Genomic DNA, 72,089 nt, shown 5'->3' with positions numbered 1-72,089 from the left:
ACGCAAGTAACCATAAGCTGATAACCAGCTGCTGATCAGCACTGCAGGTTGGCTGGTACATGCCTGGGAACACCCTGCTGCACTAAGGCCATATCTCTTCCAGCAGAAGAGTCATTACAAAGTGACTTTACATAACAATGGGGAATTCACTATTTAAATTTATGTTGTGCTAGGACCCAGTACCTGTGTTTTGACCTAGTAATATGTCAGCCAGATTTGAATGGCATGATGTCCTCGTAACGGCTGTATGTATTCTGTACATCAAATGTCACACAAAATTTACAGTGCTACTCTGGCATTTGTTCATTTCATCCTGGGTGAGCTGAGGTTATATATATCCTTCTGCCAAATAATCATGCAGTGAGGACTGAAGCGAAAGTAGTAGGTTATGTTGTGATTTATATCTTTGTCAGCCCAGTTGTCGTGATTTAAGCCCAACCAACAGCCCAGAACCACGCAGCCGCTCGCTCACTCCCCCACCTCTTCCTCCCTGTGATCCTAAAGAGATGGGGAGGAGAATAGAAAGAATGTAACTCCCATGGGTTGAGATAAGAACAGTCCAGTAACTAAGGTATAACACAAACGACTACTGCTACCACCAATAATAATGATAAGGGAAACAACAAGGGAAGAGAATACAACCGCTCACCACCCACTGACCGATACCCAGCCCAACCCAAGCAGTGATCTCACCTTTCTGGGTAACTGCCCCCAGTTTATATAGTGGGCATGACGTGCTGTGGTATGGAATACCTCTTTGGCTAGTTTGGGTCAGGTGTCCTGTCTCTGTTTCCTCCTGGCTTCCCCTCCTCCCTGGCAGAGCATGAGACTCACAAAGCCCTTGGTCAGGGTAAACATTCTGACCAGCAACTGAAAACATTGGTGTCAGTGCTGTTCCCAGGCTGAAAGTCAAAAACACAGTGCTGCACCAGCTACTAAGAAGGAGAAAAATGACTGCTACTGCTGAACCCAGGACACCAGTCTTGTTGTATTAGCTGGAGACAGTGGTCACAAAGGCACATTTTTAAGGTGATGCAATAAGCATTTAGGGCTTAGAGCGTGTTGCCTTTACTTTCCTTGTAGGTAATTCTTCTCAGGGGAGAACTTAAATCTGAGTGCATCTCATTTCTTCTGTGCATTGTGCCTCTTTTCTTTCTATGACCTTTTTGTTTGTGTTGTTTAAAAAAATGAGGACACCATGGCCCTGCTTTGTGTTGCACAGAGAGTATAAAGGAGCATTATTTTTTCTTTTTCTTGTAAATGCCTTTTATTACTTGAAATAACCACCTTCTCATTTATAGTCCATGGCAAATGCATAAAGCACTTCACGAAACACATAAAGCAAAATCTCTGCACTTCAAAGAGCACTACCCCATCTCCAGTGAGTTACAGAAAAGAAACAAAGGCTTTGTTAGGAGCCTAAGGCACTGGTCCTACAGCACTATGGATAGTTTGAACTTTGTCATTAATTTAAATGAGCCTAAAATTACCTCCTAAAGACTTCTTAGGGTAAAACTCAGAGGAGAAGAATTAAAGTAAGTTTTGCTTCTTGTGGTTATTTTAGGAACTGTGTAACGGGATTGCTTGAGAGCTAAAAGAAATTATGGATGTTAGAATTTTGGCAGACTAGCCTGGACATCACAAATCATATTTCAGGTCCCAGCTTTATCAAAAGTAGTCTGTATAACTTCAGATGAATTAGAATCTGCAGCCAGACCTTTAAAAATAACTTGATACCCTGCTACTTCTAGCTGTAAGTTCTCAGTACTTTTGTGAACCAATCCTAAGCGGATTTTTATTCCATTTCATTTTGCCATCTTAATCTTGCTAAATGTTGTGGTTTTAAGTGCAGTCAGTGACCCACACAGCCCACTTGCTCACTCCCCCCCTCTTTTCTCCCCCTCACCCCACTCCCAGAGGGACAGGAGGAGAATCAAAAGAATGTAACTCCCACGGGTTGAGATAAGAACAGTCCAGTAACTAAGGTGTAACACAAATCACTACTGCTACCACCAATAATAATAATGATAAGGAAAATAACAAGGCAAGAGAATACAATACCACCCGTTGATACCCAGCCTGACCGAGCAGTGAACCAGCCCTTCCGGGTAACTCCCAGTTACATCCTGGGCATTACATGCTGTGGTATGGAATACCTCTTTGGCTAGTTTGGGTCAGGTGTCCTGTCGCTGCTTCCTCCCGGCTTCCCCTTCTCCCTGGCAGAGCATGAGACTCAGAAAGTCCTTGGTCAGGGTAAACATTCTGACCAGCAATCAAAAACATCGGTGTTATCAGTGCTGTTCGCAGGCCAAAAGTCAAAAACACAGTGCTGCACCAGCTACTAAGAAGGAATAAAAATGACTGCTGAACCCAGGACAGTATCCACCCCTTATTCCGTACCATTCACGTCATGCTGAGATCCCACATTCTTCAATATACCATCGCTCTTACATATATACATACATATATATATATATATACACATACATACGAACACACACACGCACACAGATCATTACTTAGTGCATGAACCAGTTCCTATAAAGCTGCTGAATCCATTCACAGTATCACAGTATGCTAGAGATTGGAAGGGACCTCAAAAGATCATCTAGTCCAATCCCCCTGCCGGAGCAGAAACACCTAGATAAGGTCACACAGGAATGTGTCCAGGCAGGTTTTGAATGTTTCCAGAGAAGGAGACTCCACAACCCCCCTGGGCAGCCTGTTCCAGTGTTCCATCACCCTCACTGAGAAGAAGTTTCTTCTCAAGTTTAAGTGGAACCTCTTGTGTTCCAGTTTGTACCCATTACCCCTTGTCCTATCATTGTTTGCCACTGAGAAGAGCCTGGCTCCATCCTCGTGACACTCCCCCTTTATATATTTATATACACTAATAAGGTCACCCCTCAGTCTCCTCTGCTCCAAACTATAGAGACCCAGCTCCCTCAGCCTTTCCTCATAAGGGAGATGCTCCACTCCCTGAATCATCTTAGTTGCCCTGCGCTGGACTCTCTCCAGCAGGTCCCTGTCCCTCTTGAACTGAGGGGCCCAGAACTGGACACCATATTCCAGATGTGGTCTCACCAGGGCAGAGTAGAGGGGAAGGAGGACCTCTCTCGACCTACTGACCACCCGCCTTCTAATACACCCCAGGATGCCACTGGCCCTCTTGGCCACAAGGGCACAGTGTTGGCTCATGGTCATCCTGCCGTCCACTAGGACCCCCAGGTCCCTCTCCCCTACACTGCTCTCTAACAGGTTGTTCCCCAACCTATACTGGAACCTGGGGTTGTTCCTGCCCAGATGCAGGACTGTACACTTTCCCTTGTTATATTTCATCAAGTTTCTCCCTGCCCAACTCTCCAGCCTGTCCAGGTCCCGCTGGATGGCAGCACAGCCTTCTGGCGGGTCAGCCACTCCTCCCAGCTTAGTGTCATCAGCAAACTTGCTGACAGTACACTCAATTCCCTCATCTAAATCATTGATGAATATATTAAATAATACTGGTCCCAATACTGACCCTTGAGGCACTCCACTAGATACAAGCCTCCAACTAGACTCCGCCCCATAGACTACAACTCTCTGGCTTCTCTCCTTCAGCCAGTTCGCAGTCCACCTCACCACCTGATCATCCAGACCACACTTCCTCAGTTTAGCTATGAGGATGCTGTGGGAGACTGTGTCAAATGCTTTGCTGAAGTCAAGGTAGACCACATCCACCGCTCTGCCATCATCCATCCACCGTGTTATTTCCTCATAAAAGGCTATGAGGTTGGTCAAGCATGACTTCCCCTTGGTAAAGCCATGTTGACTGCCCCTCAAAACTCTCTAATCCTTGACATGCCTTAAGATGGCATCAAGGATAAGGTGCTCCATCACTTTCCCAGGGATGGAGGTGAGGCTGACCGGTCTATAGTTACCCGGGTCCTCCTTCTTGCCCTTTTTGAAGACTGGAGTGACGTTTGCTTTCCTCCAGTCCTCAGGCACCTCTCCCGTTTCCCAAGACTTGGTAAAGATGATGGAGAGTGGTCTAGCAATGACTTCCGCCAGTTCCCTCAGCACCCGCGGGTGCATCCCATCTGGACCCATGGATTTATGGATGTCCAGATTGCTCAGCTGGTCTCTAACCCATTCCTCATCGACTAAGGCAAACTGCTCCAGTGACCTGACTTCATCTGAGGTCTCAGGAGTACAGGGCTCTTCAGGACTGCCTCCGGCAGAGTAGACTGAGACAAAGAAGGCATTCAGTAACTCTGCCATCTCTGTATCTTCTGTCACCAGGGCACCCATCCCGTTCACCAGTGGGCCAACCTTGCCTCTGGTGTTAGTTTTATCAGCCATGTATTTGAAAAAGCTCTTTCTGCTGTCCTTGACCCCATTCGGTCCATGATGTCGGATTCCATGTCTTGTAGCAGTCTTTTGGGGCAGGAGAGGCCGTGTGCAGTGTCGTATCGTTGCCTGCTGCTGCTGATCATTCCTTTACTGCAGAATTTGGTTCTATCAAAGTTCGTTCTCTGTTGGGATGATGGTCGGAGGGATGTCAGGGCCAGTCGCTGGTGACCTGAAGACTTCTAGTTGATGGGCTATAAAAGTATTACATAGCAGGCAGCAGCATACAATTGAGTTCATTGTCTGTTTTCCCCTAAAATCAAATCCCCTTGAGCTATACATCAGACCTCCCCATCTTCCCTCATTACCCACCAAGTATATCCAGATCCCTGAGCAAAAGCAATCCTGTGAGTGGGTTTGCCTTTACCTGAAGCAGGAATAACCCAGACTGTCTTCCCCAGCAAATTCTTTATGTGCACCACAGGAACTTTGTCCCCCTCTACAATATGTAAAAGTTCTGACTGGGCTGGGCCAGCCCTGTTGGCAGATCCTCTGGTGTTGACCAACCAGGTGGCCTTTGATAAGTGTGTATCCCAATGCTCTCAGTGTAGTTTTTAACAGCCCATTGTACCGTTCGATTTTCCCAGAGGCTGGTGCATGGTAGGGGATGTGATAGACCCACTCAATGCCATGCTCTTTGGCCCAAATGTCTATAAGGCTGTTCCGAAAATGAATCCCATTGTCTGACTCAATTCTCCCTGGGGTGCCCTGCCGCCACAAAATCTGTTTCTCAAGGCCCAGGACAGTGTTCCGGGCAGTGGCATGGGGCACAGCGTATGTTTCCAGCCATCCGGGTGGTTGCTTCCACCATGGTAAGCACATGGCGTTTACCTTGGCAGGTTGGTGGGAGTGTGATATAATCAATATGCCAGGCCTCCCCATATTTATACTTCAGCCATCGTTCTCCATACCAAAGAGGCTTTAACCGTTTGGCTTGTTTAATTGCGGCACATGTTTCACACTCATGAATAACCTGGGCAATAGTATCCGTTGTTAAGTCTACCCCTCCATCACGGGCCCATCTATATGTTGGCCCTGGTGGCCTGAGGTGTCATGGGCCCACTGGGCCAAAAATTCACCCTTATGTTGCCAATCTAAGTCCATCTGAGCCACTTCAATCTTAGCAGCTTTATCCACTTGTTGGTTGTTCTGGTGTTCCTCAGTGGCCCAACTCTTGAATACATGAGCATCTACATGGCGTACCTTCACCACCAGGTTCTGCGCCCGGGCAGCGATATCTTGCCACAGTGCAGCAGCCCAGATGGGTTTACCTCTGCGTTGCCAGTTGCTCTGCTTCCATTGCTGCAACCACCCCCACAGGGCATTTGCCACCATCCATGAGTCAGTATAGAGATAAAGTACTGGCCACTTTTCTCGTGCAGCAATGTCCAGGGCCAGCTGGATGGCTTTCACCTCGGCAAACTGACTCGATTCACCCTCTCCTTCAGCAGTTTCTGCAACTTGTCGTTGAGGACTCCATATGGCTGCCTTCCATCTCCGATGCTTTCCCACAATACGGCAGGACCCATCAGTAAACAAGGCATACTGCTTTTCACTTTCTGACAGTTTATTATATGGTGGGGCCTCTTCAGCACGCATCACTTCCTCCTCTGGTGACATTCCAAAATCTTTGCCCTCTGGCCAGTCCATGATGACTTCTAGAATGCCTGGACGACTGGGATTTCCTATTTGAGCTCGTTGTGTAATTAGTGCAGCCCACTTACTCCATGTAGCATCGGTTGCATGATGTGTAGAGGAGACCCTGCCTTTGAACATCCAGCCCAGAACGGGCAACCGGGGTATCAGGAGGAGCTGTGCTTCAGTGCTAATCACTTCCGAAGCAGCTCGAACCCCTTCATAGACTGCCAGTATCTCTTTCTCAGTTGGGGTATAGCTGGCCTCAGATCCTCTGTATCCCCGACTCCAAAAGCCGAGGAGTCGACCTCAAGTCTCCCCTGGAGCTTTCTGCCAGAGGCTCCAGGTAGGACCATTCTCCCTAGCTGCGGTGTACAGTACATTTTTTACATCTGGCCCAGTCCGAACTGGTCCAAGGGCTACTGCATGAACTATCTCACGTTTAATTTGCTCAAAGGCTTGTTGTTGCTCAGGGCCCCATTTAAAATCATTCTTCTTCCGGGTCACATGATAAAGAGGGCTTACAATCAAACTGTAATTTGGGATGTGCATTCTCCAGAACCCCACAGCACCCAAGAAAGCTTGTGTTTCTTTCTTATTAGTTGGTGGAGACATTGCTATTATCTTGTTGATCACATCTGTAGGGATCTGGCAACGTCCATCTTGCCATTTTATTCCCAAAAATTGAATCTCCTGTGCAGGTCCCTTGACCTTACTCCATTTTATGGCAAAACCAGCTTTCAGCAGGATTTGGATTATGTTCCTCCCTTTCTCAAAGACTTCTTCCGCTGTATTGCCCCACACAATAATGTCATCAATGTATTGCAGGTGTTCTGGAGCTTGCCCCTGTTCCAGTGCATTCTGGATCAGTCCATGGCAGATGGTAGGGCTGTGTTTCCACCCCTGGGGCAGTCGGTTCCAAGTGTACTGGACGCCCCTCCAAGTAAAAGCAAACTGTGGCCTGCACTCTGCTGCCAAAGGAACTGAGAAAAATGCATTGGCAATATCAGTCATGGCATACCACTTGGCTGCCTTTGACTCCAGTTCATACTGAAGGTCTAGCATGTCCGGTACAGCAGCACTCAATGGTGGTGTGACTTCATTCAGGACAAGATAGTCTACTGTTAGTCTCCACTCTCCGTTAGACTTTCGCACTGGCCATGTGGGGCTATTAAAGGGTGAGCGGGTCCTGCTGATCACTCCCTGACTCTCCAGACTACTGATCAGTTTATGGATGGGAATCAGGGAGTCTCGGTTGGTGCGATACTGCTGCCGGTGCACTGTTGTGGTCGCGATTGGCACTTGTTATTCTTCAACCTTCAGCAGCCCCACAACAGAAGGATCCTCTGAGAGACCAGGCAAGGTGGACAGCTGCTCAATTTCCTCAGTCTCCAAAGCAGCAATACCAAAAGCCCATCGGTACCCTTTTGGGTCTTTGAAGTACCCTCTCCTGAGGTAATCTATGCCGAGGATGCATGGAGCCTCTGGACCAGTCACAATGGGGTGCTTTTGTCATTTCCTCCCAGTCAGGCTGATTTCAGCCTCCAGTACAGTCAACTCTTGGGATCCTCCTGTCACTCCAGAAATATAGATGGTTTCCACCCCTTGACAGCTTGATGGCATCAGGGTACACTGTGCACTGGTATCTACGAGAGCCTTATACTTCTGTGGGACTGATGTACCAAGCCATCTGACCCACACAGTCCAGTAAATCCAGTTGTTCCCTACCTCCACCTGATGGAGGCAGGGCCCCTCTAACAGTCATCACAACGTTGGACACATAAGTCTTTTAGAAAAGGATTATTCTTATTTATCACAGGAGCTGGAGTAAAACCAGCTCTTCCATTCCATCTGGGAACCTGCACACCAGAGACTGAAACCACAGCTTTCATGGGATGATCAGCCTTGACCTTTGTTCTCCTCTTCAATTCATGCACCCGTTCCTCCAAAGCTGAAGTAGGTTTTCTATCCCACTTTGTCATGTCTTCTCCATGATCCCACAGGTAAAACCATAGAGTGGCCCGTGGCATATACCTCCTGTATCTTCTCTCTTGAACAGTAGGACTCCTTTTGTTAATAGCTGAGACGTGTGTTGTACACATGAGGAGCTGGATAGATCAGATAGATTGTCTCTCAATTGTTTGAGGTCCTGGGACAGTTTTTCCACAGCTGAGATGATGGAAGGGGTGAGATTGTCTTTGAACTCTTGGAGTTCATGAATCGTTTCGTCCACTGTTAGTGGTATTACGTCATTCCAGGTTACTGTTACCAGTGAATGAGCATATGATGACGGTGCATTCCGTGTAAGTTTTCGTCATATGGGTCGTGTACATTCAACTTCATCTGGATCTATGGGTATATCTCCGTTATTCGGTTTGATGTGATAGATCATCTCTACGATGGCTGATTCCCTCAGAGACTGGATGCCTTTGTCTAAAGTAGTCCACTTGGCCGAACGACTCATAACATCGTCCTTGTATGGAAACCTTTCTTTCACAGCTGCTAAGAGCCGCCTCCAAAGGCTGAGGGACTTTTTCTCTCTTGCAGTTCCTTTGTCAATTCCCTCTTCTCTAGCAAGTGATCCCAGCTGCTTGGCTTCTGTACTTTCTAGTTTGTGACCGTCAGCCCCATTGTCCCAGCATCAGAGCAACCGGGTGATGATGTGCTCCCCTGGTTGGCAGGTAAAATCTTTTTGCATATTCCGTAGCTTGGTTGAGGTCCGAGGTCGAGAAGTCACCTCTTCTTCTTCTTCGTCATGTGATGATGACTCCTGATCAGATGCTGTCCCGAGTGGTGAGTACATTGTTTTTTCATCCTGCTTCACGTTTCTTGCCTCTTTTTCGCTTTTCCTCTTGCGTACAGGGACAATCGATATTGGTACAAGTTGGTCCTCTGGTTTAGCTGCATTGATTATCACTGTGGTTTGGGTAGCTGCTGTACTTGTTGCTGGGGATGGTGTAGCTGCTGTGCTTGGAGCTGGAGTAGCTGCGCTGTCTGTTGCTTTGCCCTCAGATCCAGGGATATTTTTTCCCTTTTGAAGGTGCTGGATAGTGTTGAACAAGTCCCTGTAAGCATAGGCCAAGCCCCAGCAGGTTGCCATGATTTGTCCTTTTCTGGTATGGCCAGAATGACAACACACCTCATTTAAGGGTTTTATCAATATTTCTGGATTTTGCACTTGTTCAGTGGTGAAATTCCAAAACACTGGAGGGGCCCACTGGCCTAGATACTTGCCCATGCTATCCCACACACCCTGCCACTCATGGCTGTCCAGCCTCGTGGAAAATCTCTTGGTCCTCCTGTATCATTGTCTAACCCCAGACAAGGCCCAGACCTGACTCTGCTCAACTCTCGGGACCAGACAAAATGGCTGTGGGCAAAACACACTCTGTATGTGTGCCAACGTGGTGATTCCCATCTATTGTGGTTTAAGCCCAGGCCATAAATCAGAACCACACAGTCTACCCCCCCTCCCTTTTCTTCCCTCCACTCCCAGAGGGATGGGAAGGAGAATTGAAAGAATGTAACTCGTATGGGTTGAGATAAGAACAGTTTAATAACTAAGGTATAACACAAATCACTACTGCTACCACCAATAATAATAATGATAAAGGAAATAACAAGGCAAGAGAATACAATACCACCCGCCTATACCCAGCCCAACCAAGCAGTGAACTAGCCCTTCCGGATAACTCCCAGTTACATCCTGGGCATGACATGCTGTGGTACGAAATACCTCTTTGGCTAGTTCGGGTCAGGTGTCCTGTCGCTGCTTCCTCCCGGCTTCCCCTCCTCCCTGGCAGAGCATGAGACTCACAAAGTCCTTGGTCAGACTAAACATTTGAGCAGTAACTAAAAACATCGGTGTTATCAGTGCTGTTCGCAGGCCGAAAGTCAAAAACACAGTGCTGCACCAGCTACTAAGAAGGAGAAAATGAGTGCTACTGCTGAACCCAGGACACTAAAACACCTTGTGAAATCAGGATGTGTGTAGCTAAGTAGAGTTCCTGAGAATTCAAATAGAGATTTATTAAGTTTTTGGGTAGTACCACAAATGTAGGATGTATGGATAGATATATATGGAATACAAAAAAAAAAAAAAAAAAAAAAAAAGCAAGCTTTTGCAGCAGTGTGTTTGCGTTGAAGGTGGTTTGATTAATTTAAGATACAGCAAGGGAGGTGATTGAAGAAGCTTCAGAGGGTTTCAGGCTCTGGTCAAGGGGGTGGACTGGAAAAAAGGAAAAAAAAATAAAAATAAACCTCCAACCAAAATAACTAAACCCTGCAGCATAAGTCAATAGACGGAATAGAAAGAGCTGAATCTCCAAGCATAACTATACAAATAGCAATTTCACAATCAACCATTCAGCCTTGCTTCCATGCCTAGTAAGGCCATGGAGCATATTCTCTTGGAGATTACACCAAAGAATATGGGAAACACGGAAGTGATTAAACACAGCTGAGATGGCTTCACCAAGAGCATATTGTGCATGACTAATGTAGTGGCCTATGATGCAATGACTACATTAGTGGACACAGGATAGATGTCCACCTACAGATGTCATCTGCACAGATTTTTGAAAGGCTTTGCTGTAGTTCCTCACAACATTGTTGGTGATGAATTGGAGAAATATGGTTTGACACGTGGACTGTTAAATGGATAAGGAATTGGCTGGATGGCCATGTCCAAAGAGTTACAGGCAATATCTCAAAGTCCAGGTGGAAACCAGAGATGAGTGATGTCACTCAAGGGTCTGTACTGGGACCAAGACAATTAACATGTTCCTCAATCACATAGTGTGATTGAGTGCACCCGCAGCAAGTTTACAGATTAAATGAAGCTGAGTGATGCAGTTGATTCACTAGAGGGAAAGGAAAAGGATGCCATCCAGAGCAACCCTAACAGGCTTGAGAAGTGAGCCTGTGTGAGCCTCTTTAAGTTCTACAAGGCCAAGAGTAACATCCCTGCACCTGGGTCGAGGTAATCACCAATATCAATTCGGACTGGGGGATGAATGGATTGAGAGCAGCTCTGAGAAGAAGGGCTGGTGGATGAGAAATTGGACATGAGACAGCAATGAGCGCTTGCAACCCAGAAAGCCAGTCATATCCTGGGCATCAACAGGAGTGTGACCAGCAGGTTGAGGGAGGTGCTCTGCTTCTCTAATCCATTCTTGTGAGACGACCCCGCAGTACTGCATCCAGCTCTGGGCCCCTCAACACAAGAGGGTTGTGGACCTGTTAGTGGAGGGCCAGAGGAGATACATGAAAATAATGATCAGAGGACTGGAGCATTTCTCCTACCAGGAAAGGCTGAGTGGTTTTGTTCATCCTGGAGAAGAGAATGCTCCAGGTAGACATAACTGTGGCTTTTCTATACTTAAAAAGGGCTTGTAAGAAAGATGGAGAGAGCATGTTTACTAAGGCCTGTACTGACAGGATAAGGGACAGTGGGTTTAAAGTGAAAGAGAGTAAATTTAGATTCGACATAAGGAAGACATTTTTTGTGATGCGAGTGGAACAGGTTGCCCAGTGGTGTGTGTACACCTTCAGTGGAAGTATTCAAAATCAAGTTGGACATGGCTTTGAGCAATCTAGTCAAGTGAAAGATTGCCTGGCCCATGGCAGGCGGTTGGACTAGATGATCTTTAGAGGTCCTTTCCATACCAAGCTGTTCTATGATTCTGTGGTGCTTTCATGTAGAGAGAAAGCTGGTAGTGCAGCTAATTAATTTCCTCTGTAAGTAGTCTTTACTTACAGTCTGAGCTCATTAAATCTGGCTAGACAGTGAGACCTGATTTAGGTGCAGCCAACCTGGCAGTATGAACACTCTCTAATGGCTGCTCCTTTCACTCACTCATGAGCTTCTCCATAACTGCTCTTCTTACTCATGTTTTGCATTTCTATGGTACCACAATCACCAGGATTTTTGTCAGTATTCTCTTGCACTTCTCACTATGCTCTTCAGACTCTTTCAGAGCCACTGTAGGTTTTTGCTACAGGACAGCTAACATATTTTTTTGTTGTCATACTTCTTGAAATCATGCATACAGTGCTGAAAGTAAAACATTTTATTTATAGTCTCTGAACTCACATCACACTATTCAATAGGTTTACTGATTTTACACTTGGCAGAAAACACGTTCACTTTCTTCCATTCCAGAGTTTGTATCCTGATGCTGGGGGATGTTGGCTGATTGTTAATGCTCTACTCAGGCATAGTTTGAGAGTTGGTTGACTTACTTCTGTGTATGCAATTTCATGCTTTTTCCATGCACTACTTGCTATAAATCTTTTTAACAGAAATTCTCCTCTAACAGAATAGCGTAAAACAGCTGTGCATCAAGACTGCCTATTGGTTTCTTCGTTTTTCTCCCGTTGCTCTGTAGGATGTTAACAGAGTTCCCATACTTGCTTGAGCTTCTCTCTCCTTGAGGCAGACAGAAAAACTAGGAAGAAAAGTGGGGGAGGGAGAGGCTGTTTGCTTTCTGTTTTGGCCTCGGTAACTACTTAAGGCTTGTTTCAGCTCCCGGATTTTATTCTTAAATCTTCGGAAACAAAACAATACCTGAAAGATGCAAATGGCACTTATTATGGGAAGAAACTGTGAATAAAAAAATTGGTCACTGTGGATCTCACTGTTCCTTATACACAAAGAGCTATCTTACATTTTCATGCATTTTTAGATACCCAAAGACAAGTAATTTCTCTCTGTAGGTCAAGTGCAGTATGTTTTAAATACATTTGTTTGTGCACTGCAATAAATATTGCAGTTCTGATATAAAACCTGTTAAGTACATAGCAATCGTTTTATGCAGACCCATATTTTGTAGAGAATGATATTAGGCAATGGTCTGTTGTCTAATATGATGCCAAAGCAACTTGATTTGAAAACTGTAAAAAGAAATGGAGTCTCTCAATTCTTTTTGAAAACAAAGAAAATTTGAGCTGCTTTTTAAAAACTTCTTTTTGCTTCACATTAAAATGTTATCAGCAGGGTTTCTTTATTTTGGCATATTGTGGGCTTTCAACCGTGATTGGAATTCTGCACAGAATCATAGTTGTGATTTGCGTGTCCTGTTAGAGACACTATTCAACTGTAAATTAATTATGGAAAATAATGGAACTCTATAATTAAGAATTGGCAAAAGTCAGCAAGTCTTTGTTCTATTGTATTTTAAACTTTTTCTATATTAAATGCATGCGCTTAAAGTGGGGTTTAGATTTTTCTGTGCCTAAAAATGAGTTATTCATATTTTGCCAAATAAGCTGCTGAAATGTCTAGTTACATTGTAACTCTGAAAAATATAACCTTGACTGGAAAGTTATTAATTCCTTACCTAAGTGTTCTTCTTCGTATCACAGTTGATACAAATCAGTAATAGAATGGCAACATCACTACTTCCTATGCTTTATTAGCAAGGGAAAGATACCCTCAACTATGAAGTTTTGTCAATCACTGAGTCTCAGTTCATTTTTGGTTCTTCTTGGCAATGTAGGGAAGACAATCTCTGTTTGTAGCCTTGTTACCAAGTAAAAATATACCACAAAGAGCATGCCTGTGATTTATCTAAATCATTGTAAGTTGATAAACCCACATTTTTCTGTCACTGGGAAACAAGTGAAATGCTTTGAACAAGTCTAATGAGGAATGGCTAAGGGAATTGAGAGTGTTTAGTCCAGAGAAGAGAAGAATCAGAGGAGACCTTGTCGCTCTCTGCAACAGCCTGAAAGGAGGTTGTAATGAGGTGGGAGGTTCGTCTCTTCTCCCAGGTAACAAGCGATAGGACAAGAGGCCTCAAGCTGCGCCAGGGGAGGTTTATACTGGATATTAGGAACAATTTCTTCACTGAAGGTGATTAGGCATTGGAACAGGCTGCCCAGAAAAGTGGTGGTCACCATCCCTGAAAGTGTTCTAAAACTACGTAGGTGAGGCCGTTAGTAACATGGTTTAGTGATGGACTTGGCAGTCCTCGGGTAATGGTTGGACTTAATGTTAAAAGTTTTTTCCAACCCAGTTGATTCTATAATTCTGTGATATTGTAAAATTAATTATTATTTTGTTTTAAACACAGGTGCCTGAGGTATACCAACACTAGTATTAGGTTCACAGAAACAGTGGCAGAAAAACCAGCAGCAGCATGATCTCATTTATTTTTACTTACACAAATGTTAAGCAGGTGACATAGCTTCTTGTCTGTGATGGTTTTGAGCTTGCTGGTTTTGCCGTTGTGCAGTGATAAAAAGTACAGCATACACAGCATGTCAGTGTACAGTCCTGCATCATCACCCTTGACATGAAGAGAAATGTACATAAATGGTATTAATAAAATGCTGTTCTTAGTTCTGCATTGGTCTTTAGTCTCAGAAACATAACTGCATTATTAAAAGTCTCTTCTACTTGGGTTTTTGTTTTGTTTATCAGGTGGCTAAACAAGCAAAAAACAATTATTTTATAGAAAAGTGCTAAACCTACTTATTTATTCACATAAGAGCATACCAGTTGACAGTTCTTTATTTAAAATTTTGCTGTGAGTCAAGTTGATAATGGACATGAAGCGTGGTAAATCTTCTGTATTATCTTTTCTTGGGTTCAAATTTGGTCCCTAAAGATTCAGATGTGAAGGATGTGGAAAATACTGGTCCTATTCCTCCCAAAATGTTCCAAGTATCCAAGAAACCCTGTGGACTCTTTGCAAGCAAAAGCGGCAGAAAGTATGTTAGCTTTGCAAAATTTCTTTAGTATGAAATAGCTGCAGTAGATAATATCGTCCAGGGTTATAGCTGCATGTTTTATCACAACAATGCAGCTAATACATTTCTTAAGGAATTTACTGCTTTTCTCTATCCTGACAGCCGCCACCAAACTATTCCTTAGACAATGCTTTTTTTCCCTTTTTCAGTAGGTTCTTATATCGCCATAATACTCTCTTAAAATTAAAAGCTTGTTTATACACCCATTCCTGCCTCTAGTTGTTATTTTCAAGAGACATGAACCCTCTTAAATATCACCCTAGTTTAGCTACTTCTAAAGGAAAGAAATGAAATGGCTAAATTCAGAGAGAACATTCACTTAGAATAACATCTGCTATATCTTACATTAAAATGACTTACTGTAAGACCAGTGGTGCAAGCTTTTGTTTTAGACTGCTGATTTCTTTCCAGAAACAGAGAAGAATGAAGTACAGAAGGTTTCAGTGGAAGCAAATATTCACATGATTAGAAAAGTTAGCAAAACATTAGCAAAGTTAAATGGCATGAAGAAAATGTTGTGTACGGATCAAGGAAATCATATCACTTAAGGAGGACAGTTCTTAATTTTAGGTTACACAGCGGTCTGTAACTACTCCCTTAGGCCATTGCAAAGTAATAAATTCAGACAGTGGCTGTTGGCAGTGGTGGTCTTCTGTGTAATTTCTTAATGACACCAAGTGATTAATACATATCTTACATTCCTAATTAAAGTTTATTCAGCGGATCAGAATAGTTACTTTCTACTATTCTACTCACAGTTTGCTGTTGCCTTTAAAATGAGCCATGGTGCATTTGCAGGCATATATTGAGCTTTTTAAAGATGTGAATAAATGTGGAAAATTGTATGAGAATGAGGTGAATGTTCTCAACTGAATGTGTACCTTTGCCAGTAAACACAGACAAAAAATAGTTATGGTATAGAGATCTCTCCTTTCAAAAATTCTAAGCTCAATAGCTGCTGCTGTTGCAGTAATGCCATGCCTGGTGGTGAAGGAAGAAGGGTCCTGTTTCTTTTAGTGCATCTAAAACTTTTTCTCTAAGTTTTTACATTAAATCCTTTCTTATTGAGGAAAGAGTTTGAAGCTGTAGAGTACAGATAGGCAGAAACCACATATTTCAGAAGTTACTTATCCTGGTTGTCAAGCCTTAAGTTCACAGATGCTGACTTTAATTCCCTCAGGACTTTATTGACTTTTAGCTCTCAATCAATGTGGACTTTTACATAGGGTTTTGGTTTTTTGTTTTTGTTTTTTTTTTTTTTTTTCCTTTCTTAAGAAAAACTGTTGGTTTTGTTATATCTCTTAAATGAGAATATAATAAAAACAAAAAGCAAACAAGTGTCAAACTTCACAAAAAGCTTCTGGAAAACTGCATCCTTTGTGTATAATAATGGAGGAAATATTTAATTTTTTCAATGCACATTTAGAGACAGCTCATCTTTATTTACTTCACAGAGGTTTTTCTCCACTTTTTACTAAACAAATTTTTTTTAGGAGAAAAAATTACTTTTTGAGTACAAAATACTTAGAAAAAGGTACATCAGTGCAGTATTCCAACTGATACCTTCTTGATTGCTAATATAGCTGAGAAAATTTTTACAGATTCTATTTTTCCAATTAAATCCATGAAGATTTTCTTTATAAACTGTGAAATTGCGAACAAGGGGCCAACGTGCTCACATTCTTCTTATTTAGAGCTCTTTGAAATCACATCATGATGAGCACATGAGCAAAACTAAGATGTTTAAAAGATTGTATTCATGAGCAGTTCAAAAAGTGGGACATCCATTTGTACTACTACCCTTTTTCCTGGATTTGAAAATTTCAATAGTGACAATCAATTTTTTTTCCTGATAAACATAATGAAATCTAAATATTATTTTCAAAATCCAACCTTTGCAGTTACGTACCGTAAAAAGACATTTCTTTGGAGAACCTTTGGAAATGTTAATCCTTGCTCAAATGCCATGGTTGTGACTTTTAAGATAGAGAACAATTTTTGTCACATCAAAATAATTCTTGCTTGAAAACTTTTAAATATATCAATCCATTTCTATCCTAAGGTTTCCATTCTGAAATTTAGATTAAATACTTAATCACACACTTTAATAAGAATCAGAATACTTTTATTCACTGAATTAAAAATGGTATTTCTTTTGATTTATCTAAGTGTTAGTTTGTATTTCGCCCTGTGAGTGCAGTGCCTTATAAGAAATGTGAGTCCAGCTCTGATTTGACTGCATTCCAGAAGTTAGTATTGAAAAAAGAGTGGAGGAAGAGGTCTCAGATTAGCATACAATAAAACCTTCAGCATCCTAAATTTAGTATGAGGCCAGTAGAATTAGCCAGTGTTCATGCTGGCTTGTCCTAACGGTACAGGACCTGAGCTCAAGGTGTCTATGGTATGTGCCACAGAGATGAGCAAAACTAACCTAAGCCTGTTGGGAGTCTCTTGCAGGAATGTGAAAAGTGTTCACACCATAATTACGAGGGAATTTGCAGGAAATCTATTATTGTAAATACAATAGAGATATGAATGGGATCTCTGCACTTCTGAAATGGAAAGTGACTCTCCTAATGCAGCACCTGGAGCAGTAGTAAGTGATAGAAATTCCAGAGGAATCAGCTCAAGACCAGTGTACCTGCAGTAATAAGTCAGCTAGAAAGTGACTATGCCTGAAGCCTTTCCAACCCTGTATCACAATTCCCATGATTTCTTTATCTGGCAAGACAGTGGAGAACATGTGATTCTCTAGATTGACTTTGCTGGGAGTTTCTGACTCCAGGAAAAAAGCAGTTACCTTGTTTCCCAAACTGAGTTCACCACTCAGATGATTTATTGGTTGCTGCCGACAGTAAGTACATCCATAGTGAAAAATTACATTGACAGGCTTCAATCTACATGATTCCACACATTTCAGTCACTTGGCTGCAATAAAATATGACACAAAAAAAAAAAATAAAAGCTGGAATTGGTGGGAATTCTCTGTGGTCTGTAGTGGGTCCAAAATTTCATCAGAGTTAATCAAAACCCTGTGAAAAAACTTCAGTTTTTTAAGATGGTTGAGGTCTGCATATGCAGAAATCATGGGGAAGGAGTTCATGATGTGCTTTGTGTGTATATATATGGTGTGAGTTTTTAACCTGTATGAAGGTAAGAAAAGGATTTTGAAAGCCAGTCAGGGAAATGAGTTCAGTTTGTTCGGGCAGTTACAGTTTGTTCTCTGAAATAATGTGCTATAAATAGCCTCAATATGTTTTCTGTGTGTCTGAAATGAAGAACAATAATTGAAAGCACAGATCACTAGTCCAGATATCATCAATGGTGTTGGGTCAAATTTTTTTATGTTCTTGGTGTATTTATCAGCTGAATTAAAGCTTAATAAATTTCATCCAAAATATCAGCTCAGCATCTCAGTAGTGTCTCAAATACCATTCAGGTAGAAAACATTTCTACCTCATAGTATGTTCGTTCAGACTACACACACTGTACTCTCAAACACAGACTACTTGAAATGTATATTTTGTCTTTCTGTTTCATATGCCCAGATGGTAATCTCTTTGCTTTGGGGTGAATTCATGAAATGGAGCATCTGGAGTTTAGAGTGTTTCGATTTGCTTCACTACCTCTGACTATATAACAGAATATTTGCTGTTAGAGCTCTTATCCTGAAAGTAATGTTGCCAAAGGGTAAGGAAAGTATAAATGTGTTGGTACTCTTTTCCAGAATAAAATTCTGCTAAGATTACTACAAACCTTAAGGGCAAGAGCTCAGTTTCCCAATTTGAAGTTGAATGTCATGTATTTTATAAACACAGTCTTTTAAAATGAATCAGGTCTGGACTTGAATCATCCATCAAGTTACAAGTGCAAGGTCAAACAGCATTTTGCTTTAGTATAAGAACATTCATATAAAGTTGATTTAGTTATAGTGACAGTTCTATATTCTCCTTTATATTGCTAAAAGGTATCAATTACATTACAGCTAGATTACAGCTATAAAATGAAGTACCTCTTATGTATGCATGCTGCGGAACTGCCTTATAACTTTTCTAATTCGGGCATTTGTTTATGTATATGACTATGAATAAAGAGAAATTCTGGGTGTGGAAGAGAAAGAGGAAATTTCAGTGGCGGCTCAAATTTGTTTCAGAGTGAGCCAATTTCATTAATTCGATTTTTTTTTCTTTTTTTCTCTCTGTTAGAGCATGATTTCTAAGCTGTGTCCCTAATTCTGTTTTGTATTGAATGGCAATTTTGAATAATTATCTCATGTAACTTTGGCAAGTCTTTGGTTCATTAAAGACTGTGTGTCTTCCCAATATCCATGATAAAAAGATCTGATTTCTCATAAGAACAGGTTGACATAATAATTTCAGCTATTGTAACTGCTTACTCCTAAAAGCCTCTGAAGTTTTAAACAAAATTAAATCAAGACTGTTTCCCAGAACACTCATCCACCATCGAGTGTTTGAAGTGTTTCAAACTGTAAGTGAACCTACCTGAGCCGTGCACTGTTGTCACAAATTATCTGAAGTGAGTTAGTGACGTGGTTTATTGCAGGAAATATTCACAACATTTGTCTGTCATTAGGTAATTTTTAATAACTGTAATTCTGCTGATGTGTAACACACCAAACAGTATTTCACCCACAATGCAAGGAGGCGGGATGGGATGTGGTAGGTGATAGATTTGCATAGAAGGCATATTTTAATACTACTTACCTTTATGTTTGTAATGGCACAGACTAAATAAAAACCTACAGGTGATACATAAAGATGCTGAAAGCATAAACAGCATTTCCTTGTCGTTTTCCAGATATATGTAGTTTGATTTTGGTAGAGGGCTGTAGACCTGTGTAGCACTTGAGTGATATGTAGAGAAATAAACTAGCAATTGTGTAGTATTTATGGAGGAATCCTGTTGGTGGCAAAGAGAACAAACACTGAACGGAGACAGATGATCATGATTTCATGAGGTGACACTTTGACTTTTATCTTGAATTGCAGCATATTTGCTTTATTTTTTTGTAATTTCAATATTGCATTTTGTTTGCAAAATTTGCACAAAGAGTGACCGATTTTTGTGACGCAATGAAAAATGTGTAAATTTTTCAGAGTTGTAGGAAATACATGTTTTGAACGACTGGTTGTACAAAGACCATAAGCTTCTTCACGTCATGCTTGTCTATAGTAGTTCTTAAACATTAAGCTTAGTCAGCATTTGTTCTAATTTGAAGGTTATACAGTAATGAAAAATGAAGAGAATGACAGAATTTAATTCTCTTATTGCAGATTGCCTCAGTATCCATTCTTTTGACTTTCAACAAAAGCATCTCAAGGCCAGGTTGGATGGGGCGTTAGGCAACCTGGTCTAGTTGGGGGTGTCCATGCCTATGTCAGGAGTTTGGAACTAGATGACCTTTATAAGGTCCCTTCCAAGCCAAACCATTCTATGATCAATGAATTTTTACAGGCTTTATGGAAAGGAAATGAGAAACTTGATATTGATTAGTTTTCAAAAATCTCATATTTAATGATTAAAATAGAATTGTAGTAAGTAAAGATCATATAACTCTTCAGGACGTTTAAAAAGGGAAATTTGAACATTTGGGGTTTTTTTGCTTCCTCATTGGTTTAAACCTGAAAATACTGTCTGATTTCACTTTTCATCACTTGTGATGACTGAAATAAAATGAAAAGATGTGTATTTTAGGTCATTTCTAACAGATGTTTATCCGAGTACTAGAGGTTCCACAACTGCCATAGGCATTGCATTTTAGGTTAATCTCTTTTTCTACAACTCAGTATTTTCAGTTTCATCAACTTTAACTTTTTTTTTTTTTAATATTTCCAGTATTGTGGAGAATCTGAAATGCTTAAATGCAGTTACATGTCTAGAGAGCATAGTATGCCCTGTAACTCTCAATAGGAAGCAGTGGACATTTCATTGCAGTGCCTACTGTCCACTCTGTCACTCTGGAACTCCTCTTAGCTGGGGAGAGTGGAATGAAGTCAGGAGAAGGGTTAAGTACCTGCAGTGGTCTGGCACAACTTAGCAACACTGCTAAAAGCAGTGAAGTTTTGGAAAGTTTTGCTACATATCTCCAAAGCTGATGTGCACAGATTTTTTTTTTTTTTAATTATTTCCTTCAATATCAAGTCTCTGATATGCTTTCAGGGGAGGTGTGATGTCTGCATCAAGGTTTACTTTTTGTTAGCTAATTCAGTTTATATTTTTAAAAAACCGGCTCTTGAGCTTAATGCATACTGCAAGCAATCTAACACATCTGTTAAAAAAAAACATTGCCTGCCTTAGGCTTATATGGAAATTTTTATTTGTTCAATTCATTAATGCTTGACAAGAAACATACATTTTAAGATAATGTTTTGAACTATGACAAGATTTACAAAACGAACTACTGCTCTCCCTAATGCATCTTGGGTAACATGTCTTTGGAAATTGGTGATTTAATATGAGGAAAAATATGACCACTAGCCTTACAAAATTCTATTGTCTAAAAAATTTCAGTATTTTTATGCTTGAAACACTATCATAGATTGTATATAAAACTAATTATAGTTTCAAGATATAGATCTAGAGGATCTTCATTATTATTAATAGAATTCTGAAACCTTTTTAAAATACCAAGTATTTATTGTTTGACAGTAAAGCAGGGAGCTTTTTATTGTACCGCATCTCAACATTTTATCTTTGTGGCTTTTAATGTTTTCAGTATTTTAGAATATGTAGGTCATATAACTTATTTTCATGATGCTCATGTTTACTGTATGCTTTAAGGGCAAAACTATCTTAATTCATTTCACATGTCTAGCATGTGGCTCAAATCCAGCTGAAATCTCTGCATTATCTTCAGGCTGTCCCTGTGTTGTATGTTTTGGTGACTTCTAGTTTTGAAGACTTCTTGTTTTGATAATGTCATACTCTTAGCATTATTTTTGTGACAGTTGTCCTCTTCCTTAAAGCAATATCTTGACTGAGATTGAACTAATGCTGTTGCAATAGACAAATTTAGATGAACTATTCCAGAGTTACCAATGGAGGGTTTCTGCAGGTGATTTTTCCTCCAAAAATTTGACAATGATCAGCATCTCGGGAGCAAGTTCTGTGTTTCCTGTGCAAAATCCACAAATTAAATGCATCTTTTTGTTTATTTTATACTTTCATTCTGATGGATATTGTAGAGTTCCCACTGGTTCCTGTAGTGGCCACTGTCTGTGCCACTAAGGATTTTGTAGAAAATTATGGTAGCCCCTCTCCTGTCATTTGTCTCTCAGTATTCTACTTTTCTTATTCTACTTTCTTCTCTGTATTCCATTAATAGTAATTTTAATCATTCAGGTTTGCTTTGTCAACTACTAATCTGATGGCTTCCCAGACCTGATTTCTAAGACTCCCATATCTTACTTCTGAGGGGTGGCAATGATGTCAGAACACACTACTTTAATGTAAATGCCTTTTTTTTGTTTTTTTCAATGTGCATCACTGTACATACAGGGATACTGAATTTTCTCTACTATTTCCACACCTGTTAGTAAGCTTCTGTGGTTCTCTGACTCACCTTGGTACCACCTACAGGGCAGCAAGGGGCCTAGGGCAGCTTGGTGTAAGACAAAACACTAGTGATATCCTGCTGCTGGGGAAATGGAATAGTTATTCTGTGTCTCACCTTTTAGGCAATCACTTATTCCGTGTCCCAGAAATACTTAGTTTCTGTAATAGCATTTGGGATGGACCTTGTTGAATTCCCATTGGGATACAACTTGACGACACTCCTCTAGTCCTCTACTACCACTGGGGTTTTGCCCTCAGAAATAGTGAAGTAATGAGATGGAAATGTTATCATGATTTGGAAGTTTGAGTCTTGAGCTTAGCCAGCGGAGAAGATTTTGATGTTGATACTACGTTGTACTGCATTCTGTGGAGGACAGAAATATGATTATTTAAATATCTTTTAAAGTTAGTTAAAATATAAAGCACAGTTCAGAGTTAGTTTGTCTTGGTGTGAAAGAATTGTGATTTCTATTAAAAATAGAATAGGATGGTAAGAATGAAAAACAAAATTAAACACAGCTTCCCCTCACCCCCCCCATCTTCCCCATCTCAGTTTCTCTCCTCCATGCCCAACTTTCTACTTTCAGAGTTACATTCAGAAGTAAGTTGTTTTAGAATAACTGTGTTCTGACGCTTCTAACGCATTCATGTAGATAAGCCATTTTCAGTCTAGTTAGGGAACAGGAATAAAAAAAGTAAGATAGCTGTTAAATAAACCATCTAGAAGGGAATTCTGCCTGCTAATAGAAGATCTTTTTTGTCATTCTCATGCATTCTTATGCATTCTTATATAATATTATTTTTCCTTATTGGCTTTTTCTTCCTGCTATCTCATATCACTAGTTATTTCCTTTTTTTTTTTTTTTTTTTTTTTTTTCAAAAATAGTTTGACCTCTTCATTAACAGCCAATAGCATTTGATTTTCAGAGTATTTCATTCAGTCTCTTTCTCTGGTAGATACAAAGATAAGAGCTGTAAAATCAGATTTAGGCATGAATGTGTGAGTTTCCATCAAGAAGAAAATACTTAATTTTCTCAAAGTCTGGAGAGGTGTTCAAATTTCAGCAAAATGATGTAGAATTGAAGTTTTTATTCCGTGAGAATTGTAAAAAAAAAAAAATCTGAGGCAAACTTTCTGCCTGTATTTCTGAATTAAACAGTGGGGTTGGATTGGGGTTTTAGGGTATTTTTGTTTTTTTTTTTTTTTTTTTGTCATGCTAACAGCTCATACAGAAGAACAGACAGCCATGCAAGCTGCATAAAGGGACCCCAGAAGCTCAAGAGGTGGATTTATAGAGAATTTGGTTAATCACTTCACTCCTTCAAAATAATATTTTTGAGGGGTGAATATTTTCCGCTAGCTCGCATTGTGAACTTTGCATTACAAAAAATTAATAGTATATAAAGTTTTTATTTTCACGAAGTAAACTGTCTGAAAATTGTATGCTAGGGAGATAATGGAGAACTGATGCAAATCTCATGCCAAAATTAGTTCTTTGGTTTATGAGCAATCCAACAACTTCTCTAGGGAAGCAGCATTGCTTAGTGGAGATAGTCCTGGCTGGGAAATCTGGCAGCCCGTTGTTGCCTTCCAGGACTCCTTCTGCAAGTTGCATACATTCCTTATGCTACAGATTCCCCATACAGATTTACTGTTGATCCCTGTAACTTGTCCATGAACAAGTATGCAATATAACATTGTATCACTGAAATAAATTGCATATTTATGTACTACATAACAAGGTAGTTGAATGAGAATTTGTTAAAACATTATATTCCACCACAAAATCTGTATTTACTTACAATACCTGATCTTTCAGTAACTGCAGCTTTATGTTTATATAACATCCTGAGTACATTTTTAAGCAACATTTTTCTCTCTTTTTGTATGCAGATTTTCAGTTTTCAGAATAATCTCCATCAGATCATAATGTGCTGTATGTAGAGGTGTAGAGTCTTCTCTTTCAAGCATCGTGAAAGTCTTGGAAAAGTCATTTCTGTATGAAAGGAAGCCAAAGACTTTTTTCTTTTCCTTTTTCTTTCTGAAAAGCTATGTGGGACATGTAGATCAAAAAAGTTCATGGCAATTTTTTTCAGATTAATTTTGAAATAATAATGTTATTACTAGTGTTTTTTAGCAGTTTAGTTCTCAGTTATTGTATAACCTTTAGGTTTTTTTACTCTATCAGGTGTTATTCTGGTCTTGATCAACATAAAAATCAAAAATTCTCTTAACTCCTTCTTAACAATAGCCTTCACTGTGGAAGACAATTTTTGTATGTCACATTGAGATAAATGGACAGTTCATATTTAATTCAACATGGCAAGAGGATACAGTTCTAAAAACCTGCTTTCTTACTCTAGAGCTGGGGACATGGGCAGAGAAATAGCGCCAATTCTATCACCTGCAGAGATAAGTAGTTAATCATGTTGTTGAAAAGATTTATTTTTTCTTTGCCTCGATTCTGGGTTTAATGTTTGTTAATTTTACCTTCAGATCCTTTGGTAAATGGCTTTCTAAGCTACTCTAGGCAACACAATCGCCTGCTCCCATTGAATGCCAGTAAGCACACTCTAATATTTGGCATTATTCCCTTAGCAAAGACATTTATGTCTCTGACAATCCTTTTTGTTCCTTTTAGGATAGGAGCTAAATACGATGCTAAATCTTCTCAAGGAATTTCACTAAAAGCATCAACATTTTAAAAAGCGCAGTACAACTGACAAGTCTAAGTCTATTTACCTCTCCTTGTTTTCTAGTAAATAACCAGTGGAGCTGGACAACTTGGCAGCAAACTCTTTGGCTTTCCTGCTTCTATCTGTGGAGCCTGGTTTGCAAGGTAAAGGTTCCATTTTAATTAGCTGTAATCTTATACTATTATTGTTTACAATGAATAAATATAATATGTGTAGATTTTAAAGAAAATACTCTCCTTAGTGTTTCATCTACACTTTTAGCAATGAATTATATTAGAATGCTCTGACAGTTTAAAATAAATGCAATGAGATGTCTTGCATTCATTAATAAACACACTTTTCTCTCAGGAAGAAAGGAAAAGGATGCTCAGATCTAGGTAATTTGTGAGTTTCTGCTCCTATATTTCCATCAATCTGAGTGAAAGAACAGTTAAGCTGGACCTGAAGATTTAAGCCTGAATCTGAATGCATTGGTTATGGCAAGATGTATTCTCTGTGTTCTGTGTTTATTGATGATTTTGTGTTAATTGATGAGTTTATTAGAAGGGATATATAAGGTGATTCTTGAGATGTACCTGGCTATGTATGACAGTCTTTATTACTGCACAGTTTTTAAAATGAGAAGTTCTTATTCCTGCTCTTAAACATAGTTCTTAAGAGCGATATTGGAAAGGTAGTGATGTTAAATATTTGGAAAATTTAGTTTTTTAGAGTTTAAAAATACCCAGGGAAACCAGCTTGTTGTGATAATTGATTTTGTTACCACTGAAGACTGCTGGTTCTGCCGAGAAAAATATGTCCCTGAATACCTTCTTCAGCTTCAATTAAGGGTGTAGGCTTAATATTACTCTTCCCTTTGAGACTTTGTTACATCCCTGGATTTTATGTTTGAAGTTCTCTGCATGAAAGAGCATTTCTGTCTGAATCTTTCTGCGGTTGAAACTAGGTCTTTTACATACAGAGAAAATTAAAAAAATAAAATTTCAAAAGCTTTTTTATTACGTATTGTAAAGCTATGCAAATGCTGCTCCAAATTCATGATTTTAAATGGAGTGCTGAGCAGAAGAATTACCCCCTCTTGACAGAAGTGCCACTATGAGCTGAATGTTCAAGGTGGAAAACTAGCCCTTTTGAAAAATAAAAACAGCAGCTTCTCCAGCACCTAAACCAGGAGAGTGAATATTCTCCTCTTCAGCATTTATTTAACAAGCTAAACCCCAAGGCTGTGCATTTTAATGTGTTGTATTTCTTTAGAAGAGAGAGAAGAAAAGATGAATCAGCTTTTGCTGTGAGTGAAACCCTGCTATGAGATGTGGGTGACTGTAAAAAGAAGAGTAGGAGCATTTCCTTATAGAAACCTTCTGAGGATGGAAGTCATTTGTAAATACTGAAAAAGGCTGGCCATTTTACCAGCTCTCTTTCACCTGCTAGGAACAACATAAAAATTCCAGTTGTGAGAAACAGGCTGAACCCAATGATTTTCCATGCACATGGTTAGGCATTGAACAATCGGACTTGCCAGAAAAGCGTGGGTAGTGTTACATTTCAAAAGGGTTATGGTGCAGCTCCCCAGACATCATGTTGTGTTACATAGGCCTCGTCTGTCTGGAGTCTGCAAATCCAGCAGAAGTGGGGAAGGCACTAGCAATCAGTATCTGATGGCTAAAGCCCTAATTTAACATGAGTTTAAACACAAGTTTCATGATTATGTTGCATTGTGTCTAATGAAAATTTAAGCATGAACTTAAACACTTCCAGAATTGGAATGTTTTTAGCTCAATGGCAGCTAAAGAAGTGACAGTGAAAACAATGAGTAAAATTTAGAAAGCATTTATAATTGACACAGCAGCAGACACAAGCTTGTCTTTTTCCATCATGTATGATAACTTGGTATCTTATGCAATATTACAGTCACCAAAAAACTAATACAATATTTAAATATACATTTGTCAAAGAGCATTTATTCTTTTTTCTGAAAAACTATAGTATTACAGCTTCTTATCCACAATAACCCATTCTGAATTACTGAGGTTCTTTTGGTGGTTGGTGTAGTTAAATCTGAAGGCGCCATTGGTTGTAGTGAGTTATGTGTACTTTTTGGCATTGACATTTCAATAGCAAGACATCAATATTCAATTTGGAGTTAGCCATAAGTCACTGCCAGTGAGAACAGACTAATACGTCTTTATGGTGATCATCCTGTTTTGTGTAATGAGATGTTTTTAATCAGCCAAAAGGTTCAGAGTTTCAATTTGATTATTCTATTTTTAAACAGGTTTGGAGAGTTATTGTGAAGTAAATTCTCTTTTATGCTGTCTTTTGTCTTTCTCTTTCTGAAAAGGTTTATTGCCACCTTTTTAACTTGTTTCCTAGCATTCATATTGTGATTTTGGAATGCATGATGCATCACATTTGTAGATTTGTATGAGCTGATGCTGTGGAAGTTTTGTCTGTACTTTGGTTGATACTAAGGTACCAACAAAAACCATACCAAGACCCTGAGGAGTTTTCAGGTATCTCAAGAATGTTTATTTCTTTACTAATCTAGATACTACTAATGCTAAGATAAGGCACCAAGGCACTATGAGTGTAATGGCTATTTCTGTTTCAGAAATTAAAAAAAAAAGGGAAGGGATATTTCAGACTGTCACCACATACGTGCATACATGCTGTGCTTTTATTTAGGGTACCTGCAGTCAGCAGCCGGTAATTTGTTCAAATGAGTACAAGTGATATGAAGATTTTCCACAATGTGATGTTGGCTGTTGCTGGTGGTGTGTTTGTGTAGCCAGATTAGCTCAGTTTCTTTCCCCATATAGACAACAGTACTTTAAGAACTGTTTTTTACTAATGCACCTACCCTCTGCTTCAGTCTACCGGGTTGTCTGACTTAAATTTCCTGATAAAGTTCAGAAATCAGTTTTGGAGAAGGGACAATAGGCATCCACACTCCAATATAATGAAGATATATTTGAAATTGATGTACCCCAAACAAGACCTTTATTTGGAGAGATGGATGGTTCAATTAGTTAAGACACTTCAGTTTCTTCCCTGGTCTCCCCCAACCATCTAGTCATGTTTCTATTTAAAGAGGACTAGAATTACCATTTGGAAATTACAAACTTAACATCAGTAGTCTTTCATTTTAAAAAATAAGAATGACAATCAGAGCTGAATAAATTCTTAGAGAAATGCTGGAAAAAAAATAAAATGGAAAAATTCACAAATGAAAAAGGGATTTCTTTATGTGTGGAAATGGCACTAAGTTTTGTTACACAGCTGATCTGCAGCCACTTTGTGTGTTTTGCAGAAGATAAAGACACCTTAAGAAGAAGAAAATCTGTTGTCTCCTTTTAGTAGCAATGGCAATATGCTTTTATTTTCTGTCACAAGCAATGCACCATTTTAGTTTGTGTGTCTTCTTTGAAATAATAGATTCAGTCCTTCCTTGACTTTCCTTCATGCCTTGTTCACAGCCCTACTGTGCATCCTTAAATCTTTCTGGTTTGCATTTTCAGCATCACAGCCCTATCTTTGGTATGAAATTTTGCAATGAAAGCTCACCATACTAAAATACAGTGCTGCATTTCCTTAATCAGAAGGTATATGAGTAGCAAAAAAAGGAATAACTTTGTATACTATTACTGTAAATTCACTTGAGATACAGTAGTAATAGAAGGTAAAAGGAGACTCTGTCAAGATAATGTATGTAACTATGCAAAATTGAACCAAGTGGGTTGGTTTATTTTGATACTGGAAGAAGAATTTTCATGCCAAAAAGTGTTTTTCAGTTCATGATTGGCAAAAAAAGGAACATTAAAAAAATCTGTTATTTAACAGCAGCTTGCTGATCTACATATTTTTAATAAATATATAGGTGATATATTTTTAACACCTTGATTTCTTTTACATAGTCTCTGTTTTCAATACAGCTGCAATTTCTGGTGTATTTTGTCAGTACCACTAGAAATTATATGGAAGCATTTGACACGAATGTAAAGACTCATTCTTAAACAAATTTCAGGGCTTTATTCCATACTTGTTTACTGCCTCACTGTGAATTAAATCATCCTCAGATTAGAAGATCATTCAGGCTCACTATACATTTAAGTTTAATCATGCAGGCCACTGAGTTCTGCCTTATTTTACTCTTGTGCACAGAACTTTCTGCCAGCTGCAGGTGTCAATGCAGGTGAGATCCGAGATCTGAAAGTCCAAGAGCTACATGATGTTGAAAAGCCACAGTCAAGTAGTAAATGATGAGGAGCTCTGCCAGCTCCCTAGGAGAGCCCTGTCTCGATCCATTAAAAAGTTTTTGAGTGTGCAAGGAAGAGTGGGTCAACCAGCTGTATGAATGAGAAAAACTGTAGGTTGATGGAACTTCGAAGTAATATAATTTGACATGTCTTGAGAAAGCACTCAAGTGGAGAGGCCATGTGGCACAATCTGTGCACTGTCCTGGAATACGGAAAAGGAGCCATGGGTACCCCAAAGGTAGAAAGAGGTATTTTTCTGCAAACAGTCCTTCCAAAGTGCTTTCTGTCACTGTAAATATTATTAACAATGTCAGAAGAGGAAATTCTGCAGTCATCATATTCATAAAGACAATAGCATGAAGGATGAGGAGTGAATATGGAATAAAGATATCTGTAGGCAGAGAAGCAGCATGCTTCTTTCTTTATGTATAAATAGCAGGCTAAGAAAAAGAGTGTTCTTCCAAAATTCCCAGAGGGTTATCAAGATTTCATCAAGCTTACTCTTAAATCTTTAATTTGCTCAGTTAGAGCCCCTCTGCTGAGTTTGGTGTTCTGACTGAAGCATACTGATGCCACTCTGAAGACTGTTACTTGAACTCTCTCATTGCAGTCAGCATGCAGAAAAAAAAATTTGTGCTAAATTTGTTGTTTTCACACACATTAACTGTTTCTGCCTTTGTAAATGTGAGCATAGATCTGGAATCTGTCTGGAATAATTCTCCCAAATCTGGCTGCCTAATGGGGAATATTATTCGGAAAAGAAATACAAAAAATCAGAATAGTTTTAATTGGAAGATTTAAAGTAGCTGCTAGTCACCTTCATCGACTACAACAAAAGGAAAGCTCTCTTGTACCATTTATTCAAATGTATTCACTGTAAAAATATTCATATAAATTAAGCAGAAAGCAGCCACCATTTCGGTTTTGTGATGTCTTCTCAGACAAGAAGATCAATGCTTCAATCTGACATAAAGGCTGATTAAGAAGATGGAGGGAATGGAGAAAAGAGAATGAACCGAGAACTGTATGATTTTTAATTTTTGGTTTTGGTTTTGTTTTAGTGTGGAGTAGAACCCTAAACTTTTGGAGAGCTTAACTTTGGCCTCTTCAAAGACCTAGTTAGATGAATCCCTTAGGGTAGGGCTCTAGAAGAGAAGGGTATCCAAGAGAGCTGGTCAATATTTAAGTACCACTTCCTTTCAAGTTCAAGACCTATGATGAAGAAATCAGGCAAAAGGGGCAGGAGACCTGCATGGATGAGGAGGGAGCTTCTAATAAATCTCAAATGCAAGAAGAAAATTTATGGGTTGTGGAAAAAAGGGACAGCCAAGTGGGAGCACTACAGGAGCATCATCAGGGTATGCAAGGATGTGACAAGGAAGGTGATCTCGAGGTCCTTTCCAACCATAGTGATTCTATGATTCTGTGATTTTGTGATTAGAGGAACAGTGATGCTTTTCAAAATCAAAGACCAAGCACTATGGGACAAAGGAGGCTATTTCTGCAATATTAATGCATATATAAAAACATGCCTTCCTAATGCCCCTATACCCCTGATTTTCATCAACCTCAAATTCATGCCATTTTGCATGGAAATTAAAGCTAAAAATAATAAATAAAATAATGATGTCACTGACTAATTCACAAGAAATTATGATAGCCTTTAGACTAGTTTTGTAAATTCTACACACTCCATAGTGAAGCTCAATGGCAAAATATTTCAAAACATTTTTGTTGGAAAAGTTGATGTAAATTTCTGTGTTTATTCATTTGGATATTTTCAAAGTAAAAGTGTTCTTTTTTTTTTTTTTTTTTTTCTCCTTTAACATAAAAAAATACCAGACATTGAAATCTAGGAGAAGCTTGTTCCATGCACCAACAGCATTTAAGACAGTGGACTTTTACATGATATCCAGGTGCCAAAAATACATTTATTTTAATTTCACTTATGAAATATTAGGATTGCCTACATTGTGGTAGCAAATCAGTAATTATTTAACAAGTGTTATGAACAGAGAGAGAAAAAAAAGTGCTCTTACTTAAAAATGGATATTTATAATACTCATAGAATGCTAGCAGCTTCTTAAATCATAAAAAAAAAAAAAAGAAAACAGAGAAAAAAATCCACCACAAACTTAAAAAAAACTTGTTCGTCTTTATGCAGGAACCCTAGTCTGCTTACAATTGGACATACTGAAGGAAAGCGAGGACCCACACTTTAGAAGTCTGTAAGCACTGTATGCCTGCATGTTTCTTTGCAAATCACAGCACAGTTTTGAAATGTTGATGGTATGTTTTCGGTAGTCATGGCGTTTGCACTGAGTGTTTGGGATTTTTTTGAATGATAAATAAAGGCAAGTCAGATGGCTTGACTTGTCACCATCAGTGTTCCTGGGTAGTACTAACATAATTGCAAATACCTGAGCCAGTAAAGTTGCTGGTATGGTTAGTATTTCTGAAATCATGATTAACTTATGCACTGCCTAATTGTTGGTTTCATACTTTTCAAAACAGGTAAATAGAGTAAGCATAACATGATTTTTGTTCTTCTTTTCCTTTGCCCAGTTGTGTTTGGAAACTGCTCTCAGTTCCGTGTAAGATTTTTTATTAATAATGGGCTTTTATAATTTTGTCTCAAAATGACACAATTCATAGAGTCATAGAATCACAGAATCATAGAATGGTTTGGGTTAGAAGGGACCTTTTACCTGCTGCCACAGACAGGGACACCTTCCACTAAACCAGGTTTCTCTAAGCTCCATCCAGCCTAGCCTTGAACACTGCCAGGGATGGGGCAGCCACAGCTTCTCTGAGCATCCTATGCCAGTGCCTCACAACCCTCACAGTAAAGAATTTCTACATTATATCTAATCTAAATATATATCTCATCTATACCTTACATCTAATCTAAATCTACTTCTTTCAATTTAAAGCCATTCGCCCTTCCACTGTTACTGCATGCCTTTGTAAAAAGTCTGTCTCCAGATTCCCTGTGGGCCCCCTTTACATACTGAACTGCTGCTAGAAGGTCTCCCTGAAGCCTTCTATTCTTCCAGCCTGAAGAGCCCCAGCTTTCTCAGCTTGTCTTTGTAGGAGAGGTGCTCCAGCCCTGTGGTCATCTTTGTGGCTCTCCTCTAAACTCTCTTCAAGCAGGTTCTTGTCTGGGATCGCATCCAGATTTATCTGCCTAGCTACTTGTGTGTTTTATTTGCAGAGTATCTTCTTAATTTTTCTTTCGTTTTCATCTTTTTTCATAAGCCACCCCTTAACATCACGTAGCTCTTCATAATTAGACAATAGATCTGGGCAGCAGGGCTGTTGGTTATAAAACCAAAAATACGGCATTTTTGTTGTTTTACCCAGAATTTTTCATGAAATGTGTGATGTCTGAAACAGCAATTGGACCTATAACATATGCTATGATCTTGCATGTATGCAATGGAAGACTAATGCTATGCAGAATGGCAAAAAAACCCAAAACAACCCCAGAAGCTGAGTGAAATCGCACTTCTGATGCTTGGATAATCCTGGGGAAAAAATAGTTTTAGCACTGCTGTGTGGAGGAGCCAAAGAAGAAAATTTGAGCTGCATAGCATCCCAAAAGGTGAAAATAGTGTCAGTGAAGCTGAAAGTGACCAGGATTTTGAAAGTGAAGGTAAAAGACAGAAAATAGGAAGAAATAAGGAATGGAGTTGTAATATAGAAGTGCCAGTGGGGTTCCAGTAAAAGTCAATTTTGGCAAAACTGACTAAGATAACAGTGATCTTTAAAAGAAGGGAAGAATAAATCTGACAGGAGAAAAAGAACTTCTAAATTTGAGTGGAAACCATTCTAATTAATGCATCTGATGCATTTGAATTAAGATTCTCATCCTGAGTACTCAAAATTCCTTCACATTTTTTGGACTGCACATCTGTGAAGGCTATTCCGTACTCTGGGCATGAGGAGTTTGCACTTTGTAAGTTGCAAATTATATAATCAGATAATATTCCAGCTTCATTTAACCATATTATAGAGCTCCTCAGCTCTGCTGAGCATGTTAATTACAGGAATTCATTTTACCACAATGGTATTCAATGTGCAGAAATAGATTAAAACAGTTACTGTTGCTGTAGTCAGCAAAATGTATGTTTTGTGAATAGCAGCAGGTAATGGTTAGCAGACTGCATCCTGTGGAGAAAGACACATTTTCTGGGTCACTAAGTAGTCAGCTCACTCAGTTCAAGTACAGTAGTAATTGAATGTTAGAAGATTTATGGTGGCAGTGGATCAGGAATACTAGTTCACTGAATAAAAAGAACAGACTTCTTTCCCCTAAACACAGGGTTTGGTAGTCAAGAAAGTTTTATTCATCTCTTATGACCTGACCAAATTCTGGGATGTTCACCCGCTCTTGGAATTCCAGCTTAAGTTCATCTTTCCTTCGGTGAGCTGCCATCTCAGCGAGCAGTCAGTGTATCTGTCAGGCGAAGGGATGCTCTGAGGGCGGTCACCTTCTGTCTTCCATTTCTTTCGCTTCAGTTACATAAATAATAGTAATTTCAGCCCTGTCACTCCAAGATTATGTGAACTTGTGGACATAACTGGAATTTCTTCTAGAGTCACTGAGGGCAATGCTGGGCACTGCAGGCTCTAAGGCATCTGTTTTTTCCATATTCAGCTATGAATGGGTTTCCTTAATTTCAAAGCAGTTGTCGTCCAAGTTGAAGTCTGCTGAAGGACTCTTACATAGGGCTGCTTCTGCCCTACTAAGGTCTGGCTGAAGATCTGGCCTTTCCACTTGTGCTCTCATCCAGCTAACCTCAGAGCTAGATGTGGAAGGTTGGTGCTGTATCTGTGTGCAAACAAGTGCCAGCCAAATGTGAGTGCCGTTTCCAAAAATAACTGCTAATAGAGACTGATGGGAGCCTTACCATAAGGCCTGAAGAGAAGAATCACCCTAGTAAAAGTGCCATTTCACATATCAGAGGAAGGGGTTTTCCTTTTCAATGAGATGAGTGTTTCATTTTCAAAATGCTGTTCTTACTCTGGAGGTCGCTGCATAAAGAAAAAGTCTGGGTACTTCAAAGGAAAACCCACGTATACTGTATGTTCTCTCTTTTGTACACTGTTTAGTGTCCTAATTCAGGTACAGTACCATGCTTACCTCACGCAGTCTTCTAGTAGTATATTTCAGGTTAAAATGCTGGAGCTTTTTATCTTCACTCTCACATTAGCACTGTGATTTAAACCCAACATTTTTAATATATTTGATCAGAAATTAAATTGCTGGAATCAGAAGGAAACTTTTGTCATTTCTCAAGTAAAAATAGAAAGCAATGACTTTTAAATTAATACGTGAGGGAAAGTAGTACTTAGGTTTGCTGTTGAAAATACTGTTTCACTGAGGTCTTTTAAAGTAACCACATTGTAAGTTTCAATGTATTTATGTTTCCAGATAATGTATTGTACTTTCTGAGAAAATTCTCAGATATTAAGTGCATTCAGCAATAATGTTAAAAATGAACACAAAAATACCTGGGTAGTTTTTTATTAGTAAAAATGCGTCTGGGTACAGGATTGCGTTCCATGCATATAAACTTTATTTTTCATTTGAAGTTGAGACTGCTGAGAAGGAAAGGCTTACCACTGATGTATCCATACTGTAAAGGACACTCAGGGCTAGGCAGGTGTAGGGCTTTTATGAGTCTTCTGGCAATATCCTGTGTGCTGATGGGAAACACTACTGTAAGGATATAGTGTCCTTCAGAGGTTTTGTCCTTATACTCCTGAAGAAACTGTGGTTGTTACATCTATTAGAAGTTAAACAAACTAAATTTATACTGTTCCAAAATGCTAGTCCTCTGGGGGAGGGGAGGAGGGAAGTCTTTTATATTTGAGACTTATTTTACTTGCAGTAATTGCTTTGTTTAGCATTTTATGCTGAAATATTTAGCATTTTACTTGCGTTAATTCCTTTAAATGATGAACGTATTTGTTCATGTTCCAGCTATTCCTCCACTTTCTCCACAGATTTAAGTGAAAAAGAGAACTTTAAATGTAGTTGTCCTGCTTTATTTGTTGTTTCAGTTTACAACCTAATTTCACTGTCTTCCAATCAATGTAAGGGCATACGGAAAGGAAATGCTTTGAGTGTTGCATGTTCATTAATTCATAAATCAGAATCATTAATATTCTTGTAGTTCAAAACAGAAGTATAGATCATGCCTTTATAAAGAGAGGAATTGTGCTTCTAATAATTCTCATTTGAAGATTAATTTTCGAAACAGGAACCAGTGCATATGGTTTAGAGGTCAGAGAAAGCTGACTGATTCTCAGGCCTTTGCGCAAGTAATTAAGTATCTGTCAAGTCACAATCAGAAAATCCAATTTAACATTTTAAAAGAAAGTAAGACTTCTTCAATTATTTGTTTGTTTGTTGTTGTTTTGTTTGTTTGGTTTTTTTTTTCCCCCAATTTTTTGTTCTCCAGAAATTCTATGACACAGTTGCTGCGCCCGCAGTTTGGACCATGTTACCACCACTGATCACACAGTACCCTTCTTTACGCATGGGAAATGCTTGCAAAATGCTGTTCTGGAAACAAGACATCTATTATGAGATAGTCCTTGAACTATCTGTTATTTTTTACTTTTTTTGGTTTGTCTTTTAAGCCTTTTGTCTTGTAAGACAGAGCATGAGTGAAAGCAGAGATTGATGAAGAGCTTTAAATTACTCGTTTTGGAGAGAAATTCTCTGACAAACTTTCATTCTTTCATGACTGGCATTAATTAAATAATTTGTGTGATAACTGCCCCAGTCTAAAACTGTCTTGGAGATGTCACATTGATATTTTCTCATGATGACACAAAAATTAAACAAGGTGTCCTGGTTTAAGCCTAGCTGGTAACTCAGTACCATGCAGCTGCTCACTCACTTCTTCTCCCCTCACCCCTGCTTGGGTGAGATGTGGAGCTGAATTGGAAGACTTGCAAGTTGCGATAAGAACAGTTTAATAATTGAAATTAAGTAAAATATAAAGATAATAGAAATAATACAGTAACAATAATCATAGTAGAGAACGACGATGACAATAGAAATGAAAATTCAGAAACAAGTGATGCACAATACAATTGCTCACCTCCCGCTGATGATACCCAATTAGCAATGATCAGTCCCTTCCAGGTGACAACCCCCAGTTTATATACTGGGCATGATATGCTGTGGTATGGAATATTGGCTAGTTTGGGTCAGGTCCTGTCTCTGCTCTCTATTCCGTCTCTTCCTGTGCTCCTTCTCACTGGCAGAGCATGAGAGACTGAAAAGTCCTTGATTGGGGTAAGCACTACAGAGCAACAACTAAAACGTCAGGGTGTTATCAGCATTGTCCTCAGACTAAAGCCGAAACATAGCACTGCTCCAGCTACTAGGAAGAAAAATAACTGTTACAGCTGAAACCAGGAACATAAGGTTAGCAACAGAACTGATCAAATAAAAACTTTTTAAGCTTTCTGACAATGCCAGAGAAGAATTGTCCAACAGGTAACTGATTTAAGTCAAAATAAGTAGTTAAAAAAAAATGTCTAAAAAAATGCTTCAATTCAGTTTTGAGCGTTTTCTTCTTCTGAAAATAAAACTGCAAGAGACTAAACACAAATCAAAATCTATGGTTGAAAACCCTCGAATTACAATTTCTTTCCCATTATTTACTTTCTATCTGACAGAAGCATCTGGAAAACTGAAAATAAGTTCATTAAAGATCAGTATCGTTGAAATAGTTTTTTGATTAAAAATATGGCCAAAACCCCCTTCATCTGTATAGATTTTTGTCACAGTCAAATGAAATCAGCTTTCTCCTGTTTGTTTTGTTCTGGTGATTAACATGCTTTAGTTAGCCTAAGGTAAAAATACATCTTGCCTCCACTCATAGTCTTGAAAGGGAAAATTATTGTAAGCTATCTTTCTCAGGTTTTCATTATTTTTATGAATATCTATTAAAAAATAGTGGGAGAAAAATAATACAGTTGAAAACAAGTATACTAATCTTACTAAGCTTGAAAAGGAAATAGTTGCTGTAGCTTGATCAGATATAATGGGCTTCTATATGAAGGCTGTATCTCTTTCACTTGACAAAGTCATTTGGGGGATATGGGAGAAGTCAATTCATTTTATAGAGAGTGTCAATAGGAATAAATAGCCATGACAAGCAAAGGAATAGGCAGGGGAAAAAAGTTGGGAGTGCCAACATTTTCACAGAATGAAAAAATTACTGAACTAATTATTTATGGAGTTTGTGAAGGACTATTTATGACCAAGTCAAATAATGTATCAGGAAAGTGGACTGGAGAAGAAGCTTTTTGATGTAATTTTGGACCTTGAAACCCCATCAGTTTCTGTTTGCTAAAAGTGTTTGTAAGGAAGCACAGCATGTTTCATATGCTCACCTGTGAGCTTTTCCTACTGTTCCCCTACAGAGACACAGTATCTCAATAGTCACTTGGTTTCACGAGACCGCAGATGTACTGTTACAATGCTAGGAAATATTTTTGGTTTGAGTTTTTCTGTTTGCTTATACTCAGTTATTGTATAAAATATAATAGTTATTGTATAAAACATAATACTCAGCTATTATATAAAATCCCTGCTGTATTTCAGTAATAATTTGTGCCAAGAGTCTCTTTCATGGAAAATGTGGTATTGATAGGTAAAATACAGTTGTTAGAAATAAAGAAAGAATTGTGTTTACATTTTAAATTACTGTTTAAATTTGCAACATAGATATGTTTGCCATGTAGATAGCTATTTCTCTAACTCCACTAAAATTCTGGCAAGGTTGTACTTTTTTGTACAATTTTAAAATTAAAAACAAATTAATAAGATGTCATTTCAGGGCCAATGCTGAAATAAGAATGCACAGTAATAAATTTCTTTCATCCACCTTTCCTTTAATATAGCCAAATTAACTAAAATAATACTTCAAAGTGTTGCTTTAATTATGGCCTGTACTTCTTCTAAGGACATAGTTTCTCAAGTGTCTAAAGTTATGTGGATAATTTAACCAACCACATTAATGGATTAATGTGGCTAAAATGGATTCCCACCTACCTGGTTCATATTGTCACTTTGCAAAATCATGCTTTTTTATTTTTGTTTAAAAATATTATGGATTTTTTTTATTAATTACTAACTTAATAAAAGCAGTTTGCAGTGACAAAGCACAAAGCTGTAATCAAATACTGTTTGACCTTGCCTAGCTGTGATGCTGAACTAGATTCTGTAATTATACTCATTTAAAGTTGCATGAAATATAATAAATTGGTGATGAATGGTAGATGAATGTACACCACTTGTCTTCCTCTGGGGGCCAAATAAGTGATCACTTGCAAACAGTACCTGAGTTAAAAGTGGCTAGGGTTCACACAGTCTTAATGAAGATTTACTCTGTCATAATTCTGTATATAATTTGGGGTCGGATCTGTGCTTGTCTGGTACATCTTTACATTAACCAAACTATATTTCCACTTCAAGGCAACAGAAGACAACTACTCAGGAAGCCTAAGTCCTTTTCTTCCCTGACATCCAGAGCTTGCAGGGAGACCCACTGCGAAGAAGCATCAGGAGAGAAACTGCAGAGCACAGCCTCCCAGAACAGGCTTTCAGGGCTTTGTTTGTTTTTCTGAATCAGATCAGAAAAGGGTGCATTGAGTTTTCTGTTGTGGGTAGTGGCTGATTGGTGATGGCATCCCAAATCTGAGACCTACTTCCCACAGCTTCAGAGTTGTCATATACTGAACATTCTGCACACAGTATTGCATGCACATTGAGAGCAAACAGTGGATTGGCTATTTTTTTTTCCTTGTTTAACTCTTGAGCATAGATTTTGAGCATGGTTCTAAACCATGAGCTATCATGGCAGAGCAAAAGAAATATTTCCTCAAAACTGATGATGTCCAGATGGGAAATCAATCAATGCATGTGAATGCATTATCAATCAGACCTTATATAGAATCATAGAATCATGGAATAGTTAGGATTGGAAAGGACCTTAAGATCATCTAGTTCCAACCCCCCTGCCATGGGCAGGGACACCTCCCACTAAACCATGTCACCCAAGGCTCTGTCCAACCTGGCCTTGAACACTGCCAGGGGTGGAGCATTCACAACTTCCTTGGGCAACCCATTCCAGTGCCTCACCACCCTAACAGTAAAGAATTTCTTCCTTATAACCAATCTAAACTTCCCCTGTTTTAAGTTTTAACCTGTTACCCCTTGTCCTATCAATACAGTCCCTAACGAAGAGTCTCTTCAGATACTGGAAGGCTGCCATGAGGTCTCCACGCAGCCTTCTCTTCTCCAGGCTGAATGGCCCATTCTTTCTCAGCCTCTCTTCATACGGGAGGTGCTCCAGTCCCCTGATCATCCTCGTGACCCTCCTCTGGACTTCTTCCAACAGTTCGATGTCATTTTTATGTTGAGGACACCAGAACTGCACACAATACTGCAAGTGAGGTCTCACGAGAGCAGAGTAGAGGGGCAGGATCACCTCCTTCGTCCTGCTGGTCACTCTCCTTTTGATGCAGCCCAGGATACAGTTGGCTTTCTGGGATGTGAGCGCACACTGCTGGCTCATGTTCATTTTTTCATCAACCAACACCCTCAAGTCCTTCTCCACAGGGCTGCTCTGAATCTCTTCTCTTTTGAGTAACTTTTTTGCTTACTGTTGCTTCAACAAGAAGTGTATGTTCTGCCAGACAGGGAGAACTAAATACAGATCTTGGAGATGTCTTCATATCTAGCTATTGCAGCAGCCTGGTGGGGGTCACAGTACATCTGTTCAAAAGCTGAGCAGCTAGATAAGAAGGAGCAGCTTAGCAGAGCCAGGGCAGAGAAGGTTGCAGTGGCCTGGGGGGTTCATGTCTGTGCATGCAAGCACAAGTGATTGCTTTGCAGCACTGCTGTGCAGTTCCAGTAAGACTGTATGGCAGCCAAGGTGACTGCTTCCCTAAGGGACTCAGAGGACGGAGGATCTCAGCCATTTCTTGTCACATTGGAAAACATCATTTTAGACTGTCTTGCTAATAAATGGAGTGTAGATTAAGGCAGCGGGGTTTACCCTTCAGACATCATTTCAGTCTGAAAAATTTGGGGATCCCATATCTAATTTCATTCATGTATTCAGGTTTGTAATGTGATTATCTGTATTACATGATATTTGGCAGTGAAATAGTTCTGATTCTTACTAACAGGTTGATAGAACTTACTTTCACATTAAGGACTTTTTCTTTTATTTCTAGCAAGAGGGAATTTTCTCGCCCATAATGATTAAGATAAAAAGATTATTTTTTAATTTTCCTTTAATGACATGAAAGTAAACAAGTTTTCTAAGACTATATATCAGACTGCTGAAAAAAGCACTCACATCCCCTACTCCTAATTCAGGTCTCTATTTAGATAGCTAAATAACAGTCATGTTCTGGAAATATACCTTCTGCACAGAAAGCTGATTCACATTATCATAGAATGGTTCCTGTTAGAAGGGACCTTCAAAGATTATGTAGTCCTGCTCTCTTGCCACGGGGAGGGACAAGAGAGTTGCCAAACTCCAGCCAGCCTCTTCTTGAAAAATTTCAGGGATGAGGCATCCGTAACTTTTCTGGGCAACCTGTTTCAGTGTTCTACCCTCTTTATAGAAAATGTCTTCCCCCAAGATTGCTTCACCAAAATCATGATGTGCAAATCAAACTCAAAACCTATAATGACACATCATGTATAGAACATGTCAGCGTTAAACTTAAGAGTTTTTAAAATACCAATAAAAATTAAAAAAAAAGGGTATATCAAAATTACATACTTCACTGCTTAGGACGGCCCTTTCCCCCAGCGCCACATATCAAGACATTTGAGAAAACAGACCGTACACTGTATTTTCAGTGAATGGATATGTTCTCCTGAAAACAGTTGATTATGGAATGTCCTGCTGGTTGGTAGTAGTACAACCCTGTATTAGACATAGCTCATGTAAAATATGTCTTGTTAACAGCAAATTTATAAATACAGAAACAACTGTAAAGTTAAATATTTTAGTGTTTTTCTTTGGCTGGTTGTTATTTTTGTGTTGGTAGGTTTGTTTTAGTTGCCCTCACAGAAACCTCACTATTAGAAATTATTGGTAATTTTTGGCAAATAGGGTATGTGAAAACTGAATGCAAATGATCCACTCAGTTCTAATTGTTGTACACAGCTGCTAGTTAACACTGGTTTTGTAGAAGCAGCATTCAAATTATAAAAAACAGATAGGTTAAATTATCCTGGAACGTATTTGGAGGTTTTTTTAATTCTCTTATTTGTAAGTTAGTAGTCTGAGATTAAACCTGGCAAAATAGAACCAATCACATGCCTCAGCCTAAAGAATTTTTTTATAGAACATTTTTCTTTAATAAACTGCCAATTTCCCAGAAGACAGTAAAATTCATTTATATTTTGATATTAGTGATATAAGATTTGTTTCGTGGCTCTTCTTTTGTTCATACTTTTGCTGTATAAATATCTTTAATTAGATTTTGCACATTAGAAATAAATTTTCTTATTAAGCAAAGTCAAATTTGCTGTCTTCCTATAGCTTCCTAAGGGGAAGCAGATATATGAATAGTGTAATCCATCATTACTAACAATTATGTGAATAAAATATACTATTTACATAAAGGCTGAGAAAGGGTATGCAGCTGGCTAACTTTGGGAAGGCCATGTAGTGCTTTCAGCTAAACATGCTGCCAATGTGAGCTGGGATCATCAATCAATTTGATAGTCTACTGAACTTAAATAAAAAACTCTGAGAATATTCATAAGTGGAAAATAATGGATAAAGACTACCACTGATACAAAACACGGAGAACAGCTCAGTATTAGGCTTTGCATATGTAAGTAAATAGCAATGCACTAGGAAACCAGATGCTGTATTGACAACCCATTTTAATCCTTGTTAGAGCATTTATCAAGACCGTTTCATGCCAACTCGGGCTACTTTGACAAGTTGGTGTGGTTTTGTTTGTTTGCTTGTTTTGTTTTATTTGTTTGTTTTTAGTGTTTTTTGTTGTTGATGTTGTAGGGGTTTTTTCCTCACAAGAAACATACCCCCCACAAATTTATTTAGGAGAATATTTAGGAGAAATTGTGGAAAACTCTTCGCTGAAAAACTGTCATCTCTCATTTAATACTTCTTAAAAATTTGGTATGTTTCACAATTCCTTTACAGCATTTTTGTATGTAAAATAAAAATGAAGATTTATATCATTCTCCTGAATGGTCATAGCAATGAGCAAAGAAGCACATTTTCAGTTGCAACAGAGATTCAGAAGAAACTTTGAAAGTAGTGTTCTTGTTCAACCCTAGCTGGCAACTAAGCAGGGCACAGCTGCTTGCTCACTCCCTGCCCCACTGGGATGAGGGAGAGAATTGGAAGGGTAGAAGTAAGGAAACTCATGCGTTGAGACAAGAACAGTTTAATAATAGAAATATAATGATGATTATTATAGTAACAATAATAATAGTTTGTAATAGAAAGGAAAGTAACACAGTTAATACAGCTCCTCCCTAACTCATAGTTCAGCTGTGAAATGCTTATGATAGAGCCATGAGTGGAAAGCCTAAATTTATGCCAATTATTCAGATTTGAATAGGGTGTTTCATTAAAACAGACTCAGTAGTCTGACTACTGTATATTACTGAGTTTACTGTTTAGGAAAATTCATAAATTACTACAATACAATGAAAAACAACAATAATGGCTATTAAACTTGCAGAAGATATAAGTCTATGATTCTAATCTCCTCCATAGTTGTGTTTTTCAGCTCTCACTAAATAGGCACCAACTAGCTCCCTAGACTTGTTGCAGTTAAAGAAAATCATCTTGTGACATTATTGAGCTCTACCAGACAGAATAGAATGAGATGCTAATGTAACAAATGTAACACAATATAATAGAACACAATCAAATGGAATTAGTATCCTGATACTAATTTTTCATCATCTGAGAACACAAGCTTATTTTAATGCTGCTTCTCTAAAAGCATACTTTTTCCTTTTGATGAAGTGAGTTTGGAGGTGGAAGTAATGCTGTGGGAGAAGTCAGTTAAGATTAAAAGGAGAAAGGTTGAATGGATTGACAGACTGGGCAATATTCTAGGTTCATGCCAAAAATACAGCTATTCCTGAGCAGCTACATTTTAAACAGTTTATAATGTTGTTGCTAACTCCTAGTGCACTGTGATGTTCCTTCTTGGTTTTGTGTGTTTTTTAACAGAATATGGTTTATATTTTAATAATTTTCTCATTCTTGTTTTTTATTTCCTTTGTTGCATATTCTAAGTTATTACATTGATTCAAACCAAATGAAAAGAGAAAGGTAATAAGCACACTGCTGAGCAAAATCAAAATTCTGTGTCTAAACTGTACAAACCTCTTGGAACTGAATTCAGTAAATTTAGACTTCTTGATTGGTACAGAGTTCACATAGTTTTAGGGATTAATTCCCACTGTAGATATTTTAGCAGTGTTTGAAGGAAGGCAGCAGTTGGTGAACTGTGGGGAAAAAGTATATTTTCTGATTTCATTGTGCAATTTTTCAGGCAAGTGATTCAGAAAGGAAAAAACATGAAACCTCAAATCTCTACTTCCATGTAAATACAGTTGTCCTTTTTTGCCTCTAGTATTTTAAAGAAAACTATGGCATCTTTGCAATTTAATTTGAAAAAATGTATTCATAAAAAATCTCATGTGTAGACAACTGTTACTACATGTATTTAATATTATTTTTATTACAGCATTAGTTCAACGAAGGCAGAAACAATATCTTATGCCATTAAATGTTTGATGAGCTATTCATACTATGTAGAAATGTTCTGATAGTCAGATTTTGCTGGATTTACCCCACACAATTTAATTAGATCTTTTAATGTTTTTCAGGTGTCTATTGTTTTGTTCTCCTAGATAGACACTGGGCCAGACCAAGTGTCATATTTCTAGTGATTTTGCTTGCTTTCTCAAGCTTTTCTTTTCTTACTAAATTTTAGGTTTTATTTTTGTTGTCTACAGACATTCTTTTGTCTATTTTTTCCTACATAATTCAAAGCTAGTCTGTAACATGATTCCATCTGATTTTTGAGATTCAGTTTAGGTCAGCGAGTGATCTTTCCTTTCCGCGGAATATTTTAGGGCAAACTAAGGTCAAAGTTTCTTCTTTGAAACCCAGCTCCTGTTGCCACTGAAGTCAATTGTAATACTGATATATTCTTCATAAACAGAAGCGGTCTTTAAAACTTCAGCAGTTATCTCTGAATTTCAACATCTAAACAGCAGTGAAGTTCCTGAAGTTACCATCTAGGATTAGAATAAGCTTTCTTAAAATTTCTATTTTAGCCACAAATCCGAAAGGAAATTCTTTAGACCATGAACTTATCTTAATTGTATTGAGGCCATTTTTTAGCCTTTCTGTAATCAAATTTAGGCCTCAACGATGTTGTAATTGAACAGACAGAAGAGGCTTTCTCCGTTGAAATCAATGGTATGAAGATTGTGGATTACTACTCTCATGCAGGAGGTTAGTATTTCTGGGGCAGAGCCACTACTAGTAGCATAGAAAAAGCAGGAAATAGGTAATCCTTCAGCTTTGCTGACCAAGCCAAGCCTGAGATGCATTAGAAAGTACTAGCTAGTAAGTTCTTAACAAAACTCAGTTGAAAAATGCCAGTGTTACCAAGTTCTGAACTGGAAAATTCGATTCTACCAGAGGAGATGTTAAATGATAGCATGTGAAGGCCTATCTATATTAAAAATTAGCTGTATAAATAAAAAGTACTGTGGTTTGATGAGTACACTTTTTTTTTTAAGCCTGGGCTGACTGATGCTTGTATTTAGACTTTAGTAACACCTAGACACCTCAGCTCTACTGTGCATGATACAGAAAAAGTGCACAGCATATACTTTATCCAAGCTAACCCCCTGTGATGTACTTCACTTATAGTTCTTCTGATTTAATGAAACATGATCCAGAAATGTAGAGAACTTGGTAATTTTTACTTCACAAAACCTCCCTGGTGTCCATTTTTTACTTACGAAACATTGTTTGAACTTTTCAGGCCTGCAAGCAGTGCAGCTCTGTTTCCTGATTTATTTTTTTTTACCATTCCCATGCAAAATACTCATTTTAATCAGAAGCATGCTAAGCAAAACCTGTAAAGCTACTCAAACCTTTTTTTTCTTTTCTTTTTTTTATTTTAATTATAAATAAATTTAGAATTATAGAGTCAGGGTAGAGATGTTCCCATATAACTCCAGTTCACAAACAGAACAGGTTTTGACACTGCAGCCCATATATTTGAGTATAACTTACATCTGGGATTTTTTCCCATTTCTTCTCTTGATCAGATCCTTGGTTTAAAAAAAAAAAAAAAAAAAAAAAAAAGACGAATGCGCTGCTATTTTTTGTGGTTTAGTGTCCGTCATTCCTGAGCTGTACAGTTGGAAATGCATTAGGAAAACTTTTTATTTTCCTTCTTAATGTAGCATCTAGGAGAACAATTCTAATGGCCCAGAAAGACAGGAGTGTCCTGGTTTAGCAGTAGCAGTCATTTTTTCTCCTTCTTAGTAGCTGGTGCAGCGCTGTGGTTTTGACTTTCGGCCTGGGAATAATACTGATAAAGCCGATGTTTTTGGTTGCTGGTCAGAGTGTTTACCCTGACCAAGGACTTTGTGAGTCTCATGCTCTGCCAGGGAGGAGGAGAAGCTGGGAGGAAGCAGAGACAGGACACCTGACCCAAACTAGCCAAAGAGGTATTCCATACCACAGCACGTCATGCCCAGGATGTAGAACGGAGAGCCCCCTGAAGGGCTGGATCATGGCAGGGTGGGGGTGAGGTACCGGTTGGTGAGTGGTTGTATTCTCCTGCCTTGTTATTTCCTTTATCATTATTATTATTGGTGGTAGCAGTAGTGATTTGTGTTATACCTTAGTTATTAAACTGTTCTTATCTCAACCCGTGGGAGTTGCATTCTTTTGATTCTCCTCCCCGTCCCTCCAGGAGCAGAGGCAAGAAGGGTGTGGGGGGATGTAGAATGCGTGGTTCTGATTTACGGCCGGGGCTTAAACCACGACACAGGAGATACAAATGAAATGGCTGGAGAGTCACTCCTTTGGGAATTACAGAGTGAAGATTATTAGAATGCAATAATATCCACTAACATCAAGACCATGCCTTCTCAAATTCATATTTTCTGAGGAAAAAAAAAGGAATAATAGAAAGACTCCAAAGGTTCCAGTCCCTTTGAGTTTAGCAGGATCTTTTTTCTTGACTAAGGAATCACCTGGCAGTGCTCTAGATTGAAATAAAAAACAAGGCAGGAATCAGCATCCTTTAAAAAATTGCTAACTTGCTGGTGTGACAGTGAGAAGGGATGCATATGGAGCAAATTACTGTCAGGACTGAAACTCTAGGATAGCAAGGTTGTCTTTTTCTGTGCTGTTCCTCTCTATTAGTTCACTCTTCGGGGGTCTGTGAGTGGACATTAGTCAGGCAGCCTGAAAAGCAGCAACACGCTTCACTGTTGTGTAGGCCACTGCTTCTTCCTGGATGTAGATAAAGCATCACCTACAATCACGTACTTAACCAATGAAAATAAGTAAGAACTTTGCTGACCCTGCATGCCCTCTGTCTTGCCTGTTATCTGTACCGGAATGCTTAAAGTCCTGTGAAATCTTTGCATACTTTTAATATCTGGACATGGCAGATACAGAGTCTCTAATCCACTGCTGACTGATGATTGTAATTTTCCTGTGGTTTTAGTTTATGCAGACAGTCCTTGATATCCGTAAAATGGTTAAAATTTCATGTAAAAGCTTGATGTGGAATAGTGTGGTGGGTTGACCATGGCTAGACAAAAAGTGCCCACCAGAGCTGCTCTATCACTCCTTTTCATCAGCTGAATAGGGGAAAGGAAATACAACAAAAACCTCAGGGGTCAAGATAAGGACGGGGAGAGATCATCATCAATTATTGTCATAGGCAAAACAGACTCGACTTTGGAAAATTAGTTTAATTTATTACTAATCAGATCGGAGTAGGATAATGAGAAATAACACCAAACTTTAAAAACATCTTTCCTCTACTCCCTGACCTTCTTCCAGGGCTCAACTTCATTCCCAAATTCTACCTCATTCCAGGCAGCAGTGCAGGAGGATGGGGAATGGGGATTGTGGTCAGCTCATCACATTTTGTCCCTGCTGCTCCTTCCTCCTCAGGGGGGGACTCCTCACTCTCTTCCCCTGCTCCAGTGTGAGGTCCCTCCAATGGAAGACAGTCCTCCATGAACCTCTGCAACGTGAAGAACATCTCCTTTTGGAACCTTTAGGAAAAGCTAATAAACTCCTAAAATAAGTTTAAAAATTCACACCACTAGCAAATTGTCTTCCTGTAAACTCAGAGAATTAAGTGCATTTTTAAAGCAAAATACTGATGTTGTGTATGGATCACAGCCCCTCTCTTCTGCTTTCTCATGCTTTTCTTTTAAAAAGATAATAAATGGATATAATCCTAGGTTTCATAAAGTATGTTTCATACTGCAGCTCTTGAAAATAGTCTGGCAAATTTTTCTGCCACCATTTTCAGCACTGAAGAGAATCTTTCAATGAACAGTTAAAAAACAAAGACAAAAAAGGCCTATCTTAGAATCATAGAATGGTATGGATTGGAATGGACTTTAAAGATCATTTACTTCCAGCTCCCCACCCCTGCATTGTCCTATCACTACTTGCCCTCAAAAAAGTCCTTCTTCAGATTTCTTGTAGGCCTCTTCAGGCACTGGAAGCTGCTTCAAGGTCTCCCTGGAGCTTTCTCTTCTCCAGCCTGAACAAGCCCAATTCCGTCATCCTGTCTTCATAGGAGAGGTGCTCCAGCCCTCTGATCATCTTCTTTGCCTTCTCTGGACTCACTTGAGCAGATCCACGTCCCTCGTATACTGGGCACCTCAGAGCTGAATGCAGTGCTGCGGGTGCGGTCTCACAAGAGCAGAGTAGAGGGGCAGGATCACTTCCTTCGACCTGCTGGTCACGCTCCTTTCGATGCACCCAGGATACAGTTGGCTTTCTGGGCTGCAAATGCACACTGTTGGCTCATGTTGAGGTTCTCATGAATCAACACCTCAAGTCCTTCTTCTCAGGGCTGCTCTCAGTCCTGTCTCTGCCTAGCCTGTAGTTGTGCTTGGGATTGCCCCAGTGCAGGTAAAAGACTTGCACTTGGCGTTGTTGAACTTCATGAGGTTCAAACTTGACCACCACCTGCCTATCATGGTCCCTCTGAATGGCCTGTGGATATCTATAGGTTCTCATGCATAGTATAAATAGATTTGAACTGTCTAACCTGAATATCCTTCTTTGGAATAGTTCATTCACATTGTTTTCTGAGTTTGGCAGCTTGGACATCACATATATCAAACATACTCTGTGTCTTTACTTGCAGAGTTATGTGAAGTTCTGCTGCAGTTCCCACAGGGGTTAATTAAAATATTTGGTCCATTTCATTTCATGTAATTTTCATTCTCTTGAGTTTTACATTTAAATGAACCTATAAACAGTTCTGTTTTCTATGACTGTGATCTGAGGCCATCAGTGGCTAACTGGGTTTCTTAAGATTAGGGTGAGGATCAGCTCCTAGTTGACTCAGTTGTGTTGAAGGTTAGTACACCCAGATCAAGTGTCCAGACCAGTACAGTGTTTGTATGGAAGTGGGAATTGCAAGTAAAGAGTTAACCAATGTTGCTGCTAAATGAAGGGAAATTATTTGTTTCCCTCATCATGACACAGATATTCTTGGTTCCTAGAGGATTGTGGCCAGTGCTTCTGTTGCTGCAATCTGAACAACTGTTGATCAGCATTACCAGCTCCTTCTAGATAGATACTCAACATCACCAGAACACAGGTGGTTAAATCTATTGGGTTTCATAGGTGAATTGTCTTTGGTTTGAAACTGCGGAAAGAAATAAGTATCAAGGAACTTTTTATTTCTTAACTATTTGTTAAGTGAAGTCTGTTAATAAGTAAATTATTCAGCAATGTTATTATACAGACCCATATTCTTTAGGGGGTTATGATTTTCTTTGTTTAGCAATTTGGTTGTCACCATACCATGCAGAGAGACAGTGCATGATTGCTTCTTGAGATCTATCGTAGATGAAGTAGATATAAACATAGAGATTAAATATATCTGAAAGGCAAAGAAAAAATAAAAAAGAGAAAGAAAACAGCTTTGGTTTATCTTCTATCTCCATAAAACAAACATACAGTATATTCACTATAAAAGCATCTGGGCTATTTTTCCTTGTTTACTTAATAAATTTATTAAATTACTGATGGAAAGTTGCTTTAATTAAAAAGCATACTAAACATAGAGAGTACATAAATAATTAAGCATGAGAACAAACTTTAATAATGAAATATTTTGTCCAAACATTTTTATTAACTTACTGCAAAAAAATTTAGTTACCACAAAATATGACATCATGGAAAAGAAAAGTAATCTCCATAATCTCAGGGTCTGCATGCTTCCTGTGTCACCATCCATTGATCTAGGGGACAACACAGTCTGAAACATATATTTGTGACTTTCAGTTTACAATAAACTGAGATGTTTTCTCTCAGCTCACACAGAGCATGACTGTGGAGCCCTCCTTGCTGGACTCCTGGTATCAGTGATAGCATGAAGCAGCAGTTACAGCTTGGGTCAAAACTGAAATTTCCATTACTTCAAACTAGGGTTGAATCAGGGCAAGACTGATTGTTCACAATGTGTATGTAGTTAAGTGTCCTGCTTTAGTCATACAGTCATAGGCTGGTCAACATGGAAGATCTGGAACATAACGCATATTTAAAATTATTTCGGTCACTGAGATCTTTCTGTTTAATCTTTTCCTGTGGTGAAACACCATCCAGCCTCCAATCTCCTGTTCCTCATCCAGGAACAAGAAAGGCATTCTTCTAGGTTCAGTTTCTCCTTGCATGCTAGGCCAGAAGTGGTCACGCTTGTTGCAGCATAGCACTGTCTCTGGGGAAAGTGCAGAGAAATGAGCCTCAGGGAATTCATGTCAACCAGGTTTCCCTGCTTGCGTGGGAGTACCATGAAAGAACAAACTGATGTACCACTTTTGCTGACTTGCTCTGTGCGTGGGGTTGTCCAGGGGGTGCCTTCCAGAGTGATTCAGGAAGAAGAATGGAAATACCAACTCAACAGGAAATGTCTCACTTTGCCACCAGTATGAAGGCAGCATCATGATTCATCCCTATATTGAAGGTTGACTTCAGGCAGTATGAAACTATAGGCAACATCATTATTCATCCCTACATTGAAGGCTGACTCCAGGAACTTGAGTGTGTCACTAATTAATAATAAAACAAATAAACAAATAATCCCCACTGATTAGCAAAACCACTTCTATATTGGAATAAAACCCCCACACTTGCTGTATTTTCTTTTCCAATGACTTTCTGTGTGATTTTGAAGGAGGTGCACCATTATCTGTTTTATTATTGCCTTCAAACTTAACACAATGTGAAAGGAACCAAAGGATTATCTTTTCCTTGTCTTCTTGTACCTCCAGGAATGTGGCTGAGTTACAGAAGGGATGACAGACACTGTGGTATCTGGATTTAAGTATGCCAGTAGAAGTTTATCCTTTTAGATGGACGTTGCCAGAGTCAACAGCTGTCACTAGCAGCCAGTCCAGGAAATAAACACTGTCATCAGCAAATTGCCTTGCATCTTGCAGGGAGGAGAACACTCTGTTTGAGTGCACAATCCATAGAAGGCAGATGATACTATATATTGGATGGTCCTGCAATAAAATGAGTAAAAATGGCTTTAAGTATTCAAAGCAAGGGGCTGTTGAAATGTAATCTGTTGTTATCTGACACTAAAGATGATGTTATTACTAAGCCTGACAGTATTGGATCCTTCACACTATTGACTTTGATTATGCCTTACTAATGGCTGGCTCCTTTTCCATCTCACTGGCAATAGTTTCATTTTCTTTACTATACCTTTTTATTGAGTCATTCAGAATAAGTCAACGTCATATTCCAGAGCTGAGAAACTCTCCCTATCTAAAGAACTCATAAAAGTGTCATATCCTCAGAAGAGGTGTTCAGGAAATCAAGAGTGATTTCATCCTTCCTTTGCCATTGCGGAGGGGAGCCAAGCAATTCTGTTCTCACAGACCGCTGGCTGACACAGCAGCTCCACTTTATCAGACACAGCTCCACCTAGACCAGTATGCCTATGCTGACAAAGACCAAAAAACCAAATTCCTGTAAGAATGACTTAAATCAAGGCAAAGGCACACAGTAAGACAGCTGTAGGTGGAAGATTTTCATGCAAGGCCTGAGATTTTGTGGAAAAATGTAGACCAGTTCTGAGTGAACTGCTGCTGAAATGGGTAAGAAGCCGTGAACAAAACCAGAGCTACGTAGGACTTTTTTTCATTACTGCTTTTGCTGCAAAGAATGGGGTTCTTATTTTCTGTGAAAGAGCATTATTGCATCAGAATGTTGTCTGTCATTATTTTAATTTCTCAAGCACCTAGTAGTGGCTCAAGCCAGGACAGTATTTATACTTGTTTTCTTTCTAGGACTTCTTCTGCTGTAGGCCACTGCAGACAATGTGCCCTAAATAGAAGCATCAGGAAAGTGCTTGAAATCACAAACTTCGAAGAATGTTGAGTCTGAGACTAGTTATGAAGCAAATCTTAAGTGCTTATGTGCAGGATAGGAAAAGTGCTTTTTGAAATAAGTTTATTTTTTTCTGATCCTGGGGTGCCAGTCTCATAGGCTATGTTAATAGGTGACAGCATATTGGAATAGAGTAAAGTAGAGTAGAGTAGAGTAGAATATTTTGTTTGGAAGGACCTGCCTGACTGCTTCAGATGTCACCGAATTTAACCAAAAGTTGCAGATTTCTTTTAAATGCTGACAGGCTTGGGATATCAACCACCACTCTGGGAAGTCTGTCCCAGTATTTGACCACCTTTTTAGTAAAGAAATACATCCTAATGTCAAGTCTGAACCTTCCCTGCTTTTACCACTTACCATGTGTCCTGTCACAGGGTAGGACCTCCCTCACCACTTCCTATCCCCAGGAGGCTGTAGGGAGCAAGGAGGTCACCCCTTAGCCTCCTTTTCTCCAAAGCAGACAAACCCAGAGTCCTCAGCAGCTCCTCACAGCACATGCCTTCCAAGCCTTTCAGCAGCTTCATTGCTCTCCTCTGGATACATCAAGTACCTTGACGTCCTTCTTAAACTGTGGAGACCAGAACTCACAGCGCTTAAGGTCAGGTCGCATCAACACTATTCACTTCATACGTGTAAAATCTGTTGCACCTGATACAACTTTTTGTGGCTACGTAACTTTTTCGTATGGACACTTCAAAAGACATTTTTTCCAATGTTATCATTTTTTTTCAGGAATTTTCTGTAGATCAGTTTTGCAATGAAAAGGAAAATGGTTTGATGGTTTGATGTCAAAGCCATTTAACATTCCTTAATAATATGAATGTGGTTGTCTTGGGTTACAGTTCCTCCTAGTCCAGTATCCCATCTCTGACAGTGCATGGAAACAGATACCTAAGATACAGCTCAGGCACACATGACTTAAGTTTACTGGAGAAATAGCTGAGAAAAATAGCCCAGACCTGCATAAGGCTTATAGGAGAACAGTGCCAGTCATTCTAGACCAAAGACAAAATAACAGTGTTCACAACTGCAGTTAAAAAAAGAATAATGGGGTCAGCATTCAAAGAAACATGGGAGGTAGGTTAGAGAAAGATGAATTAAAAATGTAGACACCATGAATGATTGAAAGCATTCAGCGTGGAAATAAAAATGTAAAGCAGACAGACAATGCCAAGCTTGTAGACTGTGGAGGCTAAGGTACATACACATTTTATTTTCCTGAGAGGTGGGTTCCCGTAAGAGGAGCAGTAACATGAGCATGACTGAGGACTAAAGCCTTGTAAAGCAAAGAAGACTGCCTGGAGTATGGCTTTAACAGATTTTAAGACTCTCAGTTTGCACATAATGCATAAAAAGACTGTCAGCTATACAACAGCCAAATTTCAGCACTGTGTTGTTAAATCCACAACAGTTAAACCACAGTGGGAATAAGAAGGCATCTGTAATGAGTACTAGCTGCGCTGAGGGGCAGAAATCGATTTGAGTAATCTAACTTTGTGGTGGTTATGACAAGAACTGTTCATAGGGAAATGCAAGAACAGTTAAAAAACCTTGAGCAACAAAAGGTGATGTCAGTTAGACTATATGAGAGCTGACATACATAAGTTTACCTGTGATTCATTGTGAGACAGTAGACCATTTTGAAGCAGCACAGTATAATATAAGAATATCATCATTAAGTGAATGAATAGTTATTATGGGCCTTGGCCAACAACACGAGGAACTGTGCTAGTGAACTGGACATATAAGTAGCAGTTGGAAATCCTAAACAGATCCTGCAGATGGTTTGGGACTGCTGATATCCATTCACCTCAGCCTTGCTGCAGTTACTAAAGAAAAGTATTAATAAGAATGCAAATAAAATTCATTACCACTATTGAAAATAATGGTCTATAGTGAGAAATCAATGCCAGAAATTGAAACAGTCACACCTCTTTAACAGAAATGCACCTATTAGATTAATATATTTTTATTAGGGAATAAAACAAAAGAGAAAATAAATTCTTCAGGCAGTAGATGGATCTCCAAGAGGTGTATTAGAACTTGTGTCTGCAGCCCCCACACCTCATAGTGCTGAAGTTACTTGGATGTAAAATGGATACTTTCCTGGTAAACTGGATATTTAGTTATGTTCTTGAATTGGAATAAACCTAATGGGAAAAAAATTAAAAGCTAGGTCTTGAATGTGGTTGTTAACATAGTAGTATAATAGTAGCATCCTAATCTTTGTAATGTTGGTTATTCTGAGGCTACCATATTCCTTTATTTTTTTCATGGGGAAAAAAAAGAAAAAATCCTAATGTATTTGTTTTATTTCAGTGGATTAAGAAAACGCTTCAGCTTTACAGCTGAATCACATTCTGAGGAGCTAGCTATTCTTTGTAAGGATTTGCATTGATCCAAACCTGTAGAATCCAAAGATCAGATCCAAAGCACCTGAAAAGGTGTTGCTACCTGTTCCTGAGAACATACTCTTTGATTTATCTGGGGAGCTGTAGTAACAGAGAACCATCAATCTGGTGCATTTGATGAAATTCCATGAAAAATTCAGTAAGAGTGTGAAGGTACTGTAAAGTTGCGACTAACTGTGCTCTTTGGAATTAAATCATCACATCAAGGTAGGTGTGCTTTGTGCCACAGGTGAGGTTTGGTCAGGAGCTTCAGAAAGCTTCACGAAAAGGCCACTGCTAAAAGCATACAGTTGGCTAAAATGCCTATTACTCAGCTTCCAGAGCTGTCAGTTGAAGATGAGGCCTTGCCCCCAAGTCACAAGGAAGGCCACTATAGAGCGACTAAGGTCATGGGCCATCTTACAACATAGATGTCACTTCCTATTAAGAACATGAGGTAGACTTTCAACATGGTACACTCTATGCACTGCTCTCATGAGGGACTATACATAATCCAAAAACACCGAGAGGACAGCTAAAAGACTACATAGATGTAAGACGTATCCTATATGTCATGAAATATTTCAGTACTTCTAATGCCCTAACAGTAGCATAGAAAAGAGAATACACCATAAAATAAGGTTCTGTTTTGTATATCTACATAAGAGATAAAATGATAGCTAGAATAAAGAAATAACAAAATTAAGAATAGCAAAGTAATGTAAGCAGCCTGGTACAAAAGAAGAGGAGCAGAAGCTCTGAAGCCATTATAATGGATAAATTGTTTTGGATTGCCATCTAAAAAACACACAATGATGCAGCAAAAAGTCAAAACTACACTAAAATATAGAATGCATTCTATACAGCCATCTGGATTAACAGCTGAGAAACGAAGTTAGAAAAGGGAGTGTATGGTAGTATAGTATGTATGGTAGCTTCAGCCACTCTAAAAACCTTGATCGTATGTTGGGCTCTGTTAAAAAAGCTGGAAGAAAATTAAACAGTATAGGGGACCAGACCAGCACTTAAAAGACTGCAACATAAAATAAATTCAAATTTCTTATCAACAGAAGTGACATAAATAAGAAATGGAAACCTCTTAAAGCTCATGCATTGGAAGACAACTGGGCCACACAGGCTACAGCAAGAAGGCAGTAATGCTTAAATCCCTGAGTATGAAAGTACATTTAAAACGTTACAAAGTAGCAATACAAAAATTTGAAATAGAAGGTACAGTCATCCATCAGGAATTTGGAGATGGTATCAAGCCATCAATTAGGCAAACTGTGGAATATAGAAAGCAGTGTTTCTCATAGATATTCTGAAGACTATAGAAAGCAGTGTTTCTCTAGCATTGCACATGGACAGAGATCATAATTTCTTCACATATGGTATGGCAAACAAATAAATTGTCAACTGTGTAGTGGCTGTGTAGTAAACCAGTGATCCAAATCATGTGTATTCATCCTCTGAAAACAAATTCTAGTATAACCATGCATGAATTTTAACCTACAACATGGGGTACAGAAAGGAGTTTACTGAAATATTCACTCATGCTGTTTTCCTTAAAATCTCTAATGCAAATTTTAAGTTACTTTATTTTTCACTAAATCGTAAGAATATGATTTGAGACTGTGAGAAGAAAGACCTTAGGCCCACTGTAGGAGAGAATCAGGTTTGAGACCATCTTAAGAACCTGTACATGCACAAAGTCCAGTGGAACCTGATGAAATCCATCCACAGGTCCTGAAGGAGCTGGCAAATGAAGTTGATAAGCCACTGGCCATCATATTTGAAAAATCATAGCAGTCAGGTGAAGTTCCCGACGACTGGAAAAAGGGAAATATAACCCCCATTTTCAAGAAGGGGAAAATGGATGACCCAGGAAACTACAGACCAGTCAGTCTCACCTCTGTGCCTGGCAAAATCTTGGAGCAGATTCTCCTGGAAGGCATGCTAAGGCACATAAAAAACAAGGAGGTGGCTGGTGGCAGCCAGCATGGCTTCACTAAGGGGAAATCCTGCCTGACCAATTTAGTGGCCGTCTGTAATGTGGCTATGGAACTGGTGGACAGGGGTAGAGCAGTTGATGTCATCTACCTGGACTTGTGCAAAGTGTTCGACACTGTCCCACATGACATCCTTGTCTCTAAATTAGAGAGACATCAATCTGATAGATGTACCACTCAGTGGATAAAGAACTGGCTGGATGGCCGCACACAAAGAGTTGTGGTCAATGGCTCGATATCAGGCTGGAGACAAGTAATGAGTGGTGTCCGTCAGGGACTGGTATTGGGACCAGTCTTGTTCAACATCTTTGCTGATGACATGGACAGTGGGATTGAGTGCACCCTCAGCAAGTTTTCCGATGACACCAAGCTGTGTGGTTCAGTTGATACACTGGATGGAAGGGATGCCATCCAGAGGGACCTTGACACATTTGTGAGGTGGGCTGATGCCAACCTTATGAAGTTTAACCATGCCAAGTGCAAGGTCTTACACCTGGGTAGGAGCAATCCCAGGCACGGCTACAGGTTGGGCAAAGAAGAGATTCAGAGCAGCCCTGCGGAGAAGGACTTGGGGGTGTTCGTCGATGAGAAACTTAACATGAGCCGGCTACATGTGTGTGCTCATAACCCAGAAAGCCAACTGTATCCTGGGCTGCATCAAAAGGAGTGTGACCAGCAGGTCAAAGGAGATGATCCTGCTCCTCTACTCTGCTCTCATGAGACCTCACTTGGAGTATTGTGTGCAGTTCTGGTGTCCTCAACATAAAAACGATATGGAACTGTTGGAACAAGTCCAGAGGAGGGCCACGAGGATGATCAGGGGACTGGAGCACCTCCCGTTGGGGCTGTTCAGCGTGGAGAAGAGAAGGCTGCGTGGAGACCTCATAGCAGCCTTCCAGTGTCTGAAGGGGGCCTACAAGTATGCTGGGGATGGACTCTTCATTAGGAACTGTAGTGACAGGACAAGGTATAACAGGTTTAAACTTAAACAGGGGAAGTTTAGATTGGATATAAGGAAGAAGTTTTTTGCTGTTATGGTGGTGAGGCACTGGAATGGGTTCCCCAAGGAAGTTGTAAATGTTCCATCCCTAGCAGTGTTCAAGGCCAGGTTGGACAGAGGCTTGGGTGACATGGTTTAGTGTGAGTTGTCCCTGCCTATGGCGCAGGGGTTTGGAACTAGATGATTTTAAGGTCCTTTTCAACCCTAACTATTCTATGATTCTATATAAGGCGCAGGGAGGAACAAGCAGGTCGTGTTGCGAACCCTGTTGCTGGTGTCCCAGACTGCTGACCAATATGGTCGCCTCCAGAAGGAGAGCTTGCAGTAAGGAGACTGTAGCAACTCAGACAGAGACCCTGCCCCAAACCGTGGCTGTTCAGGTCTCTGGCTGCAGGGAGTGCCAAAGCCTGCTGCTGCCGAAGGAGGGAGGCCAGCATTCCACCTGTGTGAGGTGTGAGCAGGTAGAAGATCTGCTTAGCTTGGTGGCAGAACTTAAGGAGGAGGTCGAGACGCTGAGGACCATCAGGGAGTGTGAAAGGGAGATCGACTGGTGGAGTAACTCCCTGGCGTGCCAGCAGGAACGGTTCCAGGGAGATACCCCCCAAAAGGGGATGGACCCCCTGTCCTCTCAGACAGAGGGGGATGGCCCAAGACAGCCCCTGCCCTGTAGCTGTCGCGCAGAGGTAAGGGACCAAAAAGACGATGAGGGCTGGAAGCGAGTTCCAGTTTGGAGTCGTGGGCAACCTTCCTCCCTTCCTGCCCTGCTTCCCCAGGTGCCCCTCAGTAATAGGTTTGAGGCCCTGGATCTTGATGGAGAGGTAAGTGAGGATGTGGTGCAAGGCTCGCCTACAAGGTCACATAGGAAAAGGCGGTCGACTTCGCACCTCAAGACTGCCTCTGACAAGAAAGAAAGAAAGGTCATTGTCGTAGGCGATTCCCTTCTGAGAGGAACAGAGGGCCCGATATGCAGAGTTGACCCTCATCATAGGGAAGTGTGTAGTCTGCCTGGAGCCCGGATCAGGGATATCACCAGGGCGCTCCCCAGCCTGGTGCACCCGACAGACTACTACCCGCTGCTGGTCTTCCAGACAGGTTGGGGGGGAAGCTGCTTCCCGCAGTCTGAGGGGGATGAAGAAAGACTACAGGGCCTTGGGGCGGATGGTGAAAGAGTCTGGGGCTCAAGTGATCTTCTCCTCACTTCTTCCATCTTCCGGTGATGATGTGGGACTGAATGGGAAAATTCAGTCCGTAAACAATTGGCTACGAGACTGACGCTTTAGGCAGGGCTTTGGATTCTTTGATAACAGCTGGTTTTATAAGGCTCCAGTCCGGATGATGGCACGTGGGAAAGGTTTAACTCACAGAGGCAAAAGGATGCTGGGGCATGAATTAGCAGGGCTCATTTGGAGAGCTTTAAACTAGATTCGAAGGGGGATGGGGTTGTAACTGGGCTTGCCCCAGTGGGGCAGCACTCTAGGATTGATGAAGACTGGGAGGCCTCCTATAATCCTAGGGTGAAATCGGTGAGCTCAGCTCCCTCCCTGAAATGCCTGTATACCAATGCGTGCAGCATGGGAAATAAGCAGGAGGAGTTGGAGACCTGTGTTAAGTCAGGAGATTATGATCTGGTGGCAATTACAGAGACGTGGTGGGACAGCTCACATGACTGGAATATAGTCATGGAGGGCTATGTCCTTTTCAGGAAAGACAGGCCAGCCAGGCGGGGTGGTGGGGTTGCTCTTTATGTGCGAGAGCAGCTACAATGTACTGAGTTCTGTCCAGGGACAGATGACGAGCGAGTTGAGAGTCTGTGGGTGAGAATTAAGGGGCAGGCTGGCAGGGGCGATACTGTTGTGGGTGTCTGTTACAGGCCACCAGATCAGGGTGAGGAAGTTGACGAGGCCTTCTACAGGCAGCTGAGAGCGGCCTCACAGTCACAGGCCGTGGTCATCGTGGGGGATTTTAACTTCCCTGATGTTTGCTGGAAGGATTACTCAGCAACCCAGCCACAGTCCAGGAGGTTCCTCCAGTGTATGGATGATAACTTCCTCATCCAAATGGTGGATCAGCCAACCAGGAGAGGAGCGCTGCTGGATCTCATCCTCACTAACAGAGAGGGTCTGGTAGAAGCAGTAAAGGTTGAGGGCTGCCTTGGTTGCAGCGACCACGAGATGGTGGAATTCAGGATCTTGTGTGGTAGGACCAGTAGAATAGCAAGTAGAATTGCAACCCTGGACTTTAGCAGGGCAAACTTTGGCCTTTTCAAGCAATTGCTAGGGGAAATCCCATGGGCAAGGCTGCTTGAAGGTAAAGGGGCCCAAGATAGTTGGTTGGCATTCAAGGATTGCTTATTCCGAGCTCAAGATCAGAGCATCCCGACACGTAGGAAGTCAAGGAAGAGGGCCAGGAGACCTGCTTGGCTAAATAAGGAACTGCTGGGTATGCTCAAGTGGAAGAGGAGAGTTTACAGGTCATGGAAGGAGGGGCTGGCCACTCGGGAGGAATATAAGGCTGCTGCTAGAGGATGTAGGAAGGCAGCTAGGATGGCTAAGGCCTCCTTAGAATTAAATCTGGCAAGAGGGGTCAAGGACAGCAGAAAGAGCTTTTTCAAATACATGGCTGATAAAACTAACACCAGAGGCAAGGTTGGCCCACTGGTGAATGGGATGGGTGCCCTGGTGGCAGAAGATACAGAGATGGCAGAGTTACTGAATGCCTTCTTTGTCTCTGTTTACTCTGCCAGAGGCAGTCCTGAAGAACCCTGTACTCATGAGACCTCAGATGAAGTCAGGTCACTGGAGCAGTTTGCCTTAGTCGATGAGGAATGGGTTAGAGACCAGTTGGTCAATCTGGACATCCATAAATCCATGGGTCCAGATGGGATGCACCCGCGGGTGCTGAGGGAACTGGCGGAAGTCATTGCTAGACCACTCTCCATCATCTTTACCAAGTCTTGGGAAACGGGAGAGGTGCCTGAGGACTGGAGGAAGGCAAATGTCACTCCAGTCTTCAAAAAGGGCAAGAAGGAGGACCCGGGTAACTATAGACCGGTCAGCCTCACCTCCATCCCTGGGAAAGTGATGGAACACCTTATCCTTGATGCCATCTTAAGGCATGTCAAGGATTAGAGGGTTTTGAGGGGCAGTCAACATGGCTTTACCAAGGGGAAGTCATGCTTGACCAACCTCATAGCCTTTTATGAGGAAATAACATTGTGGATGGATGATGGCAGAGCGGTGGATGTGGTCTACCTTGACTTCAGCAAAGCATTTGACACAGTCTCCCACAGCATCCTCATAGCTAAACTGAGGAAGTGTGGTCTGGATGATCAGGTGGTGAGGTGGACTGCAAACTGGCTGAAGGAGAGAAGCCAGAGAGTTGTAGTCTATGGGGCGGAGTCTAGTTGGAGGCCTGTATCTAGTGGAGTGCCTCAAGGGTCAGTACTGGGACCAGTATTATTTAATATATTCATCAATGATTTAGATGAGGGAATTGAGTGTACTGTCAGCAAGTTTGCTGATGACACTAAGCTGGGAGGAGTGGCTGACACGCCAGAAGGCTGTGCTGCCATCCAGCGAGACCTGGACAGGCTGGAGAGTTGGGCAGGGAGAAACTTGATGAAATATAACAAGGGAAAGTGTAGAGTCCTGCATCTGGGCAGGAACAACCCCAGGTTCCAGTATAGGTTGGGGAACGACCTGTTAGAGAGCAGTGTAGGGGAGAGGGACCTGGGGGTCCTAGTGGACGGCAGGATGACCATGAGCCACCACTGTGCCCTTGTGGCCAAGAAGGCCAATGGCATCCTGGGGTGCATTAGAAGGGGGGTGGTCAGTAGGTCGAGAGAGGTCCTCCTTCCCCTCTACTCTGCCCTGGTGAGACCCCATCTGGAATATTGTGTCCAGTTCTGGGCCCCTCAGTTCAAGAAGGACAGGGACCTGCTGGAGAGAGTCCAGCGCAGGGCAACTAAGATGATTAAGGGAGTGGAGCATCTCCCTTATGAGGAAAGGCTGAGGGAGCTGGGTCTCTATAGTTTGGAGAAGAGGAGACTGAGGGGTGACCTTATTAGTGTATATAAATATATAAAGGGGGAGTGTCACGAGGATGGAGCCAGGCTCTTCTCAGTGGCAAACAATGATAGGACAAGGGGTAATGGGTACAAACTGGAACACAAGAGGTTCCACTTAAACTTGAGAAGAAACTTCTTCTCAGTGAGGGTGACGGAACACTGGAACAGGCTGCCCAGGGGGATTGTGGAGTCTCCTTCTCTGGAGACATTCAAAACCTGCCTGGACACATTCCTGTGTAACCTTATCTAGGTGTTCCTGCTCTGGCAGGGGGATTGGACTAGATGATCTTTTGAGTTCCCTTCCAATCTCTAGCATACTGTGATACTGTGATAATATTGTATTAACCAAATAATAGTTGGAGCCCAGAATTCTCCAGTTTTGTCCACATGGTGAGCAGGGTAAGTTGAAAGTTAAACTAAGTCCCAGCGAATTTTATTTTGGGCTTTAAGAAATATAGACCAATTAAAAAACTAAAGAAGTATTCTTCCTCCCAGTGTATGCCTGAGTCTTTCAAGGAACTATTTCTCATAACTAATCTTATTTATATATAACTGATCTTATATATAAAAAGAGATGGGAAGAAATTGTTTAGAAACACCACAGGGACAAGGGAACCAAATGTGGACAGCTTAATTAAAAATGTATATTCCATCTATTCAGCATTGCTTAGAGTTACTTTGCTTTAGAATAAGGAAGGCACTTTGCATTGACTCCTGTCAATATATCCACAGGAAAACTACTTTTTTTCCTTTTTAGTTCAGGGACCGACTGAATGCCACCATCCCTCGCAGGGAGAAGCAAGCATGGGGCAGTTTTGCAAAGAAACGCTAACTAGGAGCTGAGGAAGTCCAGTCAGGAAGAAGACTAGAAATGGCCAGGGAGAGGAATACAAGTCTTGCTGTTGTACTTCAGCTGTACAGCAGTTCAGGCATCTGCATCCATACAAGATCCTGAACTGACAATCACTACCCTGCAATTCTTGCAGTTGGGCACAGAACAGTCAAACAGCGTCTTTAAGTGTGTAATGATTCTACGATTCTATGACTGTATGTGTTAACAGTGCAGAAATGGGGTTACCAGTCTCCATAGAGAGCTGTGGCGGCTGGTATATTCCTGTGCAGATACTTCAGTGAATCTCCCAGATGACTCTAGGACACTGCATAGTAAATTAAATGCCTTGAGATGATTGATATGATTACTATAGACACTTCCCCTGCTTTTTTGGAGTTGGCAGAAAGGCATTTTTTGCTGGTAATGTTTCTGTAGAGCTCGCTGGAAATGGGATCATTGTCTCAAATTGTGACTCCTCTTACCTGAAGGCTTGTAAAGGTTCATGACTGCAGCAAGAATTAGAAAAAGTAGACTTCAACTCTGTTCCATGGCTTCAGAGGTCTCTCTAGAAAGGCACTATGCATCTGAAAATTGATGAAAGCACAGGGAAGGCCCTAGCAGTGAACAAGCTACAGCAATAGTTTCTATGGGAAAGGAGGGACAAGTTGGGCCACCAAGGTTGGAGAATTTCCCAATGCTTCACCTGACAGAAACAGGCCATTTGATAACAGAATAATGATGAAATTCATCTGAGAACAAACTCTGGAGAATTAGCTGATACTCTTTACCGCACTAGAGCTTTTTCTACGAAGGCAACTTGGAAATGTCATGCTGTGAGTAGCAAAGGTTTGAAAACCTCTAGTTTCTATAACAACTTAAAAAATTTTAACCAAATGGAACAAAATGGGCATGAATATTTTAACTTAATGAATGAGTTGCTGTTATTGGCGTTTTTTGCAGTCAATAGAAACATTACTAATAGCTTCTCTAATTGAGCTTACCACATCTGTTTATGAAGGCTCAGACATTCACATGCACAATGGCTTTTATTGAGTATACAGAAAATTATTTATGGTGCAATATTATTATACATCTAAATATGTGTTAGAAATAGAACAAAAATTACTTACCTCTATTGTATGCTCCAAAATACAGGTAGTAAGAGCCAGCATGCAAATGATTTTCATCTAGTCATAATTATTTCAATACTGAATTAGAATGACTAGCACAATGAAATTGTAAGAGTAGTATGTTCATAAGTTGTCATGCTTTCATTATCATAGCTAAAACATAAAGGAGATAAAATAAAAACCGGAATAGATGAAATACACTCAGGATAAAATAGAAATCCTGTAAAGAAAAACAATAACCTCTGTTATTGTTAAATTAAATTGTTAACTTAATGATACTGTTAAATTAAAACCTCAGAGTTCTACTGGATGAAAAATGGGAACACGCTCAGGTGTAATGTAGTTTTTATTGGATTATCTGTGAATCTGATGCTTTAATTTTTAAAAAAAACATATTTTTCCTTTTGCAATAAGAAAATAGTAGAGACATGAATTGAACATGGATTTCCTAGTATTCAGAATTTATATTATTCCTTAAAATTCTAGTTATTCTTAAACTACTTGGGGATAAATTGAGTTTTAAGATAGTAACAAAATTACGGACTTGTTCAGAACCAATATAAGTTCAGCATCTTTCTAATATGTTTTTGTATGAAGTTGGATGCAATAATAAACACTATGAGTGAGCACACCAGCGTAAAAATTTTTACGTAAGTGCAAGCACTGTTTGAAATAATAGTATTGAAAGTTTGGAGAAAGGCAAAGTAAAAGTAAAGATAGACAAAGGCCAGATATATAAATCCTTAGAATTATGTTAGTTCATCTTCCTAAAAGGCTTTGTTGTTATGGAAAATATGAAGATACTATGCTGGTCTACCATAGCAGATGGTTTAGGAACAATAAATCAGAATGAATAAGACTATTCTCTAATTTTATGGGACTCTATTGTCATTACTTATTGGATAAGCATGAATGAAAAATTAAATACAGATGTTTGTGTGTGTGTGTGTGTGTCTGATGACTTGATGGTGAATAGAAAAGCAGTATTTCCAGTGTAGCTCTAACTTAGAAAGAATAAAATACCATGAGCTGTCAGCTCAGTGTCAATACATGTCCAGCAGTTTAACTGTGAAGAAATTCCTAGTTTTCCCTTTTGCATCTTATTTGCTTCGGTAAAAACTGGAGTGTCCAGTATGTGCCACAATATTTGTACAGAAGCAAATGTCTGTAGATCTTGCTTTAAGCCAGCAAAATCACAATTAAAACTAAATTTCATGAAAGCCAGTGAAGTTCAAGACCACCTTCATCACAAAATAATGCTTACAGCGTTTCATCAGTTTTGGGGGGGGGGGGTTAGCGGATTTGTTTTGAAATCTCGTTATGTCTAAAAAGTAACAGAAATGTTCGTGGTTTTCCTTGCACATTAAAACTGCCTTGTATTGGTAAAGAATTTAAATCTCTGTGGACTAATTGATCATTGCCTGGGGAAAAAAAAAAAAAAAAGTTTGTTTTACATTTGTTTCAATCTCTTAATTTATTCCAACTTTCTCCTTGAGTTAAGGGTTCTGATTTCTGCTTCACTTACAGCATCCTCTGTGGTATGCTCAATCTTATCTAGATTACATTTTTAAGAGAAATTGCAAATTAGCCTCTACCAGCCTCTGCTACTTCATTGCAGGATACTTCAGTCTTAATTGCTGCAGTATAGCCATAGGTAGCATACACTTTTTTCTGTCTAATACTGTGTGATGTAATTTTTTATTAGATTCTGTAGTTTGTTTCAGGCCTTCTTCTCAACTACACACAATGGGTCATGTCAACAGGAAGGTTTTAATTTTCTTTATTTTTTCTTTTTCTGAAATCAACATGGGCTATGTAGAATGAGGAATGAGTTGTAGAATTGAACTGTATGTTGTTATCACTGAATGTGTGTTTCAAGACAAACCTGAAGGACAAGATTAAAATACTCTGTTCCATCTGCACAGTCAGATACTGTTGCTGCTAAAACCTGTTGTGTTTTTGCTATTGAGAGGAGTTGAAGAAAAGATGTCATAATATTCAAGAAGGTTTCTGATTTGTTAGCAGCCTTGTTTTTCCACACAAAGAGATTCTTGATTGTTACCCAATTTCTTAAATTCAAGCCATAGTAATTATGCTTTTTTATGCGTTTTTGTATTATCTTCTTAATAAAGATAAAACCTGACCCAGGCTTCATTTGAATATTGTGTGGATATTTTTCTTTGTTGTTAAAATGCTTATTCAAGTGAAATATGAGTGGGAATGTAAAGTTGTGTAACCATTCTATTACAGGCATTTCAGATGTAACAGTTCCTGGAGTTCTCATAGTTTTTTAATAAGGCATTTGCTGTCTTGTTACTGTGGTTTGCACAGAGCTGGTTCTATTTATTGCTTCTAGATCAAACTAAAGTCCGTAGGAATTGACATCTTTCATTTTACTGTTCCTGGAAATTGTCACATAGCTATTGCCTAGATAAAAATTGGTAAATTTAGACTTCTTGATTTTTCATTTCATAACAACTTCGGTTTAGTTTCAGAATGGAAACACAATGAAAAAATTAAGCAACCCTATAGAAAGGCAAAATGTATTTCTAGGGTGACTCAGAATATTTTTTGTTTCTGCAGTTAATTGTTCTTACTTTTACTTTCTCTTGCCAAAAAGTCATGGCATTGATTACAATTTTTTTTTTTTTTTTCTGTTTGAAATACATTTGGAAATGAATTATTCAAGCAACCCCATTTGAAGTTGCTGAATTTCAATTGCTTTGTTGATGGCCACACAGAAAAAGGAGCTCTCTTTCATTTTAACAGAAAGTTTAAAAATCAGAATCAGTCTATTATAGAAACAGTGGTTAGTGTGATTGTTCAAAGCCACACAGAGTAAGTTCCTTACAGTTCCAGCATGTCAATATAAAATTCTCAGGAAGAAGGACAAATTAAAACCTTGAGAAAGATTCTAATGCAAAATTTATGTGAATAAAATTGAAAATATCCCAATACTTTAAGTTACTCTTTTTGTTAATATGAAAGCTCAGGAGCAAAATGTTCAGAATGAAGTGAGAATATTTCCTCTGGATTTCACCTCATCTACTGTGTTAGTACTTTTTTAACCTGCTCTGGGCTATTAACTACAAATTGCAAGCCCACTTGTGTCAATGATATTTTTCTTTATCCTCTCTGCAATGGTTATTAGTGCTTTCATGTCAATGGTGATTATTGTGTAGCACAGCACTAAGCAGGTCCTGGTGAAATGAAGGATGGAGGAATGGTGTGCAGCCACAAGAGCAGACAAGTATGGGGAACACCAGAGGTGGATTACCTTCCTTCAAGCTAAACCACCACAACTGCTCATGCAGCACAATTTCACATGAAAGGTCTCAGCTTTTCCTCCTGATAGGCTCCCTTGCCATTTGCAAACACTCTACTTTAAAGATGTTGTTAGAAAGGTACTGCTGCTTTCAAAGTGTCAGGGGATGTTGCAGCTGATAAGAGGAATAAATAGCATGTTTTGAACAAGCGACTGAGCAGTGGGAGAAGAAGAACAGGGTGAGTGTTGTGTGAAATCTATTTATCATATGCAAAGTTTGAAATATGGGAAAGGAAAGTAGTTTTAAAAATGAAGAATGAGAAAGGTCAAATACAGGGTGGAAGATGCTTTCCTACTCTTGCTCTCTAAATATGCAATTATTCCACTGATATTCCTTTGATAATGAAAATAAGAAATACACATCTGCAGAAATAATCTACAGGAATCTAGATGCTTTTCATCCACAACTTGTTACATAGTTCAGTATCTAAATTACTGTATTTTCTAAACTTGTATTTTAAGCCTGTATGCAACAGAGAAGGATGTGACATTGATAAAAGATGAATAATGAACCAAAAGGCAGTGTTTATGAAAGGTATTTATTGCCATCTGTCCTCACATCTGTGAATAGCTGTGGGTTATTTGCTTTATTTTACCATGGTCAGAAAAGTGTTCTACAAAAAGTATATTATCAGGTATGAAAGAGAATGTGGGAGCTGACAAAGCCTTGATATACGTGCCGTTTATACTCTACAGTACTTGTTTATGTACAAAATTTGGGGAGTCCTAAGCTTCTGCAGGTTCTGGCAACAGCTGCAGTGAGGGAGGTGCCAAACAAAATTGAGGAATTAATGCAGAAGAGAAAAATGGATCTAGAGAACAGTTTGGAGTCTGACAGTTCATCCAGCTTTGCTGGACAAATCTGTTACTTGCTTGATATATTTGTTTTTCTTGTTGTTTTTTGAAGTTGCAAGATGCCAGGCAAGGTCATTAAGTAAGAGGAAAATCTCTGGCTTTCTGTTTTCCTCCAGGGTAAGTATAGATCACAGTTCAGAGTGATATTGCTTCAGGCTAATGGGTTTACTGGTTTGTTTTATTGTTTTGTTTTTGTTTTACTTTTACTCATTGATAGATCTCATAACCCTACTGACATTTTTCAGACAAGATTGGACAAGGAAGAGGGAACACTGTTTAGGACTTCCAGGCTAAGTGTGAAGATAGTGCTACAGGCTCCTTACTGTATCAGTCTCCCAGGGAACCTCTTTCAATGAGGAAGTTACTGTTATCTTGCTGTCCAGTTTCCTTGAAGTTATTCCCTCAGTCCATACTAAGTCTTGTCCAGCTAAGGACAAGGCTGTTACTAAGAAAAAGAAGTCTATGTAGCCACTCCTTCCACTTCAGCTTAGCAGAAGAGTTCAGGCTGCTGTGAGCAAGCTGATCTAGTTGAAGATGTCCATGCTCCTTGCAGGGAGGGTTGAATAGATGATCTTTAATGGTCACTTCTAACCCAAAATATTCTGTGGTTCTGTGATTCTCTCCCCTGCATTTGGGCACTGACCAGCGCCACGTTTTCTCAAAGGGCATGCAGTTCACCTGTGATGAGTAACATACTGCCTCCTTGTTGGCAGGAGAAGGAGCATAGCACAGTGCATAGCATCAGCGCACATCAGCCTGTTACAGTAAAGAGAGAAAGCAAGGCTTTCTTGGTCACAACCAGGCTAAGTTTGGCTACTCCTTTTCAGAAGGGAATTTAAACTCAAGTAGCAGATAAAACAGAATTTGATCAAATGAAAGGGAAGGATGGAAAAGAAGAATATTTTATCTGTCCCTGAGGTCATACAGGATTTAGGAGATCTTTTCTCAGCAACCCAAATATAGATAGAAGCTTTAATACTTTTTGCAGTCCTGAAAGGTAAATCTGTTATCTTCCTTCGAGTTCCTACCTGTTTTAAACCAAGAAATCGCAGCTGGCCCAATCTCAGCTCACCCATAAATTTCTGGAGAAGCAAATATTTTATATGTATACAAACATAGTATAGTATCATGCCAGGGAAGTAATTAGCTTTCAGCAAGAGGGCTATTTGCTTCAAATTTTAAGTGGATAGTCTTCTAATACAACTAGACCTATTCACTTTCAGGCACTCAGCTTCTGTTCCATTGATTTCAGTTTACTGCCACACTTATAATTTATTTTCGTACATGCATCTGCAGTACCATTAGTTCTATTTGTTGTGCTATTAGCTTTAAACTTTTATAAATACCACAGAGATGGTAAATAAAGTGTCAAGGAAAGTGGCTGATGTATGAAAGAATATTAATATCTGCCTGGAAAGATGCACCAAATTCCTTTAGAGAATATATCAGCTCCCATAAGAGAACTGTTAGTGTTACCTTGGGTTTTGAAACTGATTCCAGAACTATATTGATTCTTTATAGTGTTGATACTCCTTTAGGCAGAAAAATTGATGTTACTGTGAGAGTTGTAACTCATGTCCCTCTCTGCTGCTGCACCCATCTATATTTTGAGTTTAGGAAAGAAAAGATGATATAAGACCAGTTTTCACCCACTGAAGCTTCTCTGTGAGGAAAACACGTCTTTTCTTCCATACAAGAAAGAGCTTGCTTTATGTCTTGATGCTCAAAACACAGAAACTGATGTCTGGGTTGTCATGCATGAAAGTGCTAAATAACAGAAAAGTTATTTTGTGTAATTTATATTATAAATCTACATCAGTTTTGCAGATCTGTTTTGAATTTTTGTAAAAATGTTAGGCAGGTAGCACCACAAAGATGAAAGCAGATGAGAGTTCTAACTGTGCTAAGTTCCCGAGCCATGTAAGAGAGTGGCTTTCTAATGCAAATCTAGTACAAAAGAAGATGAAAAAGGAGGAGAGGAAAAAAAAAAAAAACCAACCACAAGGAATGATATCTCATTAAGAAATCCTTAATATGAATAATAATGTACTTGTGTGTGATAAGGAAATCAAGATAGCTATTAGCTTGTTTTCATGCATATAGTAGAAATGTAGAAATGTCTGTGTCCAGCATTTCTGTCATAGACCAACACAGTTTGGATTCTGCTGGCCCCAGAAATTTTCATCTTTTCCTGTTTGTACTTTGCTGTGTACACCTGACTTTGTTGTCTTCATCTGTAAAGTTCCTAAGATACTAATGAGGCAAGCAAAGCAGAAGGAAGTTAAGCAAAAGTGATGTAGTATACCATTTTCAAAGTATGTTGATGACTGAATGGCTTTCAAGCTGTCTGAGTAGACACGCAATCTCCTTTCATGTGAAAGTCCCCTTGTAAAGTATTTAAAATCTCAGGTTCTCTCAGGAACGGCTTGCCCACACACAGTTATCTCTCCAGGTAAAATTTAAAACACAACCCTTCCTATATATTATTAAAAATGATAGAAAATGTGAAATTTTTATTCACATCTTTTTTTAAAAAAAAAACACATACCCTTAAGCCACTCCCTATGCCATTTAACGCAAACTAGTGAAGGGGATTTATTTTAGCATCATAATGTCAGAGATTGGCACCTGTGACTCAACAGCACAAAGCTAAGTGCATAACATAGTTCTGAAAGAAATATGGGTGACTGCAAATGAAGGTTTAGATCATCTTGGTCACACTAAAAAAACAAAGTAATTCGTGGATAGTGTTATTCTTCAGGCTTGATGCTACTTCTTAGTAGCCCGGTAACATTAGGATTTTTGATATTATCCAAGGAGGGTATTGTCAAGATCTGGCTTTGTTACCTTTACAGAGCAGCAATAATGAATTTGATTCTGGTGCTTAGAGGAGGGTAACTTTATGATTTTCTAACAGTTTAGACTAACTGATAATCTGTGATTATAGTGGTTAATTCTATTGTTAAAAAGAAAGTAAATTCTGTTACTCAGACAGAACTGTGAAAATTTGACCTGCACCTCAGTAGTCCAAGGAGAAGATTCTGATGTGTATTGAACTTGCTGACAAGTTTCATCACAATTTTCCAGCCAGTACAACAATGGTATGAAATAAGTAACAGATTAGGGACAGTGAAGTAATGAAAATGCAAGTAATTCACTCTTTGACAATTAAGCAAAACAAGGGCAATTTGATCTTGCAGCTCATCTGGCCATTTGATCTCTTTGTGTGGTGATATGAGGAGTGCTTGAAAGTAACTCTAAGGCTAGCATATTCTTATTTGAAACACATTGATTTTTGCTTGATTATGCGTATAAACCTTTACCCATGTGCAGACATATTAACCTTATGTAGCTCAGAGCTGCGCTAGAAGACAGTCACAAACTGAGGGTTGGACACTGGTTTTACATCTGAGAGACTGGATGTCTTTGGGTCCTTCTATGCCCAGCCCTATAGATAGAGATATTCATAGAGGTTTAAATATCCGTGAACCGGGGAAAATGTGATTTTAATTCACATTTTCTCATCTTCCCTTAATTTTCTTAGTATGTATTCATCCTACGTATATAAACACATGCACCCAAATTCTAGTAAAAGGAGAGGAAGAAAATTTAAAAAAAAAAAAAAAAAAAAAATCCAGTTTCACATTTGACAGATTTGTAGCACATGGCTTGATCTGGCAGCCATATTCATTATGGTGACTTGTAGAACTACCCTAATGCAGATGTATCCATAAAATGGCATAAAATACTCTTAGCGATCACAGAGATGATAAACTAAAGCTTTGAGAAAGCAAAAATCTAGGTCAACAAATTTAATATATTGGGATGGAGCTGAAAGGGTCATTTGTCTACATCAAGATAACTGTTGCCAAAAGAAGAATGTGACTAGCAACAAATTGAAGGAAAAAGTGAAGAGGGAATTCAAAGGTCGGGGAAGGTGATTCTCCCCCTCTACTCTGCTCTCATGAGACCCCACCTGCAGTACAGCGTTCAGCTCTGGGCCACCAACATCAGAAGGCCACAAAAATTATCAGATGGCTGGAATACGTCTCCTGTGAAGTTGGGCTTGTTGAGCCTGGAGAAGAGAGCATCGGGGAGACTGTAGAGCATCTTCCAGTACCTAAAGTGGGGCTTACGAGAAGGCTGGAGAGGGGCCCTTTACAAGGGCATGTAGTGATAGGACAAGCGGAATGGCTTTAAGCTGACAGAGGGGAGATGTAGGTTAGATGTAAGGAAGAAATTCTTCTCTGTGAGGGTAATGAGGCTCTGGTGCAGGTTGCCCTGTACAGCCACAGAGAAGCTGTGACTGCCCCATCCCTGGCAGTGTTCAAGGCCAGGCTACTTCCAATAGCTGCAGTATGAAGCATACTTTATGAAACCTAGGATTATATCCATTTATTATCTTTTTTTAAAAGAAAACTGAGAGAGAGA

This window comes from Psittacula echo (assembly GCF_963264785.1).
Source record: "Psittacula echo genome assembly, chromosome: Z".
NCBI lineage: Eukaryota > Metazoa > Chordata > Aves > Psittaciformes > Psittacidae > Psittacula > Psittacula echo.
This window is presented reverse-complemented; position numbering follows the sequence as displayed.